Raw genomic sequence first — 72,089 nt, forward strand, 5'->3', positions numbered from 1 at the left:
TGATATTGACTTTACATCTAACTAAATACAGCACAGTTCATATTTTTACTTCTGAGTATCAGCAACGATATCACTACTGTGTTAGTAACGTCATATATATATATATATATATATATATATATATATATATATACATATTACACTGTAAAAACATGGGTGTTAGATTTAACACCACGGGTGTTAAATCTAACACCGATCAAACTTCAATAAAGGACCACACCCACAGGTGTTAAAAATGCACTGTGATGGTGTTGAAAAGTGTTCACCTGACACTTCGTGGTGTTAATTTGACACTGTACCTGGTGTTATTTTGACACTTTACTGGTGTTAGTTAAAAAATGACACCACATGGTGTTGATTTGATATTTGTTGGTGTTAATATCAATGGTTTAACACCCGTCCAGCTTCAATAAGGGACCACACCAGCTGGTGTTACTTTGGTGTAAATTTATTTTCACATTTTTTCAAAAATTTAGTATTTTAATGTAAAATTCTTGATCGTCTTGTTTAAATTAAAAATCAACAAGAAGTGCAGTTACTAAGAAACTCTTAAAAAAACAGTTTAAAATTTGGAAATGACACCCGGGGGTGTTAATTTAACACCATAAATGAGCACCGAAAATTTAACACCAGCTCGGTGTTCACTATTTAACACCGGACTTTTTGCAGTGTACTTTGTTGAGTTTTATACCCAGTCACATTACCGGGAACAGAGGTAACAATGTGCCCAACTTTTGGAAATTTTTGTGTACGTTGGCGTAAGTTGTTATTCGTGACAAGTTTGACTTACGTTGTATGTGTTAGTAGTTATCTTGAGGCCCCAAAATATATTCAAACATGTCTTAACTTTTGAGCATGTGAACACATACTGACCGATGCGGTATGAAAAGCAGATATGGCTTGCAATTTCAGCCAATTTGAGCGTATTATTTTGGTCTACGTCAAATTCCGGGAAAAATACAATGTACACTTTATAGTGTAAGTACTCTATAGTGTAAGTTTGATCTATAAACTGCAGAGTGAGAAGGCTGTTAGGGAATAGAACGGTGTCTCAAGAGTAAAAGGACCCTAATCTTAATGAACATGTCCCACCGATTCACCACTTCACGTGAATTTACTCTCTTTTTTTTTTTTTTGGTCATAAATTAATCACCCCGGCATTGATTGTTATGGTCAAACCAAGATCTGAATATAATACAAACTACGCATCAAGGAAAAGCGAATGAGGAAACTGCGTTTTAAAAGTTGAGCCTGTAACAGTTATGTACATTGTTGATGACGTTCTCAATGGCTATCCAATACTGCTCAACATCCATAGCGAAGCATGCAATGATGGTACTTAGTGAATGCCATAAAATGAGCAGTCGACAAGTCTGAAGCAAATATATATATATATATATATATATATATATATATATTCTTGTATAAAATCAATTTGACACACAATCATAGCACATGGGATTCGTAGTAAGAGGAAATATCACGAACAAGCCCACTATCAAACGGACACATATTATATGGAGGGATGAAATATTATTGAGTTTCTAACAATGATTCATTTCCCATGTTCGAATGTGATTATGGACAATTCCAAGGGCATCTTTTAGATGCAGCTCTGAGATCTTTCTAAGATCTTTTCCACCAGTACTGCGCGTTTTATCAGTTTCAGTTCCAGTAAGTTTTATTTCTTTTGCATATGAAAGAAAAGGCAGAGGCGACATTAGAAGTAGGCATGAAGAGACACGATGAGAATCTCTTTATATTCCCGGCCTGGGAATAAATGTGGAAGAAACAATTCAGTGTCAATGTGGGGAAAATTTTAGTCTTTGTTTGTTTGGGGCTTTTTGTGTTGTTTTGCTTTCTTTGTACCACCCCTCAGTAGTTAGATGCTGGGACTTCCTTGATAATAATTCTTGAGGCGCTGTTCCAGCCCGTGTAGGCATCGTAGCTCCCGTACCCTGAGCAGTCCCCGACCATGAACTTCACGTCCACGCTGCCTGCAGCCACGTTGTGACAGTAGCCTGTAACATGGATGGAAAAAAAAAGTATGCAAATATTTGCTCGTAGCCCTATTGACTAAATAATGTGCCAATTTGTAACATCCTCGATAGATGAAATATTTACTTGCGAAAGTATAATCACGACGTAAGTCCATTCTATAAGATGACATCGAAAGTGATTCGTCCGTAGCTGTGTGGACCCAAACAGGCAAAGTTTTCTTGTATTGTACACCGTCAAAGTCCACTGGTATACCAACACCCGCGCGGGCTTTCGGTCCATTTCATGTTCGTTAGGCTACGCTCTGTTCCTTTAAGCCAAGTAAACCTTCCATTAAACGTTCGAACGAGGTCTTCACAGGTTACATGTTTAAATGTTCATGCATAATCATGTTTTTCTCTGTCTTTTTGCCCGTTGTTTTGGAATGTTTTGTAGAGCAGATTTTATTGTGATAATCGTCACTCTTCATGTCTTTTAAGCTTTTCAAAGGGGACCCCAATATGTCATATTGTGTTTAATGTTATTTTCATTGTATGTATATCCGAAAAGTATCCTCTCAGGCTCTTGCCTACTGTAAACCAGAAATTTTTGGGAATTTCGAGAAGAGCCAAGATTCGCGAAAGTACTATGCACGAACTTGAATGGTTAAAACAGCTTTCAACCAACCCAAATCTACCTCCCAGTCGACACAGATAGGACATTAATAACTTACCCTGAATACTCCTGTGTCGGTGAAGATTCATGTAGTAAGTATTTTCCTGGTAGACAACGCCATCAATGGGCGTGGGCGAGCATTCGTCGTCGTTGAAAGTAAAGTACCATCGCTTGCAGCAACCGGTACAGCCGTAGAGACGGATGTTTCCTCCGTAGTATACCCACAAAGCCGAACTGCTTTCTTTTTTGTTAAACGTACACGTCTGAAGAAAGAAAAAACAAACAAACAACAAAACAAACAAGGAAATGCAGTTATTTGAGTAGAGCCACTGGTTAGGTTACCTGACCGGCAGAGCCTCTTTCTCATGAGAGTGAACAATTGAAAAAAAAAAAAAATCTTGGAAGCAAACAAAATCGCATGAATAATCAAGTTCAAGTTCAAGTTCAAATTTATATTCATTTCCATCAAATAAACAGAGAAAATCATATACAATGTATAAGCAGAAAAAAATTGTAATGATTTCAATAACGTAAATTAACAAAATACATGTGATAATGAGTAACAAAATGAAGAAAATATAATTGTTTTCAAATCATATAGGAGTACCTTTTATTTTCTCAAAATGACATTAGGTATCTTTAAAAACCTTGAATAATTCAGATTATGGATTGGACAATGATGAACATTAGTTATATTACTGGTGAACCTAGAAACTTACGTAGATTGTATCGTAGTCGTTTCCATTGGCCGAATACCAGGCACACTGCTTCCAGTTGTTGTACTCGAGGAGCTCTCCCGGACCCGCATCTCCAGTAGCACCCTGTGGCCCAGGGGGTCCGGGAGGTCCCACCGGTCCTTGAGCGCAGGACTAAGACAAAATATTACATTGATTATCTCTGGACCACCGAAATGAAAGATTCAGTATGAAAAGGTTAATGATAAGAATGAAATATTGGTGAAGGCACTCAGAATTATGAATTCAATTTGATTTAAAGCTGTATTGTCAAGTATAAGTGTAGAACACCATCAAAAAGAATATGTTAAAGTATATTGCCTTCTAGAAAAACCAATCATCAATCTATAATGTGTCAATATTCAAATGGTCACACAAAGAATGGTTCTCCTATATAGTAATTGGAATGTTAGAAAGTAAAAAAGTTGGAAAAGTAATTTTGATGGCACTTAATATAAACGCATGTTTAATGTTGTGATGAATATGTCATTCATAATAACTGCTTTGGAAACTTCGGAAACCTTTCTTCCGGAGGTTTTTAGGTAAATGATTTGAACATGATTCGACAATGTGTTATCAAACAAACTAAACTCCGTAAAGAAATAGTTTTTCTAAAATGTTGACACCTTCTATAGTTTTCGATGTTACCCTACACTGATTACATGGGAGGCAGCAGGGTTACCAAAAAGTATAACTCCTGATAATGGCTTATCTTAAAAAACAGACATTTTACACTCTTATTGGGTTGCCAGACTGCATTTACCTTTGTAGTAAGTTTCTATGTTTACATGGCAGTATTTTGATGATTTTTATACAATGTTATCCACTGATGTGTATGACACTTTCATGTGATATATCAGGAAGAGTTCAATTAGATTAAATTAATTTCAATTCAGTAATTCTTCATTCGCTCAGTTATAAACATTCTGTATCAAAAAATCATAACACAGTTATGAAAATAAGAGGCCTTTTCTTTCTTTAGATAATGAAGAAATGGAAATGTCAAGGATAACTTATGTTATACTGTCAACTAAACAGTAGCATATGTCATAATGTCGAGAGGTGATTTTTCAAAGTTTAGCATCATCCGACAACACACTCGCGAGCACACACACACATGCATATGATTATTTACATATTTATATATATATATATATATATATATATATATATATATATATATATATATATATATATAATCTGTTATATAGATGCAAGAGATGTTGTGCCAACGTTTAAACTTCCAGGTAATCTGTTGCATATATATATATATATATATATATATATATATATATATATATATATAATATTGAAATATGACAGGCCCTCGTAACGCAGTAAGTGCTACATTTCGTGAGAGCATTCCTTAAAAGCATGTGACAGAATTCTTGGTGGCGATTGTAAGATCATTCTTCAATATATGTAAAATCGAGTCTTGAGAGCCAAGTTCAGATAATGATCAAGATACATGTATCTGCAGATCAAATATTGCGTTCTGTAATATCACAAACGGAAGTGAAATTCGTGATACCACATTAGTTATACCAAGAATGAAATTCACAACATCAAGAACTTAATTTGTAGTGTCTCAAAGTGGTATCCTCTTGGAATGCAATGTATTTTTCAATGTCAAAAACGGAATTTATGATATCACGAATCGATGTATTATCAGTAACTGTACTTCTTGATATGAAAGAATGAATAATGATAGGACTTATAAGCCCAAATACACAATGTCACCTTATTTCACCTTGAAAAAACAACAACTATAATATAGAATCATATTGAAATGAATCGAAATTAGTGTCAATTTCTATCTATAAAACATTGCTGACAAATCTACCTCTACAAGAATTTCGGATCCCTTTAGACTTAATGAGCACTCAAAAGCATCACAAACAATGCACATAATGGGGAAAAAATCAGCAACAAACACATAACAATAGCTTTCATTATTATTACTTTTTTAACCAGATTAGATTGTGACAAGAAACTTTCATATCAAGAAAACTCACCGCTCCCCATGCATGAATACATGGAAGAGTGAAACCGAGTAAAATGATGAGGCTATACAGCATTTCTTCGATTTCGAGTAGCTTGATTATTTTATTCCCGAAATAATTCCATGAATTGAGACCTCAGTACTTTAAAAGAATATTGGCGGACGAAGCGAGATAGTTAGAATATCAAATCTCATCTGCCTCCTCGCGCGAGACACTTCTCTTGCCAGAGGTGTTATGAAAGGATTCCCTCTTGCTCATTACTCAGAGAAAGTGCATTGTATTTGGGCAATCAATACGAGCCACAAGTACGGCTGGCTGTCACCGTGTGACACGGACTGACTATCATACAGTGTACTAGTATACGGTTTTCCAGGTCTGGGTTAATCAATATGCAGAGGCACAAGTAATGCAGAGTGTTTCGATTATGACGCAACAATGGACCTGTTGCTATACGTATAACGCATATTGGCCTTGAGAGATGCAGTCACAAAGAAGAAAGGAAATTGGGAACAATATTGTCTGGAAGTGTTCCTGAAGTTTACTTCTGATTGACAAGATCTTGTTTTTGCAAAGTTATGGTCAATTTTTTGACATATTGATATGTATAAATGTTTCGACGCCCCCACTCCCCCCCCCCTTTTTTTTGTTAAGCACGATTACGATTAGGGCGAAAACAGAAAATAAGTCAAGTCGTATCTATTTGTTTTTCTTGAAGGAAAGTAACAGTAATGGATGAATATCTTCTTACTATCATGGTTAACATTATTATACTTCCTAAGGAACAAGACAAAATATTTCCCTTACAAATAATTTAGACTTCAAACAAACAGCTTATAGCTTAAGTGCCTCCAAATCAGGAATTTCAACAGTGAATTTCAGATGATGAAATACAGTTTATTAATGTTTTTACTGAAGATTATGTCTTGTAATTAGCTGAATTAAAGTCAGTTTATTGATCGATGTATATAGGGAGAGATGTTGTAACTACAACAGACACTGATTGTGTTTATTCGAAAGGAGCAAATTCTTTCTACAGGTTCCGTAAAAAGTTATGTTTATATTAACATTATTGGTTATCTTCTTCATTAAAACTGCATCATAGTTATGATCTACATCGCAGGTAATATATATATATATATATATATATATATATATGTTTAAGTCACAATTTCTAGCTTTCAAATTATTGTATTGATATATGCACTGCTCTCTTCAATTCAAATATTGTACTTGTTCATGGATGTCCTGATATTGCAATAAACAGTAGGCGAAAGTTCACACAAAAATAAATTACATAGATTGTGAACTAATGTACTGTCCTTTTATTAGTGACAGTATTATTTTAACGATTTTGTAAGCCGGAGTGTGTGTATTTTTCTGTTATCACGCATTTGGACATCACGCAATATTCAGTCAGCAAAGTTCCACAGTTTCTGAGAGCCACAACAATATTCAACATGACCATCAGATTACGAAGATTATGGTAATGGTGATGAGGATCTTAATCCCATTGATGGAACAAGCTTTATCGAACTGAAATGACTTAATTAACCTGAGAAGATCTAGAAAAGATCGAAAATCAGTTTGATCCTTATCAGTGCGTTCTATATTTACAAACCTTTACCAATGCACATAAGAAAAAAAAAATTATTTCCATTTCTTTTTCATTAATCAATGCTGCCATGCACGGCTCCTAGTAGTTAGATGCAGGAACTTCCTTGATGATGATCCTTGAGGCGCTGTTCCACCCCGTGTAGGCGTCGTAGTTCCCGTACCCGGAGCAGTCCCCGACCATGAACTTGACGTTCACGCTGCCTGCAGCCACGTTGTGACAGTAGCCTGTGAGAGATAGACAAGCAAATATGTAGCGGAAGCGATATTTCCTTCTTTTTTTCTACTTGTGATGTCAAGGCTGAGGAAGAAAAACGGTGCATGAAAAATTCAATTTAAGTTGAAATTACTAGAAATGTATCAATACCTCACAATTCAGACGTTGCCTGCATGGATCTTTCTCGTAGACCATTATAATGATTATCATGATTATGAATTTCAAAAGAGTACTTGCAATTTCTATCAAGAATTTGATTTGTTAATGTATCAATATCTTACTATTTTGAACTTGCTTTGATCTTACTTAAGATCCAAGCTTCGTTCGGCATTTGGGTGATTTCTAAAAACTTGTATTTGGAAATGTATTTCCAAAACTAGTATTTGGAACTAGTATTTGGAAATGTATTTCCAAAACTAGTTGCAATTTGTACAATGTAACTCACCCTGAATGCTCCTGTGCCTGTGTAGATTCATGTGGTAGGTATTCGTTTGGTATACGACGCCGTCAATGGGCGTGGGTGAGCATTCGTTGTCGTTGAAGGTGAAGTACCATCGCTTACAGCATCCGTCACAGCCGTACAGACGAAGGTTTCCTCCGTAATACACCCACAAGGCCGAACTGCTGTCCCGTTTATTGAACGTGCAGGTCTGGAAAAGATGCATTGGTTACACTGAAAATGCATTTCCACATCGGACCTTGATTTAAAACAACAACACCAACAAAACACAAAATAAAATGTGAATTTTTATATTTTAGTATGATTCCATGAAACAGTGATGATTGTAAATTTTCAGGCAAATTACATGAGGTTCTGACGTCATGGCCTGAAAGTATTCAGCCCCCGCAAATCTTCATTAAAACCCCTCTTTTTAACAAAAAAAAAAAATCACATGATTATTTCAGATCACATTTTTTTGTGTGTGATGTAAAGATAGAAAGTAGACCTTATAGGGAAAAGGTTTAGTTTCTGAAATGTGATTTTTATGACATTTTTGATATCTTTATGATGCCTTCGTGTTATCTTTATATTTTTACGATATTTCTAATGATATTTTGTATGATATCTTTGTTCACACTTTCAGATCTCTTAGATGACAACAAATGCACTAATATGCATATTACGCTCGCGACCAATATGGCATATGTTGTGAAAATGTGTGAAACCGTAAGATGCCATAACTTTCTCAATCTCATGTACTCATACGCACTTTGTATCTTTCCTCTGTTTTAAGGTATGATTCGAAACTTCATTGTATCAAACACTGGCATTTCAATAGTCATTCTAAAGAGCTATCTTGAGGCAATGATCGCCAGGCAGAATCGAACTGCATTCATTTGTTCCCTATATCCGCTGCCGATCTCTTGCGAATTCCATCAACAGCTAGGGATATCTCTTTGCAAAATACTTTTCAAAGCCAGATGGGCAATTAGAAAGGTTCAAGCAAAACCAAATCCTTCTCTGTGGGGCAAAAACAAATTAGCCCAACACGTACTCCTTGAGAATTTTGTTGGAGAAATCAACATGTCATCGTTAATTGGCACCTCTTACTGTAACTTCACATCTTTTAGTGGAGAAAGATTACATGCAAAATAGACTTACTCATAAGATATGCACAAGAGTCAGAAAGAAATAGACAGACGTGTTCCAATTTGAGACGGAAAGTGGGAACTTTGATTGACTAAAACGTAATGCCAATTGAAGACATACATTTGGAATTTAAGAGGCTTCTCAAAATTCTGCAGCCGAGACAATGTCCAAAGAAAAATAAAAGCTCAAATGAAAGGGAATCTTCGCGAACACTAACACTAACAACAACAGCAACAACAAATCAAAAGGCATGGTAAAAGATGCATCAAATTACAGCAATTTTGTCTAATTAGGATTAGAGTTAAAATCATCTGAAAGCACAGCAAAACGAACAAAATAATCATTTTGTGCAATAGCTATACGTCGAGTGTGTAACAATCTACCTTTCAACTTATTACAAGTTTCCTGCTTGATGTGAGGTGAATTTATGTTTAAGTTTATGAGAGTTTTATTTTCCATCATTTTGCTCACTTACGTAGATTGTATCGTAGTCGTTCCCATTCGCAGAATACCAGGCGCACTGCTTCCAGTTGTTGTACTCAAGGAGCTCCCCCGGACCAGATGTTCCAGACGGACCCTTCGGCCCCGGAGGTCCAGGAGGGCCCACCGGACCTTGGGCACATGACTACCGAAGACAAAAACAAAATACAAAAACAAGAAAGAAGCAAAAACAACAACAACAATTAAACAAAACAAACCCCCCTCTTCCTCATTTACATCACAATGCAAACTTCCAAACAACGCAAAACAAAACGAAGACAGCCATCAGCTTCAACTGGACAACCGAGGGAAGTATACTCATGTATACTCTATTAAAGTCATCATGCTTTAATTTATGAGGTGTTCAAATTCACATGTAATTTTATTTTTCTTCATTAAACAGATCAAGAATAAAGTTGATACTTACTCTTACCAAGTAAAAGTGAAGAACGAATGAGTGCTGAGTGTGCAGCAAGATACCAATATTTGATAAGCGTGTAGTGCATGGAGGTAAAAAGAATTATGCAACTGATTCTGGTAAGTCGGTAACATACGGATGTCTTGAATTGGTTCCCACTTTAAGAAGACTACTAAAAATATATATATATTTTTAAATGGAATGAGAACAAATTTTATTTGTATATTTACATTTAGTTGTTGCTTCGTTTGCTTTTTGCTTTTATCAAGAAGCAAATCTGAGATACTGTAAGGCCCTCTTATATATATATATATATATATATATATATATATATATATATATATATATGGTCAAGACGGTCGATATGTCATGGTGTCGATATCAAGATTGAATTCCACATCAGTACACTTTTTTTTTTTTATTCAGCATGGGCATTCACTCAAATATCAAAAGAGCAACCTGCAGATAGATTTAAATACTAAAGCAGTTAAGTGATGATTAAGGATTTTAGTCAGAGAAATACACATCAATGAAAAGAAAAATCTATATTGGCTCTGCCATGTGACTTGATTTTCACACCATCTACAGTGCTTTATTTCTTAGAAGAAAGAAAAAAAAAATGTTCCCATGCTATATGGGTAATTGACTGGTGATGACTGTAACGGGCCGGCCAGTAACTATGTTTGCCTCAGTTGCTATGTAGTAAAATCACCCATAATATTAGTGGAATAAAAGATCCGCCACCAAGGGGGAAAAGAAAAATTCAAGCAACTCGCACAACTTTTCCTCCCTGCAAACACGCAAAGCACACAAAGCTTTGTACTCTTTTGACTACCTTTAAAATGATTCTGAATAATTTCATTTCCCCCACAAAGAACAAAGTAAGCCCCCTATGTTAACGGATGAAATAAAGTATTATGGATTGGAACATACTCGCAACCAATTGCACTTTTCTTTGCTTCATCATGGCAATGCTTGAATCGACGACAAACGAAGCATACACTTACTGATACACGAGTTTAAGACACCAACTATTGGTAAAACACTGCGGTGAGGAACAGAGCTTACCGATCCCCATGCAACCACACATGAAACAGGGAAGAAGAGCAGAAAAATGAGACAATGCAGCATCTTCTCCTCTTGCCAAGTGATTTTATTCCAAGAATAATTCCTTTTGCAGAAGTTCTATATACAGGATGGATGCTAGCACGAAGGAAATTCGTATTCTTGCCGAAATCTTGCTTACAATTTCATTCGCTCCTTTTCCATCAGGCAGTCGGAGAAGTCCCACCAAATAAGCAGTGCGATAAGTTGACTCTTTGCTAACAGATCAGTTGGGAGACCAAGAGATATGCTTGATTTCATTACAACCATGCAGTTGTCGGTCTGTCGTCACTGACTAAATCAATATGTAGGTGTTTCGATTTTTTGTAAGATGTTACTTGTTACCTGTTCGGTTCTAACGTCATTGTTCGTACACCTCACACTTAACTGGGTGTAGCCTCTGGTTTGCTTTTACATGTAGTTTTGTCAGTTTAGTTATGTATGGTTAGATCCCTGAGGCGTAATCGAGGTCACTGCAGAATGCAGACGTTTGAATAATGGCAGACATTGTATTCCTATATTCGGCTTAACTTGCATTTTTTTTACCTCGCAGTTTAAGAATACGTCTGCAACAGTCTGGTATATTCGTGCATTCACAATAATACAATTCCGTAATTTCATACAATTTATCGTTCGATCGACAATTCCGAATAATCAGTTTCTTAAACGTAACTTCAAACCGGTTGAATAAGCTGATAGTCTGTGTATCATTGTCTTGATACATGTATACTTCATTCATTTCAACAATATATGCCACTATGACAAGAATGACGACGTATCTAAACAACGCACGTAGTTTGCGCAAGCGCAGCTACAAAACACAACAGCTATGACCACAACACCGACACGATCTGAAGATCAATACATTCTTCTCGACGTTAGTTCGTGGCGCTCTTTCTATATACGTTAGTCCTTTTGTTGGACTCTAATATATAGTATACTGACGAATGGCTCTAGAGCGCAAGTCTACAAGACCTAGCTGTTAAACAATTGCTGGTTAAAATCGTTCCTCGGTCCTCGAAATAAGATTGCAACATTTGTATGCTTATAACATATTACTTTGACGTCTGATTACCGAAAGGAAACTTTTTTTTTTTCAAGTTTTATACCAAGTAGGTATTATAACTGTTCCTAATCCTGATGTATTACAGGTGTTGAACTCTACTCATTTCATGCTTATTTACACTCGAGGTGTATGCCGAGACGGTAATCTTCAATTTAATGATATGTACTCATTTAACCCAGCGTCTAGGAACTTCGGACATCTATACTGATTAAACAAAAAGGCTAAGATATATACATTCGCAGCGGCAAACGGGGCATCAAGAGTTTTATCACCGAAGGAAATAGGCTGTGGCTTCAATTATGGGACTTCATCCCACTCTCTTCGTAGACATACTTGTCCAACTATAAACCAAGAAAAGATGTCCTCATATACTATTAAGGTTTCATTTTGAAAGAAAAATGAATAATTATGGACGGTCTTCTCTTCACTCTTTCGTGGGTATTTCGTTTCCAAGTTGTAACACCTTTGACACATCGTCAAAATATCATGTTGGGCAACAACGCTTGGTATGTATGCTCTACTAAGAGGCATGAAGCTGCGTGATGAAAGTTAGAAACTCTCACGTAATTCGGGTCCCTATACCAAGGTCTGTTAGCAGCATGAGGCCGTTGTGACTTCTTTCAGCGGGACCATTAAACAACAGCGAAATTCTTTTACTATAATTATAGAGATGATTCCGAGAACGTCTTTTTATTCAATCCCGCATTAGAGTCAGTAGCTGTAATAAGCATGTCACTTTATTTGCTGTTGCAAATCTCTCTATTAGTAGTTAGATGCTGGGACTTCCTTGATGATGATCCTTGAGGCGCTGTTCCAGCCAGTGTAGGCGTCGTAGTTCCCGTACCCGGAGCAGTCCCCGACCATGAACTTGACGTTCACGCTGCCTGCAGCCACGTTGTGACAGTAGCCTGTGAGCAGTGATGAGAATTGAATGAGAAATGAAAAGGATCAGTACAAATAGGAGTACTGCGGTATTCCGCCATATTTTCACAAAGGATGACAAATGACAAACATTCCTGATTCAAGTTATCAGTTTTTGTTGGCGTTGTTTTGATTGGCTTCATCATATTATATTTGTTTTGTAAGGCATGTTTTTAGAATAGTGATTACACTGAGGCAGCTGGTTTCCTGGATAAGAGCACGATACTGTGGGACCATCTCGTATTTTGCAGTGCAGCTGTATGCTTTAACGCTAGACTACAATGTCATGTCCACTGGTACATAATAATACGCACATTAGAAAAGAGTCCGGTATATTTAAATTCTTGCAACCGTTGAGTCCTTTTCAATTCAAGACCGACACAGTCTTTAGCTGTTTTTACGTCATCATGTTGGTAGATCATTTTATCTTGAGTCGGACGTGACTTGACCTTGTCAGGGACACAGTCCCAGGAAGGAACACAGTCCCAGGAACATTTAACCATGATGGATCCTCCATTAGGTCCAGGACCTAAACTCTGAACACTTTCACACGAATTGAAAAGAAGTAATCTGGAAGCAAATGTCCTTCTTTTTTCCTTACACGAATGACTGTGCTTTGATTCAAAGTTGAGAATGTATCTCATGTTGAATGAATAATATATTCACGTTGTGATAAGAGAGAAAAGAGTATTGGACTCGCGAGATAAACTCACCCTGAATGCTTCTATGACGATGAAGATTCATGTAGTACGTGTTCGTTTGGTAGACTACGCCATCGATTGGAGTGGGTGAGCATTCGTTATCGTTGAAGGTGAAGTACCATCGCTTGCAGCAACCGTTGCACCCGTAGAGACGAAGATTTCCTCCGTAATACACCCACAGAGCCGAACTGCTGTCTCTCTTGTTGAAAGTGCACGTCTGGAACAAGCAAACCGTTAAACGAACAATCAAAGAACCATTCGATGCTTGAGAGTTAAGTTTTCTTCCTGTAGATAAGCTCTTGCAAAGTATTTTACATTGTACCCAGCAATGCCAAGTTCATTTATTCGTCCACTCATTGAAATAGTGTTTCCGACTCATCCGCGTCATTATGATAAATTTAAAGACACCATAAATGGAATGTAAAAAAAAAATGCTGTAATGGTTTTCACATTTAAAATTTGTTCTATCATACTTTGAATACGCATTCACCTGTTTCCAGTGTCAGAATCTGGAAATATTTTGAAATTCAAATCTTTCCGTCTGCTTTAAAAAAAAAATGTTGTTATAGTATTATATGGATTTCATAAAATCTTTCGTTTTTGAAATGCCTAATCTCCTGTATTTTTTCGCATATTGCATATTGTTTACTTCATTTTGATCACTTCAGTATTCATTACATGTATGTATGTATGTATGTATAATAACTATAAGATCACTGTTGTTGATATACTCTATTCATTTCACACTGCCTTGTTCACCTTATTCCCTGTTATACAAACGAGAGTGAATGCATGGTTTGTCGAAAAATGAAAATAAATTTCAAATTGTAATTTGAATTGGAAATCTAAATTTCAGATCCATTTCTTTCTTTCTTTTTTGGGGTCTAGCGTAGAGTAAGACAAATTATCAAACTGTGGAAATACATCATCTTGGATCTGCGTTTCAGACAGTGTCAGAAATCAGAAGAAATGTGATATTTGACTTCATTAATTTGATAAATACGGCTTTTGTGAGTGTGATAACTGCCATTATCTGGTATAATCAACAAGGTGATGTAATAATCATGTAGACTTGTTTCTTAACACAAAAATATTAGATGATTGCCAAATCACAACAAACAAACAAAAAATTGAACACTGTCGGCATTAGAATGCTCTCCAAACAAACCAGATGGGTCATTTAAAGACGCACTCACATAGATTGTATCGTAGTCATTTCCGTTCGCAGAATACCAGGCACACTGCTTCCAGTTGTTGTATTCAAGGAGTTCCCCTGGGCCTGATGTTCCAGACGGACCCTTCGGCCCCGGAGGTCCAGGAGGGCCCACCGGACCTTGGGCACATGACTTAAACAAACAAGGATATCATCTTTTTTAATTCAATCAAACTTAGTGTTGATTTTATTGTCCACATTGCATGAAAATAACAAGTACTTTTATATGCTTCACGTTAAATAATTCACACTTGCTGACTCTGGATGACTGATAAATAATGTTTGCTTAAGCTCTAAGTTGTGCATGATACAAGAAGGGGTAATCGTTGTTATTACGATGATATGGTAATCATCACAAATCAAATATTTCGCAAAAAAAGTCCCCTTATTCGGTTACATATTTATGTTTCTTCTGCAGTTTGTCATGATAGATATTATGATATTTGATAACTAGAAATGTATGTTGTTTTAATGTTCTGTTTCGAACTTACTTACCGCACCCCAAGCATCCACACTCCTCAAAGTTCCGATTAGAATAAATGACAAAACACAAATCATGGTCCGGGAATCCTTCATTGTTTTCAAGGTCTGTCTGTAATTCCACATATATTCCTGATAATAACAGCTCCAACGGATTTCACAACTGGTCTCATAAATGTCAGATATATAAAGCCCTGAAACAAGTGCAATGAGGGATTCCTACTACTTTACCCAAGGACGCGTGAAAATCTGACTGCACTCAGGGCTCTTGCTCCCTAAAATATAGATTTAATCCTCACCCCAAATGGTTTATCGATCCAGTGTCCCTATCCTCGCTTTGCAAGGGGTACTTTGGTATTGTCCAATGTACTCCGTCGATAAAGGGACGTCAATACATACTTTCGTCAAAATTCTACTTTATCCTAATATCTAGAGTATTTTCTATCGTTTCTTTAGGTCACTGTCATGCCAGTGACGGTCCGTAATGGAATACCCTCTTCCCCCTTTGATTTGATGGGCATGGGAGAACATATCTCTATGACAATCTAGATATGTATAGATATCTTATACAGTTTCCCGGTCCATTACTGCCACTCTCTCTTTGCAAGGAGCGCAGTGTATGGTTAATCGACACAATGTCTTCAAACGATCGTTAAGCATGACACAATTGAGGTATTATTAGAGAGCAAAATAGGACCTTTGTCGCAGTGGTGTTCTAAGGCTGTTTATCCTTCAAAGTGGCTAACTTTCACAGGAAGCAGATCCTTTCCTTTTTACCCTGTACCTCTCCTGTGTTCATATCAGTCACTAAAAGTTGTTACCTGTAGAGAAACACATATGAATCATATTTTTGACACTAATCCTTGGTAGATTTTCCATTATCCATCATGATAAATAGACAAGTCGGTAAAGAACTACCGTAATATCCTGCAATTATTGTTGTTACATGTGGATTTTTGAAAAATTCGACTTCTTAAGAATGTATCCATACAACATGACGATACCATACATGCACAATAAGATTTACAAGAAGTTAGAAATTGCAGAGAAACCAAAATTAAATTCCTTATCACTGCTTATACATCTTTATGCTTCTCATACTTTTTGTATAGTTATACCTATACCGGACACAATGTTGTTCATTTGCGCCATGTGCGGATAATGTCTTGCAGTCTTAGTGGGAGCACTTGGGGGGGGGGGGGTAATTAGAGTGGTTAACACTGGTTTGTATAAAGAAAACGATTTTTCCCCCGATTCTGCTTAGTACGTTCGTCGTATGACAACATGTTTTGCCATCAGTATCCATCTTGACTCAGGCGTATTATGGGCACCTGACAATGTTTGTGTAATAGTGATGTCAGGGCCCTTGGCCCTGTATATGAAAAACTAAAAAGGATATCCTATCTCAATGAGATTGTTTGAAGCATGTACACAATCATGTATACGATATAGTCCATTTGGGACAGACAAATTGTAATGTCGACATAGTAACCTCCAGCGTTGTGACGTCACTCAACAAATCTTCGGAAAGTGAAGTCATTCTGCACGCATCACACCTGGTCGAAAGACCGCAACCACACACAAGAAATTACTCTCAAAAACACACGTGCAAACTTTCGTCGATTCTGTGCCTACTGTCTACCTGAGGAAGACACGATTTTTATTTTTTTTTAATCCCTATCGTGTACAAGGCTTCTCTAAACGAGAACCACTCAAGAAGGTACCAATAGTCTTCTTTAATTTCATCTTTCAAACACTGCAAATAATTGACACTATAGCCCCGAAATACACGACAGAAATCCTGCATAATCCCTGAGCTGCAATATCTCGAACATTTAAACACATCCTTGTGTTTCGTCAAACGGTTGATAACCTAATAATTCTTACAAACTTTTCGCAAATAAAAGGATCCAAATTGACTGAGTTCATCGAAATTCAAAAGCATACGCCTACGCGAGAATGTTAATATGCATAATATCTTTCTTAAATTTCACTTTCACGAGACTGATAAATCCAAGCCAATGGGAAAGCAATGGATCTTCCTGTTATCAATAAAGTCAGAATGTTCACACTGAGTCACCATTGGTACATCAGGGATAAAAATGATTTTAATTGCTTGTCTTCGAAGAAAGGCTGGCAGCTATCAAGAGTGACTACACGCTTGTTTCATAATCCGCCATGATTGGCCGATTCAGCGGCCACAAGGACCAATCAGAACACTTTCTGCAAGACGCACTCGGGAACGGAAGCCGTACAGCAACGCCGGCAGCGACGTGCTCTCTGAGGTCTGTATATATATATATGCAACTCCAGTTTCTCACAATATTGCACTGCCATCAGGACTGAGATAGAAACATCCAAGTCTTAAAACAAAAACACAAAATCCTGAATGCAATTATCTTCCCCACGCATCCACACGCTTAACCGATCAATGCTATGGAGGAAGCTTTTAAGAGTAAGTCTCATTCTTAGTCAATCCTCTGATTAGTTCAGCCACACTTTCGACCTGATGGGAGGGAATCTGGTCAGTAGGAGTCAGATGAGGTGCCCTCGGAATATGACTCTCTTCTTGTGGTCAAGCGTCTAGTACCCATACGGCGATGCCGGTACCACCTTGATGATTATATACGAGAGGCAGGAGAGGCGCTGTTCCAACCCGTGTAGGCATCCGAGGAGCCGTATCCGTTACACGTACCCACCATATAAACTTAACATCGATACTTCCGGCCCCAAGACTGTGGCAGTAGCCTGGCATGAGGAAACAAGATTTGAAGAAAACAAAATGAGACTGCAGGGAAATAATATAATTATTATACACACACACACACACACACACACACACACACACACATATATATATATATATATATATATATATATATATATATATATATGTGTGTGTGTTATTGTTGTTGTTATTATTATTATTATTTGACTGAAAAGGGGTGCATAGTAAAGTCAACGGTATAAAAGTATAGTTTATTGTTGGGTACATGAGATCATGTCTTTCTCGTCACCCATAATTTTCGTAATTCTATTTTTCCTGCTTCTGGTAATAATTGGTGATATTTCTTAACAAAACCCAGTCCGCCTCTTTCCCTTCCCATCTTTATGATTGTACATTCATACCTTGTATGCTACAGTGTCGATGGAGGTTCATGTAATAGGTGTTGGTCTGGTAGACGACCCCGCCGACGGTGATCGGCGAGCACTCGTTGTCGTCGAAAGTGAAGTGCCAGCGAGCACAACACGAGTCACAGCTGTAGAGGCGAATGTTGCCGCCATAGTACACCCAAAGAGCAGAGTCCGACTCGAGTTTGTCGAGAGTGCAGGTCTGAGGTGAGAGAATTTGTAGATGAGAGATGTATAACTGGCTTACATCTACTTTTATTTTATGTGCTAACTGGAAACAGAATATTGAACGTCTTCGATTTGTGTATGTTATATTAAACACTGACAGAAAATTCGGGCGCATTTCACATTGATAATGCTGCAGTATTCACATGCAAACTTGTATGCAAACAAACAGAAGCACGCACGCACACACACACACACACACACACACACACACACACACACACAATATTATGTATAGTATCTTAGTATACATGCATGCTGTATAGCCCTTTGTCCATTGTTTCATCCTGTACAACAACCAGTGCAATAGACAATAATAGCATGCAGGTCCCTGTCTGTGGAAAGTGACGACCGTATGGCAAGCCATATTGCTTTTTAAAAAGATTTTCTGATATCACGAATTCCCTTTCGTGATATCAAAAATTCGAATTTCTGATATCACAAATTCAATTTTTGATATCACAAATACCCATTGGTTTATCACGTAAAACCAATTTTTGATATCACGAAATCGAATTAGTGATATCACAAATTCAATTCGTGATATCACGAATTCAATTCGAGATATCACGAATTCACATTCTTGATATCAAGAAATACATTTTGTGATATCACTAATTTCAATTTGTGATATCATTAATTTACATGGAATTTCAGCACATATCTTTCGCAAAGAAATGATTTGATTTCGAGCATTAGTTTTGCGCTGAAATTCAACCGTAAATTCTAGCGTTTGTTGAGCGCAGAAATACACAGGGAATTCGAGCTTTAGTTCAGTGCAGAAAACCAACGGGAATTTGAGCGTTAGTTGAGCGCAGAAATACATACGGAATTCGAGCATTCGTTTTGCGCTGAAATTCAGCTGTGAATTCGAGCGTTAGTTGAGAGCAGAAATACACAAGGAATTCGAGCATTAGTTTTGCGCTGAAATTCAACTGTGAATTCGAGCGTTAGTTGAGCGCAGAAATACACAGGGAATTCGAGCATTAGATTTGCGCTGAAATTCAGTTGTGAATTCGAGCGTTAGTTCAGTGCAGAAATACACAGGGAATTCGAGCATTAGTTTTGCGCTGAAATTCAACTGTGAATTCGAGCGTTAGTTGAGCGCAGAAATACACAGGGAATTCGAGCATTAGTTTTGCGCTGAAATCCAACTGTGAATTCGAGCGTTAGTTGAGCGCAGAAATACACTGGGAATTCGAGCTTTAGTTTTGCGCTGAAATTCAACAATGAATTCGAGCGTTAGTTGAGCGCAGAAATACACTGTGAATTTGAGCATTAGTTTAGCGCAGATATTCCTATGGAATTTCAGGTGTTATCTTTACATAGTACAGGCTGTATATAACGATAGTTAAAAAAAAAAAAAAAACCTAAATGAAGAGTTTTGGCAACTCGTCTTCATTTAAAGTGATTATAGTTGAGGGCCTAAGGGCTCAAAATGGGCTGTTTGGTTCAAATTCTTCCAAAAGCACCAAATTTGGCTCATAGGTCCCTTGTACCATACTCTTTCGATTTTTGATGGGCGCCAAGACTAAAAACCCTTGGGGCCGCCATATTGGTGAAATCCAATATGGCCGCCATCCGGTTAAAGGTCAACTGCAGTTACAAATTGAAAAGGTTGATCAAAGTAATGAATCCTATGTGGAAGGGTTTACGGGGTTAGAGAATGTGATTCTAAATGTCACTTCTGCAATTCAAGGTCACTAATCACCTCTCAAGGTCACCTTCAAGGTCAAATAAGGGTCAAATCAGGCATTTCGGGCATTTTGGGAAATGGCGTCTGGAGCATATCAACTGGAATTTACTGGTACACCTATTTTGTCCCATTTGTCATTTCTTCCATACTTCTTCAATGATCAATTAGGGGCAAGAGCGGTTCCATCTCCCTACACATTAATAATGATTATGACAAATAAATGAAGAATTATATATATAATATATGTATATATATATATATATATATAGTGAAAACTTTGAGCACAGAAAATGGGTTTCCATCGGTTCGTTTTCTTTTCTCATTTTCTTTGCTAAAAGTTTCGCTATTTATCATTTGTTTCAGGTCAGTTTTCCCTTTCTTTGTTTCAATATATATATATATATATATAGTATATATATATATATATGTAGTATATATATATATGTAGTACATATATATATATATATATGTAGTATATATATATATATATATATATATATATATATATATATATAATATATATATATATATATGCTTAAATACGGCTGCCATCATATTCCAAGGTGCTGAATCAGGGTGCAATGGCAAAGAGGGTAGTAAACACACCTAATCTTATTTTGTCTTCATTTTTCCTTCTGACGAGATAGCTGGATAGCCCTTATGCAACTACTGAGTAGATGGTCTGTTTGTAAAGCTGGCCAGTTGTATGTGTACTTGGGGTGGACCACTTTACCGGTTTATATGCACCTTGATTTTTCCGATAACGGAATGCGGATTCGGGATCTTTTCATGTGTCTGGGTTTGTGATTCTTTCACACAAGGGACTCCCACTTTTTATATCCAAGTGATGAGGTGCAAAGTGTTGTGCCTCTACTAGAGGGGACGGTATGACAACACACACCATTGCTTAGTTAGACTTGAGATAAGTGGGATTCGAACCCGCGCCGGAACACAAGTCCCTAGACCGCAAGCCATACGCTACCGACTGAGCCACCTCGTCACCTTTTATGGTCAATTATATAACTTTCCAGCTGGCAAGCGATATGATTCTCCTCCTGCTAAAATTGGTGTATGCCTGCTCTCCCTTGGCAAGACAGCGTCTGCTTCTTCAGTGAAGGAAGCAATGGCCTAAGCTTCCAGGGAATCGAGTTCCTCAATCCAGGTCAGACCAGTTTTCTAGGGGTAATAAACTAAATTTGATCATTAAAGTCCTTTAATGGCAGTATCTTATCAGAGTAGGTGAAGACAATTCAGCTGAAGGTTTTTTCTTATCTTTTTTTTATTCTCTTTTTATCAAACGAAACCGTTTCTTTACTGAAAGCACAAATGACTAGGGAAACTGAACACCTATTGATGTTGTATGGGATACTGATCCTGAAGAAAATAATCTTAACATTTTTGCGCAGCAACACTGTGCAGTCCTCTGACAAGAGATGGTGATGGCACCACTCAAATCTCAAATTATGATTGGAAGAGCGTAGCGGCTTGCTGAAAATTAAGATTGAAAATGAAGAACTGCCCTCATTTATCAGCGCACAGATATCCAAGAATAAATGGGACGGACAACTCATCCTGAGCACCTGATTCTAGACGGAAATATCCAACAGGAATTGTGATCTCACAATCCTTCAGCTTTCCAACAACTTAGATGCGATCTCCGCAAAGATATCCTTACAAAGAATGACATAATGTTTTCTGAAAGCATTTTCTGAAAACAGTATACAATCGCACGGATGAGCATAACATCACATTTTCGGTAGTGTGCTTTTTAAAATCCCTTTGATCTGAGGGAGTTACTGGTGGGTCGTAGTATTGAAAATATAAGGGCCTTTTCAGCTCTTTCCTGTACAGCATACCTCTCTTCCAGAGTCCAACATCAGGCACTGACAGGGTGCGACATTACTTCAGACTTGCTTTGATGTGGCATGCAAAATGCCTAAGTAGTATGGGTCAGCAAACCAGAGCTCACTGACACATTAACTACTTTAATAATCATCTCGTCACAACGTGGGAGCAGATCATCAGAAACTACCCTATCTGCTCAAGCGGCGCTGTATCAACATTTCGAAAATGAGTGCTGCTGCAAGTGAGTTTCTACTGGAATCATGACGGCATGGGTCATGATGTGATCCCTGACTTCAGGGAGTGGAGTTGGAGGAAAGATGGCACAGGTACATGGCAATTACTAGTACTATCAGCCACCCTCCGCAATGCTTCAGTCAGTTCCAAATTTCATTCTTCTGCACCACAGCTGTTTCAAGGCATGCATTTGGAGTTGGAAAACATGGAAATGAAAAAAAAAATAATGAAATGAATGAACGAATGAATGAATGAATGAATGAATGAAGGTGAAAATGCACAATGTAGAGCAGGTGTCAGACGAGCCATGGTCAGTAGTTTGATATTGCTGCAAAATTAAAGGGGGGGAGGGGATTGAGGGCCTATCTGACGGGAGGAGACATTGTCGCAATGCCAGCGTCTCGAAGAAATTATTTTCGCTGTCACAACTAATGCAAATTCCAGGGCGACGTCCAAGACGTCTTCAAACGAAGGGACAACTTATTTGCTTGGAAGTCACGGGGATGTTGGCACGGCTTTTGCAGTCGCAGGGACTTATCAGAGACGTCTTTTCTAAGCGGCTTCTCCCTTTCGTCGCCATTATGTTATTACGGTCTCCACAAGATGTGGGGACATCTCGAAGATGTTGCAGACAAATTTAGTTCCCACGACATGGCCACAGTGATGGAGACTTCGCAGAGACGTCTCGGAGACAAGCTGGAAGACGGAAATAGTCTCTTCAAAAATCGAATATGTTCGATTCTCCTGCGAATCCTGGAGATTGGGCTCGTCTCCAGGAGACATGCGTCGTAGAGATGTTGCGGAGAGTAGAGTTGCAACCTATAGTGTTCAGACCAGCGAGATACCAACTTATAAAGTCTTGTGATATCATACCAATTTGCGTCCAAGCACTTTGGATAGAATCTTAATAGACCCTAGAAGGTGTCATGAAAGATGTACTATAGCATATCTAATCTGTACCCTGTTAATGGTGTCACTGTGGCACCTGGGGTGACTTATGCTTGTTCCCTACATGGCGTCAACAGGACCGTCATGTTCTCTGAACGGCATATTTAGCTGTGGAGGCACATAAAAATCCCTATAAGGACTTTAGAATCGAACTTTGATACACAAGTTCGAAAATAGCAAATTGATGCCAAACTCATGTACTAAAAACTCTCTTAAACACGACAGATTTCTTCGTTTTTCATCCAGATTAGGAGTGATCTTCAAAATTATTATTCCATTGAATTTAAATCTGAATTATGAATATCTATTGTGATTGAGGATCCCTGAACTGCAACAGAGAAATAAAAACACATCTCTTTTTAGTGGCAGCGTCAACTACGCTGGTAATATAGAGAGTAGCCCCCCCCCCCCCCCTATTGCTTAACTATTAATATATTCGGTAGCAATAGGTTTCTATTTCTCATATATGTATGTTTTTAATTGCATTCCTTGCAGATGAAGATGAAAATAATAATCCAATAATCAAAACGCTGAAAACTCTTTAAAAGGGCATTACCCATAATTCTAACTAGCTCTTTTGGCTGTCATCAAAGCAAATGCAAATATGTTGAATTCCGCATCAAAGCAAATGCAAATATGTTGAATTCCGAAAATATGACCAGTCGGTAAGGACGTGGTTTCCTCTTAGCGCCTGTAATGTAAAAATAATTAATGGAATGATTGTGACATGAACTATGATATTCCATAGGGAGACCTTGAAAGAATCTTTAGGGAGACCTTATAAGGAAAAGCTGACATCAGACCATAAAAACAACTTCAGAATCGAATTCCTTGACCCACAAAACCTCTAAAGCTGACTTTTCAAATTATTGTAACACTTTAAAGGTTTTGAATACTTGCCTTTTAAAAACGTAGGTGGCAGCCATATTGGATTTTGCAAATATGCCGCCCCGGAGGGCGCCCTTCACAAGAAATACGCCTTTTTTCAGCCGTCGACAACTGCAATTCTATTACTAAGGCTGGCATTCCTGGAATATTGTCTGTGCATGGGCAAGCCATTTTTTTTTTCAATAAACTGTTATGAATACAATGGCTTGACCCCTACTAAATGACCTTAAGGTGAACTTATAAGGAAAAATTGACTTCAGACCATAATAACAACTTCAGATTCGAATTCCTTGACCCAGGAAACGTCTTAACCTGACTTTTTGAATGATTGTAACCCTTTTATGTTTTCAAATGCAAGTGACCTTTAAACCTATATGGCGGCCATATTGGATTTTGCCAATATGGCCGCCCCAGAGGGCGCCCTTCTTGGCGCCCATCAAAAATCGAAATAGTATGGTTTGGGCTACATATGTGCCAAATTTTGGTGCTTTTGGAAAAATTTGAACCAAAAATCCCTTGCGCCCCCCACTATACACCCCTTTGTTCTGGAGGACTGATTTTGAGGAGTGAGAAAATGTCTTTAGGAGAAACACGTTGCTTTATGTGACCACCAGCCGACACCAGTGGTGACATTAAATTGGCAAGTTTACGACTCCCTCTCGCACCCCGCATGACTCACAGTCTCTCTCTCTCTCTCTCTCTCTCTCTCTTATTCTCCGCTGCTGACATACACAGACCAGAGGGTTGATTGCCCTCGGTCGGTCCTCCGCAATACAAACACATAGTATATGCTTTTATAACACATACACATACCACCACACATAATATCGATTTGGTGGAAGAGTCTACTGTAAAGGGGATTACCACATGAAAAATGTATCATAATTAACAATAATGTAGTAATAGATGACAATTTGAGGACCAAAACGATGAATTAAATGTAAGCCCTAAGTGAACATAGTATCATTGAATTCATGATAACATGTTGCAAAATAATTGATTTGTATCAATAATTCATCGAATATACCTTGACGATCATTTACGGAATGATGGATGTGTAAATCTCTCATATATAGTTATTGGTATTTTGAACATTGTTCTAAAAAAAGTTAACAGTAGTATACCTTCCATCTGAATATCAGCTCAAAAGTAATGTTCCAATTCCCTGTGTATTTCTGCGCTAAAAAAACACAACAAACAAAACCGCTCGAATTCACAGTTGAATTCCAGGGCAAAACTAACGCTCGAATTCCCTTTGTATTTCTGCGCTAAACTATGAAATGCTCGAATTCACAGCGATTTTCTGCACTAAACTGACGCTCGAACTCCCTGTGTATTTCAGCGCTCAACTAACGCTCGAATTCACTTTGTATTTCTGCGCTAAACTAATGCTCGAATTCACAGCGATTTTCTGCACTGAACTAACGCTCGAAATCCCTGTGTATTTCTGCGCTCAACTAACGCTCGAATTCACAGTTGAATTTCAGCGCAAAACTAATGTTCGAATTCACTTTGTATTTCTGCGCTCAACTAACGCTCGAATTCACAGGGATTTACTGCACTGAACTAACGCTCGAAATCCCTGTGTATTTTTGCGCTCAACTAACGCTCGAATTCACAGTCGATTTTCAGCGCAAAACTAACGCTCGAATTCACTTCGTATTTCTGCGCTCAACTAACGCTCGAATTCACAGGGATTTACTGCACTGAACTAACCCTCGAATTCCCTGTGTATTTCTGCGCTCAATTAACGCTCGAATTCACAGTTGATTTTCAGCGCAAAACTAACGCTCGAATTCACTTTGTATTTCTGCGCTCAACTAACGCTCGAATTCACAGGGATTTACTGCACTGAACTAACGCTCGAATTCCCCGTGTATTTCTGCGCTCAACTAACGCTCGAATTCACAGTTGAATTTCAGCGCAAAACTAACGCTCGAATTCCCTGTGAATTACTGATATCACAAATTCGATTTTGTGATATCAATAATTCAATTCGTGATATCACAAAATGGAATTTGTGATATCAGAAATTCGCATTTGTGATATCACAAATAAGAATTCTTGATATCACAAATTGAAATTAGTGATATCACAAATTTATTTCGTGATATCACAAATTCGAATTTGTGATATCAAAAAATCATTTTGTGATATCACGAATTACCATTGGTTTTTCACGTGAAACCTATTTTTGATATCAAAAATTCGAATTTCTGATATCACAAATTCATTTAGTGATATCTCAAATTGAATTGTAGATATCAGAAATTCGAATTTCTGATATCACAAATTGAATTTGTGATATCAAAAAGGGATTTTGTGATATCACAAATTCGATATCTTGATATCACAAATTAAGTTCATGTGCTACACTTACGGGAATTTGTGATATCACAAATTTAATTCTTGATATCACAAATTGAATTCTTGATATCAAAAATTTGATTTTTTGATATCACAAAATGGAATTTGTGATATCAGAAATTAACTTCAAATGTAAAAACGGCTTGCCATACGACCGAACACATTCTCATTGTAGGTCGAAAACAGAGGTGGAACTTTTTGTTGTTGTTGTGTGTTTGCCGACTCCTCTGTTCGTTCAAGGCCAGTTTGTCTCTAATGCGTCCTAGCAGAAGCCACTCATATTGACCACATTTATGGGGTGTGAATAGATGACGAGTCCTAAAGCAATATTATAAGATTAGCACTATGGGTCTGTCTCTGGATCTGTCAGGCCTTCTACACAGTTTGATTATAATATCATGATAGCAGTAGTATCAAATACCATATTAAAGATGTGTATGTGTGTGTATTTGTAATGAGAGCATAATGATACATTATTTTCACCAGTAACGAAAGGCAGTTGACAGACATTTACTTGTTTCTTTTTTAATGGCAAACCATATTTTCTTTACACCCCCCCCCCCCAAAAAAAAAAATAATAATAATAGAAGATTTTCCTTGCATGCACCGAACAATGCGTCTTGATAACCTAGAAAGACATTTTATGAGACCGGGTGAGAACAAGTCATGATTCTCACTTCCTAATGATGGACGAAACTGACTTACGTAGATGGATGCTGAATCTGAACCCTCTGCGAGTACCATACACACTGCTTCCAGTTATTGTATGGCAATAGCTCGCCGGATCAGCCACTCCCTGTGGGGCCCTGGGGACCTGGTTGGCCCGGAGGATCAGCTAGGTGGCCCTATAGCGCAGGACTGCAAATTATAAACACCACTGGATATGAAAGTGTGGTAACATTCATTGTAATTTTTTTTTTTCTGAATGAGTTCACATCGATTTACTAGTAGGTTAAGGTCCTGCTCGTCATTCCCTGATTCTATTTAATCTAAAATTCCTTACACTGCTTAGCTTTTCACACGATTGTCACTATTATTTCGGACATTATTATGGTAGACAAATATATCTAGATCTCAAAATAATCATCTCCGAAGGCCTCTAGTAAAAAAGCATGAGGATGCACGTTTTTTCTTTTTTCCATCCACTGACCATATCAGAGGCCTTTTGTATACTGGATCTCGTGGCCAAGAAAGACGTGATAACGAATGGAGGATCAAGTGGATGTTGTTTGATTGACGGTATGAAATCATTTCATTTCATTCGGGAACATTTTATTTCCACGTACGTATCAGGGATTAATGTAATGGCATGTACAATTTCAAGACACAGATACTCTTGAGGATAAAATTGTAACTTGGCCTGAATAAAAGGGTAGTATAATGGATTCTCGGAGTTGATCCGTACATCATGATAAAAATCACTACTAACGACCTTAACCTCTTTATGGAGTGAAACTCGTTGATCAAGGATAATAGAAATAGTGGTTTTAAATAAGAAAGGGAAAGATAGTCAAGAGATAAGGGCAGGAAAGAGGAGAAACAAAGAAAAGGATTAATGGATTGAGCGAAGAAGAGAGTGGAAGACAGAAATGAATGATGTGAGTGAATAAAAACACTAAGGAATGAAATATCGTACCGAAGCAAAAGAAAACGAATGACATAAATAAATGATTTATCTTACCGAGCCCCATCCGTCCACTCCGCGCAAAATCAGAACAACGCTGGTAAGTATTAAAGCAGAGTTCCTCATATTCCATTGAGATTATTGCTCCATTATTATTCTCAATAAATCAGTTCACAGCGTCCGCCTGACTATCTCCTTTTACTTAATGCGTTCAAGTATCACATCAACAAGAGGTCTAGAAAACTATATCCCTTTGCTTTTCAGAATTTATCATTCATCAACATTCCCACATTACTCAGGCCAATCATTGGTTTCGTCTGTGCAATGTAAAAACACATGAACTTCTCGGAGAATACTTTGCTGACCCAAATAGACATCTTTCGTAACAGCGTGAAGGCATCACGGAGTGGCGCATGCGCGTTTGCGTGCTATTGTTTTCAGTTATCTGTATTGACACTTGATGAAAACCAATTCCCTTCAATGGGATTGCCTTGATGATTTTGTGTTTTTACCATGTTTATGTTAAACAAAATACCGAAAAAGGAAAGAAAAAAATCAAAGAAAGGAAAAAGAAAAAAGAAGACAACGGGAAGGAAGAGGAAGAGAATAGGAAGAAGCAATATTGATTAATCTGACAATCCTGATTATTCGCATCTCTGTGGAATCAGAGTCCTGATAAAACAATTTTTAAAATGTGAAATTTGACATTTCTGCGGGGACTTGAAGTCCAAGCTTTTCATGCAGAGTAAAAACGAACAGAGGCTATTTTGTACGACTTTTGTATGTTCAAACAACTATTCAACCACTTAAGCCCAAATTCTCTACGATTCTCATGATATCAATTAATTAATACCTCACATTGACGACTCTCTCGATGACATCTCCCAAATTTGCATATTCTCTAAAAAGAAAAAGAATAATTGCCAGACTAACTGCTTTTGATGTCATCAGCAGACATAGTCATTCCGGGTATCCTGCTAGACTCAGCAAGGTAGTTATAGGCTACCTGTTCTGACAGAAATGAAGATTATTAGCTTGGATATCAGCTATCCTTTCCATCTATTTTTTTTTTTATTTGAATATGTGCGTCTTGAACAATCCCCAACTTATCGGATGTCTGGGTGCATGGTCACGTGACACCTAGTACCGGCCGCGACTCGTGCCACTACGAGCTGACTCCAAATTGCAAACCTCGGACAATGCGCCAACAGTCGAAAGTTTACCCGCAATCGATTCAAGAGGGTTTCGTTTGTACCCCCTCCCCTGCCAAAAAAAGAAAATTGATTTTTTTATTCCCCGTCGGGGTTATAGCTGCATATGCCTACCAAGAGATGAACGATAGTAATATTTTGCCACCTGAAACAAAGATGACACATGAGTTGTAGCTCTTGGGACAGGCATTGCGTATGAACAAATAAATAGGTCATAAAAATTCAGGAATTTACAGTGTCTGACTTGGCGCTGTTGTGAAATCCATGCTAAAGAGGAAATCAAACTACATCGGAAGACAAACCATCAAGGAAACGTTAAACTCTGAGCTTTCCTGAAGGAGCATCTTCAGAAGACCTTGACCTTATCACTAGCAATTAGGGAAGAATAAAGGAAATATTCACTTTTGTGTATATGTAGGCCTACATATTTCTATCTACATACTTGTATTGCGATATGCATTTCATGGCTACGTGCCTATCAAAAGACAAATCTCTACCTATACATAAATTGTATCTATGTAAACGAAAGAATACAAACAAGCAAAACTTTCTTTTGTTTCAATGAACTATCATTTGGCAGTATGTTATTCCATTCTAACGAGAGACTATCAGAGACAGAAATATGACGAATGGTGCTATCAGACGTTGTAAAATGTGTAGATGAAAATATGAATGACCTTCGTACTGAGTAAAAGCCTACTTTTTAAGTTAGGGCTCTATGTATGATGTTGTTGTTCTTTTAAATTTATGGAGCTCTCTGCCGGGTGGGCAATTTGCTCCAAGATACACATTTATTTAATTAATTACTGAAATTTAGCTACCGAACATACACTACTACCAATTAGTAAAAAAAAAAAAAAAAAAAAAAAAAAACAAAAAAAAAAATCTTTATTACATTTTCCATTAATATGTACAAATCAAATAGTCACAGGAAAAAGGAAGTGCCGAAGTGAAGTGCCGAACCGAAGTGCAGGGTAACGCCATTCCTGTCGGTGGGCGGGTTGATGACCCGCCCGCCGACGCCGTTGAAGTCTTTAAAGGGGAAGGCTAGTACCTGATCAGTGGGAATCAGTGCGAATGCTGGGGGATGATTGTTCCAATCCTTGTGGGATTCATTTAAGAGTACATTATATATCTACTGTTGTGTGAAAATCATTTGCTTCAGAACGGTCTCATATTCAAGTAATGTGCAGATTAATGCCCCGTCACTGACCAGGGACGCTTACCTGGAAACATTAAACTGCACATTACTTGAATATGAGACCATTCTGAAGTAAATAGTTTTCACACAACAATAGATATGATAATGTACTCTTGAATGAATCCCATAAGGATTGGAACAATCATCTCCCAGCATTTCCACTGATTCCCACTGATCAGTTACTAGCCTTCCCCTTTAAGTACTCAGTATGTCCCATATATATGAAGAGTTTGTTTGCAAAAACCGATAAATCCATTTTTGAAGATTTTGAAGTACAATCTCTGTCATAAAGTACAAAATAATACCTTTTAAATGATATATTGGTCACTACATATAAAGGTACATTTTTGAAGTTATGGTCAAAAGAAGCCAAATGTTTCTTACTATTCTCTTTATTTTTCTTGACCTTTAATCGCAAATATCTCCATTTGGCAAATATGGACTTATCGGTTTTTGTAAACAAACTCTTCATATATATATATAAAACCGCCTATTCACTTTGTTGCTGTTTGGAAGGACAAACCTCCAGCAAACTTTTTGGTTGTTGAGTAAACTTTTTTTTTAAACTAAAAATGCACAATATCTGAATACATTACAGAACCGGTCTACTTGACTTCATATCCTAGACTGGAGAAAGACTAGATAGATGGATTGGATAAGTTTATTAGGTCTGCTCAAAATCAGAAAACAACGAATACACAAATTTGACAACATGAGAAAAAAAAACCCCCAAATTTTCCTTCAGCAAGTACATTATATTGCTAATTTGAGAGCAAGTAATAAAGTTAGCAATGACGATGCTTTCGAATGTACTGCAACCAAAATAAGCATTCGTAATACTAACAGGGAAGGGAATTCATACCTCTACATTATAAACATTAACAACGAACAGGAAAAAATAATAATACAAAACATATAGAGCACCAGACCACTGAAATGCAGTTTTTGATAATTTTGTTAAATTTGACCATCCTGTTTCGTTAAAGATCGTACGAGGTGTCAAAAAAAGGTGTAGAAATGTAAACGTAGTCCATTTGAGACCCTGTCTAATTTTCTAAATTTTCTAGTGTCAAAACAAAACCATATAAAAATATTCTCTCCTCAGCGATTTGGTTTTTTGTTTTTGTTTTTTTTTTTTTTGGGGGGGGGCTTCTTGAAGTGAATGCTGTTAAGTGTTACGGAAAGATAATGGCAATGAAATTATTATCACATTGATGCTGAATATACAATACAAAATATACGAAAAGTTCATATTCGTATTCGAAATATAATTCAAGTACGTGACATGATATGTTACACTCCATTTGGGAAGAAAGAGAGAAAAAACAGAAATTGCGTTAATGTGATAACAAGATTGTACAGACAAAAAAAAATGTAGAAAACTCATCTACAATAGGAAGCTTAGCTTTTTAGACCCACTGACGATCGGGAATTTAAAGATGATAGATACGTAATATTATTCAACAATGCATATCAGAATGACAAGCATTGTAACGTTTGTGGATATTATGTACACTATATACAAATGAATATGTACATGTTAAATTGTATGACTACGTTAGTCAACATTAATTACTACAGTCTGTGGATATACCGGTAAATGAGAAAGTAGAAGAGATATTTTGATAGATTCAGTAAAAATGAAGCATAAATATTCTAACGAGTAACTTGAATCGGTTTACTATACCTGTCTCCTCTATAGTTTTGTCTAAAGAATTCCAGTTTTGTATAGGATCTGTGAAAAATAAGTTTCCATAGCAAATACTGTTCTGCTTTTAGGTAACTGATAGTTACTTACCTGTCCAGTATTTTACCAATGCACATAATCATTTTTTTTTTCAAGTCATAATGTAGATTATTTCTGTCAAGTTTATACACAATTTAATTATGTTGATATAGATGTAAGCGATAAAGGCAATTTATTCGAAGAATACATTAATTTTTGTCACAAAATAACTCATCAGTATTCGCCCTTAAAGTACCATTGCATATCATTCTCATTACTTTCTTTTTTCTTTTATTTCCTTTTTGAGTCAGTGAAACTTTGTTAAGTCTTGTTTGGGTAGCATTTCCACATGGCAGAATCTCAGGTTTATTTAAGATAGGGTAGAATGATTATACAACACAACATGATAAGTGCTGGTATTTGAAGAACGCTTTAGTTTCGAATGTATGAGTATTTTCCGTTGATGCATTTCGTTCTCGAACTAGCTGTAGGGCGATGCCGGTAATTCTTCGATGATGATCCTCGAAATGCTATTCCATCCAGTGTAACAGTCAAAATAGCCGTAGCCACTGCAAGCTCCCACATTGAATGCAACAGTGATGTCTCCCGCTGCGAGGCCGTCACATATACCTGCGTAAGTGGATACATAATTCAAAAGACATCAAAATTCTTTTGAACATATCATTTTAATCCCCAATAACCTCAAGTCCGCTGCAATCATCAATTGTATGGATCAATTCAATATTTGTAACAGCATACATATCTCTTTTGAAGTAGAATTGAGTCATTTTGATATCCCTATTGTGTAAAGAGCATCATCCTATTTCAATTAATGTGATGAATTTGTGAATTATTATCGCCAAAAAATTATTTTGCACTTTCCAAACAGCTTTGTTATTCTGTTTGTGTGTGTGTGTGTGTGTGTGTGTGATAACAGGATGTCCTTGATTTGTTACTTTGTGTATTCTGCTTTGATTGTTGTATTTTGTTATTCTGTTGCCCCCTATACTGCCGCCATCGTCCCGTTGTAGTCACCGCTGCTGATATCGATATCGCTGTCTCTCCGAACCATTATCATCGAATCAACCTTAACCCTGACCAAATGGAGGAGACATAAAGGCCCGAATTCACGAAGGTGGTACAAATGAAACCATGGTTTAAACCATGGACAAAAACCATGGAGCGCCAAGTGTCGCACGGAATATTTCGTTACGAAATTGATCATTTCGTCGACAAAATTACCGTTTCGTTACGAAATTATCATTTCGCGTGGACGAAATGTTCATTTAGTTACAAAATGTTGTCATTTCGTTACAAAATAATCATTTCATAGACGAAATGACTGATTTCGTAACGAAATATTCCGTGCGACACTTGGCGTTCCATGGTTTTTGTCCATGGTTTAAACCATGGTTTCATTTGTACCACCTTCGTGAATTCGGGCCAAAGAGTTCTGTGGATAGCTGTCATATGCACAGTAAGGTCACCTTTATACAGAATATTCGCCTCGACTGAAATTGGCATAAAACTGTCATACCGTCATCTCCACTTCGATTAATAACACCACACTATCACCACACCCGGAACCACTGTATATTATATTTACCATTACCATATTCATATCATCATCATCATCATCATCATCAAAATTACTGTCCTTACCATCTTCTCCAATTTCATCACCTTTTTGTATCACCCTTCCTTTTTTCCTGCTATTTCTTGTTACTCCTCGAACTTCTTCAAAATCTCCTTTCTCGTGTTTTTCTTCCTTTTTTCGTTATTCCTTATTTCTTTTGCAAGACAGAGTGATTATCTTTTTGTCAAAACAGGGACGAAAGATCGAGCCGCGGCCGAGCCCTCCTTCATTTCAGTGTAAACGCGCAAAAGCGCGCATTGTTTTGGCCACGCTCTGGAGGTGGTCTCGGCCGTGGCCGAGCCGCGGCCGAGCCCGGACTTTTCGCAGTGTAAACGCAAACTGGGCCAAACGCGCGGCCAATTTTAGTCTGGCTTCCAAACCCTCTGCCTGTACTATTTCGCTATTCAGGATATTAACCCCCTCAACGTCGAAAACTAGTATAATTTAAGGTGGATTTGTCCTGCAAAAGATTTTTTCCTTCGGCAAAGGCCTTTGCCCGAACGGAGACTCGTCGCCACGTAATTCAGTTGGCAAAGGGTCTGAAAACCAGACAATACCAAATTGCGTTTGTTTACAAGCAGAGCGCCACTACGACAAAATATTGAAAGGTTTGAATCAAAAGCGCGGCCGAGCCCGGCAGTGTAAACGGACAAAATTGCGGGGCTCGGCCTCGCAATTGAGGTTGGGCTCGGCCGCGGCCGAGCCAAACCACCTTAAACTATACAGAGGGTCTGGAAGCCAGACTAAAATTGGCCGCGCATTTGGCCCAGTTTGCGTTCCACCTCCAGAGCGAGGCCAAATGCGAGGCCAATTTTGGCCTCGCATTTGGCCTTTTGCGCGTTTACACTGAAGCGGGGCTGGGCTCGGCCGCGGCTCGGCCGCGGCCGAGCCTCGCACTGTAAACGGGGTCTAAGCCAAACATAAATTCTATCCAGAAACATCACCCCAACCCTAATCTTGATCTTTACATCGAACTAAATCTAAATCCCTTCCACAATCCTAACCCTCACCCTAAGTCTTTGGAGAAAATAAGACTGGAGCAAATGTCGTGTCACCTGTCTAATAGGGTCCTGCCATATCTTTTTTTTTTCCTTTTACCATATAGCATTGCTAGATATGGATTGACGAACTTGGGTAATTAATTTAATACGGTCGGTGATTATCTCCCCCCCCCCTTCAGCGTCTAATCCACAATATCACGGTTCTCGAACATTGATATCTTCAATATCATTATCATCCACACATTTATCATCAAGTCGAACCTGTTTTTGTTTTTTGTTTTTTGATCTAAGACAATAGAGAAAAAGAAAGAAATTGGAACGAAAAAAAAAACAGAGAACAACGCACCTGATATCGTTCTGTGTCGATGCAAGTCGGCGCTGCTGTAGTGGGCCATGTACACGGTGCCATCGATGACTTGCGGGTTGCTACACTCGGCACCGTTGAAGGTGAAGAACCATCGGCAGCAGCAGCCGTGGCATCCAGAGAGACGGGTGCAGCCACTGAAGGCGACGAAGAGCGAAGACGTAGCCGAGTTCTTCGTAAACGAACACGACTACGATCAAAAGAAAAGAGCATGAAGAGACGCCAAATTGGCAATCAGAAAAACAGTCGATACGTTTTCACGGTGTGGTGGGCTGTCCAATTTCTAATCAAAACAAATAAATGCAGCATGCGGTTTGTATTGTAACCCATGCAAACCTATGACAAAGAACCTTTTCTTCTTGTAAAGTGCTCTTTCTATGACGATCTATCCCCTATTACCCTTTATTCTTTAACAAATCTGAATATGATCAAGGAACAACTTGCAACAAAAATGAGGACTGCTTGATTTCATAGAAATTATTCAGCAGTTAAAATATATATATTGCAAAGAACCCCCGAAACCAGGAGATGACAATCATGTGCATCTTCATAATGCTTCAGATTGAGACGCTCACGTAAACGGCTCCGTTGTCCGATCCCGATGCCCAATCGTATGTACACTGTCTCCAATTTTTGTTGGCCAGCATGACGTCATACCAAGTGTCGCTGGTCCCGGACCCCTGGTCACCTTCATCTCCTGAGGGTCCCTGAGGGCCTTCAGGTCCCACACACTACGGATGATTTGGCAATATGAAAAAAAAAACAACAACAACAATAATGACAGTGTGTAAAAACAAGTAATTGCGTGTAACATAACACGTAATGCACTGACTCAATTAGAAGCTCATAGCGAAGAGTATTATGGTCTTATAACAAAAATTCCTTTGTTGAACATGTATCGAAATCTTGTCCATGGTTATAGACTATGAATACAGAGAAGACTATAGTGATTGTATCAAGGCACGTTTTCCATTGTTAGTCGACGGGGTTATGCTGAACTTGAACTTTGCGATCCATTTGTAGATGACATGACTTAACTGTGTAGCAGTAAATTCTGGTCAAAATGTGGGTTGCTTCGATTAAGATGAAAGGACATAGATCGTTGAAAATATAAAAATGATACTAAAGGGTGTCACTCGCTCGACACAAAATAATAATATAATAATAAAATATCAATTCATAAAGCGCAAAACCGATAGAATTGATAGACATATATTCTTCTGCGCTGCAAAAGTTTCTGATGTGCTTGATAATAATGAAAAGTTAAACGAAAAGATGTGTTTTGAGCCGCGATTTAAAGACTGCTACGGTTGGGGATTTCCGGACTTCTAATGGTAGATCATTCCAGAGTTTGGGAGCTGCACAGGCAAATGCTCTGTCTCACAGTGTTACTTTTGTTTTACATGTTGGAATTTGTAAGAGAAGAGTGTCCTTAGAACTGCTCAAATTGTGAGTGTGTCTATGAGGTTTAAATACTAATAATTCGGATATGTACCTTGGGGCTTGACCGATGAGTGACTTATATACAATCAACAAAATCTTAAACAATGTTCGTTTACGAATCGGAAGCCAGTGTAAGTCTTTCAAAAGAGGAGTAATCCTTGAGAACCTAGGTTTGTTACAGATAAGCCTTGCGCAGGAGTTTTGGGCTCGCTGCAGGCGCCCAACTTGAGAATCAGGGAGTCCATATAATAACCCATTGCAATAATCCAATTTACTGACAATACATGCTTGGACGACAGAAAACAGAAGGAATCATAGCCAGTAACACAAATACACACAATCAGCTTCATAATGTACTTCTAGCACAAGCTTCGTATACGACTCAAGTTACATACATCATGTACCACAGCTGTGCGCCTGGGCTCGATTGTCTAAACCAGGCAGTTTTTGACACCATTCACTTGTTAAATAAACGTGAAGTGATCATTAGCACATTTGTTTGCTAGCTTAGTCAAAAGTTACATCTTTTTAAATAAACAAACAATAAGAAAAGGAAACGCTTCACTATTCATGGTATTGACGCTGCACAACGCCGTTGGATTAAAGCGGATGACATAAAAATGTGAGAATAAGCGGGCGAATATTGTTTACAGTACAATAGAATTAGGTAAATGCCAGCATTAAACTTTACGGAATTGCTTACTTGTTGAATCGAGCTGCCAATCAGCACGCTGCTAAGGAGCAGGAAAAAGAGGTAGTGTCGTTTGGTCGCCGCCATTTTGGACGACTCGGCTCTTGTTCTTCATGTCTTGCTCACTCAAACGCTCTGAGCACCTTGTTATCGATCCACGCCCTTTTCTTGTGCTGTAATGCCGAGTGAGGCTTTCTCTCACCGCTGAATTGAAAGGCCTGTAAGTTTTTAGACCTTAGCGATGTCCTGTTGTGGGCAATTCGTCCCTCTTTGGATATCGATTTGGAGTAATCAGCATAACAAAGATTTCGTGCGACAAAATATCGGTTGTGTCTTGCACATTACTTGTTGTCATTTGTTATGGACTGTTACAGTATACAACGCTTGTTGCTACTGATAATGGATATTTAAAACGCTGGAAAAGTAAGAAATTGATACAAACATTACCTGTCTCCAAATATGTATTTCATCGGTTACATGCAGCGCTGGTTAAGAAAACAGAGAGCACATTATTTAAGCAGATGATTAAACGTGTAATCCAACAAGTCACCCTCGAGTAAATATATCCTCATGGAAATTGTGTTGTGCTAACAAAAAGTTCGATAAACTCTTCCGATGGGATCATACGACACAAAGAAATCCTTTGCCAACTCTTCAGAATAATTTGAGCATATAATTGTATTTTGGGGAATTTTGCATTACATACAACATAAACACAAATCCCACATTTATACATATGTAACACACACACACACACACTTACGCACACACACTGTTTTTTTATAATATTCTTTATTTGAGTTTCATTCAATATCAAATCCATATTAACAATAAAATTAATATGTCCACCAACAACAAAAAAAGCAGCTGTATTGTTCTTTCTTGTGCTGCTAAATCATTTTTCAAACATACAGTACGATATATTTGGGTCTTTTTACCAAATCATACCCTGTTTTTATAAGAGAAATGACATGAAATTCTGCATAATTCTCAGAAAAAGCTATTTTGATCAGCCTAATCAAGCCAATCCAAATGTGCCTTATCACTCACACACCCAATAAGAAATTTGTGTTTTTTCTTCTTCTTTTTTTGGCAGAGCACATGCTATATACATAAATATATCAGATAAAGTATAACTCTTAAAAGGGAAAAAAAATCTTGATCAACTTGATCAGATTGCTCAATATCCACTTCATTACCTAAATTCTCTTACACTCTCTTGAGAATACAGCATTTCCTGAAACGTATCATAAAAAAAGCATTCTTTACTTAACCGAACAAAACTCATCATTTTTTTTATCTAACCTATCAACCTTCCCCTCCCCCCGTACAAGACAAAATAACCATATGTGTATATCATCAAAACAAACCATATTCCTGCCTAGCCCCTTAACCATTTATCTACTATTACCTAACTACATATACCTAACCCTAACCATCCCCACCTATTTCCCCACTAACATACCCCCCGGCCGTAGCCTTCCCTCAACACACACACACCCATATATGCACTAGACATCAACCAAAACAACAACAACAACAACAACAACAACAACAACAACAACAACAACATACCCGCAAGTGCGCACTCACAAACACCAACATTTGCACGCCAATTCACACTACATACGTGTGGTATCTTGATTACCTGTTTCTTTGACAGTTAGACACACACCAAAAACCGAAGCTAACTAAACGTTTTACATGGGAAAGAAAAAAAAAAGTGACCACCATAATGCTGATACATATACCGATTCCTAAGCATTAATACGGCTAAAACCTAAACTGACCATACATCTGACGTGGGGGAAGAAAGATTAAAAAAAAAAGAAATAATATATAATTCATACTATCAATGTGCAAAAAAAAAAAAAAAACACCACAAAAACCCCCAAAACAACAACAACAACAACACTCTCTATGAAAGTTTCAACTGCTCCCATTTTTGCAAATGAAAGCCAAGCTTACCTGCTTTAACTGCAACGTTCATTTCCTCCTCTATGAAATCCAAAACAAATTTCTTTATCTTTTCCATCTTGGGTAACTTATTTTGTTCTCTTGACCGAAATGTTACAATTTTCATCAAAATTATCAAGGCATTCACGCATTTGATTCGATTTGAACTACCTCGTAAACCCAAGAAGATATCTCTCCATTCTAATTCTTCTAACTCAACTAAATCATAATACTCAATAAGAAACTGCCATATCGGCTTTACTTTCGCACAATCGAAAAATATATGTGAATAAGTTTCCCTTTCCAATTGGCAAAAAGAACAAAGATTATCATTCACAAAACCGAACTTAAACAAATGTTCCCTTGTATATATCACCCCGTGTAACAACTTAAACTGAAATTCCCTATGTTTACTAAGTAAAGTCGTGCTTCTAGGTCTAATAAATAAATTTCCACTTTCCTTATCACTGAAATCATACTTCACTTCACCATATCTTATTTCCAGGGTATACAATTCTTGTAAAGCTGTAACAAAATACTCATACAATATTTTTGACTTAATGTTTTGAAATTCTAATATTTTACCAAAAATCTTCACCTGTGTATAATAATTTAATACATCAATTTGCTGAAACCTTGCACTCCCTGTGGACTCTTTCCACTTTTCTGGAAAAACATTATAAATATCATTTATCTTAAATATACTATTTCCCATGATACCTAAATTTCGAAAATACCCAACGGGTTTTATAAAACCTCCTTGTAAAATATGATGTACATTATAAACATCCTTTTCGTATAAATCGCAATCAAAAATACTCTTCCCTTTTATACATATTTTTCTATTATCAAATGTAACTGGATTCATCACTTCATCTTCAAAATTCCTACATTTATCAATTTCCTGCCATACCTTAACCATTTCTACGTAGAAAGGTGGAACTGGATTTTTCAATGTCAATCTAGACCATTCATAATCACATAAAAATAAGAACCTTCCTCCTATAGTGATCGAAAACTAAAATCAAAATACATTTTCCACCCAGATTTCTTCTCACCATACAATAAACGTTTCAACCACATAATATGTTGCGTTTTAACAAACAGCTTGAAATTTATCATTCGCAGTCCCCCATTAACATAATCTTGATACATAAAATTCCTTTTTACCCGGTCTTTACCATTACCATTCCATTCAAAAATCATCTTATCCAATTCAGAAAATATCCATTGAGGAACAACTATGAGTGATGAAACATAATTTAACCTTGATAATGCATAAGTTTTCAACAAATGAATTTTACCCATGAGTGTTAAATCACGCTGTTTCCACCATCCTAATAACTTCTTTTTATTCTACTTAATATTTCTTTAAAATTGATCTCATTCTTCCCCCTCACATCTCTTGCAAAATTAACCCCCAAAATTTTAACTGCATCAACATATTTTCCAGATACAGATAATACAGGTTTCTCTGTATCCTTACCCATCCACAAAAAATTAAATTTTTCTTTATTTACAATTAAACCGCTTATTTTCCCGAATTCATCAAAAATATACTGTAACCTATTTAAAGATTTTATGTCCTTTATATACAACGAAATATCATCCGCATATAAAATTTGCTTTATTTCATTTCCCTCAAAGCATATTCCTTTTACAGTGTTATCTTTCCTTACTACTTGTGCCAGTGTTTCAATTACTAATAAAAACAAATACGGAGACAGGGGGTCACCTTGCCTAATCCCTCTCTTGATTTTGAAATAACCAGTAGAGTGCCCTCCATTCATAACACAACTGCTAATATCCTTATAAAGCACCTTAACCCAGGAACAAAACGAATCGCCGAAACCAAACCTATGTAAGACCCAAAATAAAAATTCATGTGCAACTGAATCAAACGCTTTTTCGAAATCCACTGTGACCAAAAACCCACTTGTGTAGTGCAGAGAATGAAATAACATATCATCTACTAATCTTACCGCTTCTCCTATATTCCTATTCTTAATGTACCCAACTTGATCAAAATGAATAATCTCTCCCAAAACTTCTTTAATTCTATTTGATAACACCTTAGATAATATCTTATAATCTACATTCAAAAGTGTAATTGGCCTATAATTTTTGATGTATAATACATTCCTATTTTCTTTTTCTAATAAAGTAATAACACCTTGCTTTTCTGATATTGATAAATCCCCTTCATCATATGCCTCATTCAGAGCATCTACAACCATTTGCCCCAGAACTGGCCAAAAAGTGAGATAAAACTCCACTGTAAAACCATCATTTCCAGGAGCTTTATTACCTTTCATTTCTTTTAAAACCATAAAACATTCATTTATATTAACTTTCCCTTCACAACTTTCTCTACTCTCTTCACTTAATTTCGGAATATCATCAAAAAATACACAAATTCTATCATAAATATTTTCATCATTATTAGAATACAACTTTTCATAAAATAACCTTATTACTTTCATTATTCCATTTACATCCTTTATCAACTGTTCTTTATTATCATATATTTCCTTAATAACACTTTTCTTTTTATTAGATTGTAACAATTGTTCAAAATATTGTGTTTTTTTCTCCTTCTTCAAACCATTCAGCCCTAGAACGAACTCTCAGACACACACACACACACACACACACACACATATATATAAATGTATATATAGTCCTATATACTATATTGTATAAATATATATATACATATATACACAAACACACATAAATGTATAGGGCTATGTACTATATATACACATATAACATTAACCTGTTTATATATTCATACCGGCATCAAGGTAAGATAAAAGGCGAAAAACACTTAAGTGCAGGAACATTATTTTTTACACTTTAACTTTCATTACATTTTAGTTTATTTCGTTTTGTACATTGTATTATCGTGCTGACTGGAGCAGCATTACCTATCAACAAGTCGATGTCTACACTTTCTTCTTATCCTCTAACACTATTCAAATATATTCACACATATTATCGTCTCTCAAGGCTGAAAATTAGATCATGGGAGAATTTCTTGATAGAGTATCAACATGTACGTGTCATAAATGCAACCACGTAGCAAGTGCACATGAGAGCATCATTTAATTTAAATAAGTTAATCTTTTGCACGGTTTTAATGAGCCCAAGGCGAGCGATCTTAAAGACATTTCACCTGCACAACGCGACAATATTTACAAAGTCGCATAAACAGAGAAGGGATAATGTTATAGAAATTAATTCTAGAAGTATGTAACTTCAGCGTCAAATAATAGATTTAAATACATGCTGCATTTCGGTTTCACCAAAAAAAAAAAAGTTGATACTGGTATAACTCTGAAAATTCATAACGATATGATGATTATTCTTCTCCATGTAAATCTAAGAAAATCCTATCAAAAATAATCGAAACAACAACACAAGCACAGTGGCGGATCCAGAGGGTGGCGCAACCGGCGCACGCCCCCTTTTATTTTTCGTTAAAAACAAAAGAAACAAAAAGAAAAAAAAATGAAATGAAACCCGGAAGTGGCACCAGAATATTAGTTGCCCCCCCCCCCCCTTTACAGAATTCCTGGATCCGCCCCTGCAAGCATGTTACAGGGCCGTGCGCATGTCCTGTAATGTTTTATCACCAGATACCTGGATTAACATGTTGATAAGGCCTGAAATTTACATGACTGTCGCAATAAATAATAATGTTAGCTCATGATTATCCAAATGAAGTTAGAATTTGTAAACTTTGCAGATATATTGTTGTTATACGGTGAGGCAATGGTTTTGACGTCATGTCCTGCAAAGCTAGGTGAGCAGATAGATTAGTTACGGCATTCAGAATTTTTCAACGAACACTTTGGCTTAGTACACCTATACATTTGTCTTAATTTTTCAAGTCTTCGGGTAATTTTGATATAGGTAAAATCATCTCCCTCCCCCATTAGATTGGCACCTTTGAATTTTCCTGCATATCCTAGACTTGAAAAAAAAATAGATGGACTGGTAAATTCATTAAACTTACACAAATCAGAATATAAATACAAAAATTTGGCAATTCCAGAAAGAACAAGAATTTTCATATTGCAACCATATTGCCAAGTTTAGAACCTGTTACATTACAGTGATGACAAGATTTTTATATGATATAGTGCAATTGAAATAAAACAATCATGTATGAACAACAAATTTACCAGAATGATGAAAGAGAGTTTAAAGTCGCCATTATAAAACACTAAGAACAAATAACAGCAATCACGATACAAAACATAGACTTCAGAAATGTTGTTCCTGATACTCAGTAGGTTAATGAGGTCTATTTATTTCAGGAAAAGGTCAGAAAAGGTTTGAAAAGGGAGAAAATACCACTGCTGAGGATGCGAAATTGCTCCATTCTGATGCCATTTCTGACTTTGTTAGTGTTAAGACGAAAACAAACAAAATACTCTCTCCTCAGCGAAATCTATATTGTTACGACTCGAAGGAAATGCTCTTACGGAAAGAGAATGCCACTGACGTTTATATCAAGTCAGTGTTAAACTGTCGTAAACAATGTGAACACATGAGTCAATTTTCGGTCGTTGATGCATCTCGTCTCCAAACTAGCTGTAGGGTGATGCCGGTAATTCTTCAATGATGATCCTTGAAATGCTGTTCCATCCAGTGTAACAGTCATAATAGCCGTAGCCGCTGCATGCTCCCACATTGAATGCGACAGTGATGTCTCCCGCTGCGAGGCCGTCACATATGCCTGTGTAAGGGGACATACAATTATTCCAAATTCAGTCTTTCTCTCAACGAGAAATTAAAACCATTATAAAGATATCAGCTTAAGTCACCGACAACTTTACAACTACTACCAATGCGACCTCATCTAATCCGCGCCATCTTTCTGACGCATCACATGCCCTTGTCGTCATCGTTGCCAACATCGGCATCTTCGTCCGTCAAAGCCACTGAACCGTGAGAAAATGGAAGTCGTATTATAACAGGCTAATCTGTATGGATAACTATCATGGCGCATGGTGTGGCCTCGATCGAATTGTACTAAAATGGTCGCCTCTGCAGGATATTTACCTCTATTCAAATCAGTATAAGACCTTCGTAACCATCATCACATTATGCCACTTCTCTCTAAACCACTTCCATTCATATCTTCGTTAAATCATCTTCACCACCGTTATAATTTTCATCATCATTTATTTGTTTTCCCCCTTCACTCCTTCTTTTTGTTGGTCTCAAACATCTCTATCTTCTTTCATATATTTTCCTTACTTTTCTCTCTTTTCTATTCATCTCAAATTTTTGTATTTATGTATTTATGCTTACTGTTAATAGACTGCTTCATTCTGATCATTTTTCATGGCGTTGGCAATGGAAGATCTATGGATTCGGTGACCGCCTGTTTTTAATGGGGGCTGGGTTCTATTCACTTGCAATACGAGTAAAGAACATGTTCAGTTGTTCCCTCCTACTAGATTGTTTCATGAATATTTTCATTACCACATCACCTAAGTAACCATAACAATGCAATGATAAGAATGCAGCCTTATTGTGTAAGCGCTGTTCTTCAAGAGAGTTCTGCCATTTTTGATAACCCCAGCATTGCCATTAAGTCCTATCCATTGCTAAGCCTGAGTCAAAATGGACGAAATGGACAAAAGCTCTTGTCCAAGAATAAAATTCCAGGTTTTCGTGTTTAAATGTCAAGCGCATAATCCACCATGATACCACTGTACTCCCACAAATATCTCCTTTATTATCATTATCTCCAAATACATCATTACGTCAAACCCATCTTTGTAATTCAAGACAGCAGTCACATCCCCAACCAAGAAAGCAAAGATGAAAAAGAAAGAAGACGCACCTGATATCGTTCTATGTCGATGTAAGTCGGCGCTGCTGTAGTGGGCCATGTACACGGTGCCGTCGATGACCTGCGGGTTGCTACACTCGGCACCGTTGAAGGTGAAGTACCATCGGCAGCAACAGCCGTGGCACCCGTAGAGACGAGTGCAGCCACTGAAGGCGACGTAGAGCGACGACGTAGCGGAGTTCTTCGTAAACGAACACGACTTCGATAAAGATAATTAAGAAATGTCATGAGCGAAAGTCGGCGATCAAGTTCAATGATTTTTTTTAACTTCAAATGTAGCACATCAAACCACATAAAGACTGTCTACTTTTAGAGTCCCTTATCTACGATAGTATATTACCCTTGACTCTTCTTAAACAATTAATATAGATGTGTTTCAAGAAACAATCTTAAGATGAACAGACGACTGTTCGGTCATACTACAGTAAAAGGTTCATCAGTTTATTCTAAGAAGCTTAATGGAAGAGTTGTTTAAAATAAGCTTTGTGATAACGTTTTCTTATTGTCAATTAGTCATGCCATTCCGATGAAATGCGCATTTCCCCTGTTTATAACGGCAGTTCTAACACTACAGCGTAATATTGCAAGTGAAGTGTTACGATCACGTGTCGATGCCGCCCGAAGCGCCTGGCGCCATTATAATGGAGCAGCCAACATCCGCTGACATAGTCGATAATTATCTGAAGCCATTTGCCTTGTTAGAACTACATCGCAAATACAAAGCATTAAAAGATTTGTTGATGATGTTGTGGGGTGTTGAGACTAATATTTCTATTGAAAAAAATGGGGTATTGTCATGGTTTGCTTCGTTAACATACCAAACCCTTGTCCGACTTGATGCCTCATTCATCGCACCTAAAATACATTGAACAAAAACAAACAGTTTAACAGTTTAACATGAATGTATTCCCTAATGGTGCAGATAGAGACACTCACGTAAACGGCTCCGTTGTCCGATCCCGATGCCCAATTGTATGTACACTGTCTCCAATTTTTATTGGCCAGCATGACGTCATACCAAGTGTCGCTGGTCCCGGACCCCTGATCACCTTCATCCCCTGCGGGTCCCTGTGGGCCTTCCGGTCCCACACACTATGGTAAAATGGACGATGATATGAGAGAAAACAAGCATGACAATGTGTAAGGGCACTATCTTGGTGAAGAATACACCTGCGGGGAAGCTAAAAGCAATAAGTGCATATGACTTGGCTTGTGAGGCTTTATCATTCTTCAACTGGGCTCATACCACCTCTGTCATACAATCCACTTGCAGATGTAAATATTTTAGATATTTTGTACCCATAAAATCATGTTGTGTACGATTGTATATAACTCTGTTGGAAATGGAAAGCTTAATGAAATGAAATTAGCTGAAATAGAATAAAATAATGATATAAATGATATAAACGTTATAAAGCTGGACATTTAGTGCAATATTGTTCATAGCTATATTATGTCTACCTCAGAAAAGATTTGTAGATGCCATGGCTTATCTGGCAGTAAAATCTTGGTGGAAAAGTGGGTTGCATCCTTCAAGATGTAAGGAGAAAGAAACTTGATATAATACGCCATTTGATCATTATAGAGAAGTATTGTTTTATGGATAACAATATTATAGGTTTGTTCAAAGGTTTGACTGGAATTACCAAGTTTTTTTTTGAGTTTCAGAAAAAAAAATAGTGTCACTGAAAACACGTTTCTATGTTTTCGTAGATTGTTTTAACTTGGTCATGTTTCCGTTGACATTTGATGACATATTCTCTTCCTTGAATGCAAAGTAACCATAATGAAAATAGAAAATCTTGTCCAATAAAGCTTATTAATGCCAATGCTTCTATCAAAAGCACTGTACAATACAAGTTGTACTTATCATGCATTCCAACTGAATACTTGGGCTCGATTCTGTAAACAAGGCTAATCTTGACACCCTTTACACTTTCAAAATAAAATGATCATTAGCATCTTTCTCACGCTCGTCAGAGTTCATCTTTTTGAAGCAAACACAATAGTAAACAATTCAGGACACTGAAACTGCTCAACGTCATTTGATTTCAGCGGAGATGAACGTAAAGGTATGAGAATAAACGGGCAAAGAATGGTTTGCAGTACAAGAGAGACAGGTATTGAAAATCATAACTTTATGAAATGACTTACTTGTTCAATTGATCCGCCAATGAACACGCTGACTAAGAGAAGGAAAAACAAGCAGTTGGGTTTAGTCACGGCCATTTTGGACTGCTTGGAGTTCTCGTTGTCTATCTCTTGCTCACCACTCTAACTCTTTGCACACCTTATTATCGATCCATGCGCTTTTTTTTTTTAATGCAGATTATGGATTTCAGTCCCCGCTGAAAGACGTCTGAATTTTAAGTTTTAGCAATCGGTCATTGTAGGCAATTTGCCCCTCCTCTTTGAGATCGATGCGGGGTAATTAGCATGACAAAGATTTCGCATAATGCGCAACAAATTTCGGTGTTGTGTCTCGCACTCTACTTGTATTCATTGATGGAAGTAATGAGCGAGACACGATACAGAATTTGTTGCACATCTCATGAGAAATCTTTAGCACCTTTGGTTTTATAATGTAATGATTTCACTGTTTTACAAGAGTAAAACGTAAAAGGAAATGGACGGAACGTTTTTGTTTTTGTTATCTTATATCACAGCAACGAGATCTGAGATGGACATAATGCCTCTGACACCTTTTGGGTTTAGAGACAAAATAAAAACAAAGAAATAGCCATGATGAAGCATTTCAGACATTCATAAGAGAAATTACTGAATGTCATCCTTCAAATGCTTAAATGACATGGTGTAATGGTGTAATGACTTAAAGGTACTGTTTAACATTGGGAGCAGTGATTTAAGAAATGTTCGAGTTCTCACATTACGGATTTTGATGCATGTGCATATGGGTCAGTTGTTGTATGGAAAAACATCCTACCATATAACAATTTCGCAATAAAGTCTACTGCATAAGGAAATATAACTACATGTATTTTTCTCAATAAATCATAACTGTAGACGGTTTGTTATAGACACAATTTTACTACAACTGTTGTTCGCATTTTGTAAATTCAACAATATTTAACATTGATTATACTGGTTAACATTTTTACATTGGTTGTTTTTATCCCTAACTCACATTTTAGAACTATTTTCAAGCACTGTTAAAAGCTCGGGTTTTGTTTTGTTTTTTTGTTTCATCGGCAAATGGTAAGTAATGCCTTTAATCTCCACTCTCGTCGTACCCCAAGTTAAACTTTGAATCATAGTTCCTATAAAGACCATTCGGAAGTGACGAATACAAGGTACCAGGTACAAGGTATGATCCTTTGAAATGATAATCAAGAAACCCAACATTAAAAAGTTGTGTACAGATTTAACAATTTGATATAATTATGTATTTATAGTCCTTTTAAGAACTTCGTCAATGATTCAATTTGATGAAATCCTCATGCCGCCCTCACACGTCGATAATAAAGAATCTAAGGGATGCTCTCTTTTCAAAAAATATCTTCAAAAGTGCATTGCTAACGAAAAATATGAATTCCCTGAATCTATATATGGTTATTTAGTTGTAGTTGGGTAGGTTTAAGTCTAAAGGATTATTCAATAGGTTTGATTAATAGCTCTACTCAGTTTTGTGATAGTTAAGCTTAATAAAATTCAGTGAAACTAACTAACTCCTGCAAATGTTCATGTCCGTTATATTGTAGAGTTGCCGATACAAGAGGGCGCTTTAAAGATTTTACTAAAATTTTTGGTCATAAACTGGGAAATTAGAACCTTGAATGAATTATCTAGCTACAGCACTCGGCAGGGCATAACATGAATCCCCCGAACCCGTTTCCCATACCCCATTTGAATGACTTACAGGCCAAAATGTTGTGTAATATGGCAATTGGGGACCATGGTTTGCATTTTGGGCAATTTTAGAGTTGTTTTCACAGAACATACAATGTAATCCGATGAGAAATAAGGCTGACATAGCACATACAAGAAATAATATGACATGGCATCCTATATAAGTCGGAACAATGAGGGCGCTATCAGTGAAAACTTTTTGCTGCCTGGATCGAATAACCCCAAACCTCCACTGCAAGTCTGGATACAATCCGACAAGAAATGTGACGTGGCATCCCAGTCGGAACACTGAGGGCGCCGTCACCACAAACTGCTGTGTCCAACTTGCAGAATGACCACCCATACACCTCCTTAGCAAGTCTGAATAATATCCGTCGAGTAACGATCAAGTTATTGCATAAAAGCACTTTTGCAAATTTTGACCTGATAGTGACCTTTGACCCTGTAAAAGGTGGAACAGTGGGGGCAGCATTACCAATAGGTATGGGCATCTGGATTTGGATGTACAATACTTGGTTTATATGTATGTATGTATGTATGTATGTGTGTCTGTCTGTATGTAGGCCTATGTATGTATGTATGCATACTGTAATACATATACATATACATATATACATATGCATTTAATCCATAATCCATCATTGCTATGGCCATGAAAGCAAAAAACAAAACAAAACAAAACAAATCAAAAACAAAACAAACAGAAAACAAAAAAGCCTTTACAAAGTTGCAAAGTAAGGTGTTTACACGGTCGTTATTCTGAAGATGAAAATCTGTTTTGAAATGGCTGAGATACCCAAAAACAAAGTAAAACAAAATGGTCCTTATTAAAGGTGGGTCCCACCTTTTATTAGGACCCATTTGTTTTTGGATATCTCAGCCATTTCAAAACCAATTTTCATCAAATAAATTTTGAATTCCTCTTAATATGCTCTTTCATATTTCATGAGAGGCTTCTCATTATCTCACAAAAAAAAAAGTTGGAAACCTGAAGTCCCATCTCAACCAAAACTACACCATCCCTTTAACAAACCCTTTTTTCTTTTCATTTTTGAATTAATGAGCCTTTGGAATAACAAACCCTTCTTTATTTTTGGATTAACGAACCTTCAGAATAACAAACACTATAACGTATATGTACTTGAAAACACAAACCTTCAGAGAATGACACCACAAATGTCTGGATTAAAGAACCCTATTTCATTTTTAGATAAAGAAACATCTAGGTACAGGGAATTTGTGTGTTTTGACATAACAAACCTGATTTCATCTTCAAATGAATGAACCTTCAAAATTACAAACATGACCCTCTTTTTACATAGCCAGTAATGAAGCAATGAATGCTCACACTGTATATGCAAATTTCCTGAAGACTAGGCAATGGGGATGAGCAGGTGCTACTGTTGCTGTCAGGGGATTTGAACCAGAGGCTTTATGATTGACAGTCTGTGGTCTTAACCACTAGACCATGAATGGTTCCTCACTTTGCTGAATGTTTACTGATACACTTATACAACAAAATCAAATGAGACCATGGCACACCATATAGCTTGTATTTCCACATGTACAAAGTAGTTTAATATCTCTCTTTTGTCACCATTTTTTTTTTTTTCAGAATACAATGCTCATTATCAATGAAACGTTTGCAAGATATGTAACAATGCTGTTCCAACAATGTTTTTGATGGAATAAACAAGACACAGACACACATGTACATGTATATACAGGACTTTGTACATAGCTGAAGACAGTCATTTAGCAATAAACATTACGCAATAACTTCACACATCTCACCACTGATATCGCTGAATGTTAATCATGTTTGTGATTGAATACATAATAATTAAAGCTGTTTACTACTTGACAGAATTTTCTATCTGCCAATAATTCCCCCCACCCCTTCCCTAGAATGACTGCAGTCAAATATTCCTCAAAATGCCATAAGAAAATAATAGCATATAATTTCATCAACAAGCAAATTTCCTCTTACGTATCACCATACTCAAATAATTTACAGTGCAGTGTCACATTGTTTATCTTCCCATGTAGAATACAACACTGGGAAAAAACAAACAAAATTCATGAGCACAGAGTTATCAAAGGATAGCAAAATATATGACTTTCTCTCTGGAAAAACAGCTCCGACATTGAAAAAATATATGTAGATTCACCAGAAAACATTACAGTCAGCTTTTACACTGTAATAAATGATACTTACAATTTTTCAAACTTAATACAGCTCTAACTAGGGGTTTTGTAAAATTTGGGTAGTAAAAAAAAAAAAGAAGAAAAAAAGTCATACATAGGTAGCTTTTTACTGCAGATTAAATTTCATCATGGCTTCTGACTCATACAAAATACAAGAGTATACAAGTTACTGCATGAGAGATTGATCCTAGGAAATACAGTTTGATCCATAAATGCTTAAATCTAGCCGAGGATTTACTGGGTGTAGGAAAGCAAGACATTGAAGGACCAGATCTCTCATGACTGAGCTTCTTTTTGTGTGTTTGTGTGTGTGTTGTGTGTGTGTGTGTGTGTGTGTGTGTGTGTGTGTGTGCTGTTTTTTCCTTCCTGAGTTAAAGGGGAAGGCTAGTAACTGATCAGTGGGAATCAGTGGAAATGCTGGGAGATGATTGTTCCAATCCTTATGGGATTCATTCAAGAGTTCATTGTATATCTATTGTTGTGTGAAAATGATTTGCTTCAGAACGGTCTCATATTCAAGTAATGTGCAGATTAATGCTCCGTCACTGACCAGGGACGCTAACCTGGAAGCATTAAACTGCACATTACTTGAATATGAGACCATTCTGAAGCAAATCATTTTCACACAACAATAGATATACAATGAACTCTTGAATGAATCCCATAAGGATTGGAACAATCATCTCCCAGCATTTCCACTGATTCCCACTGATCAGTTACTAGCCTTCCCCTTTAAACAGGAGAGATGTCAATGAGCTTTTGCATGTAAAGGAAAGAAAAAAAATATCAAAAGTATGTCACAATATTTCATATATTACATACAAGTGGCAGTTGTTTTTACTTCAGTCATTATCAAAACTATGCAGATTTATTGTAACTGGTGATAAATCATACAAATAAATAATTTGATATAAAAAATAGCTTCCTCTAACTGCAAAACTATAAGTCCACATCTGCAAATTTTGGGAAAAGTGTTTAACAATTTTCTAAGAAAGCAAATAAACTAAACAATAACAAAAAAAAAAGACCCACGTGAAATACATCAGTAAAATCAATTGGGACTGAACTAATAAATTTGACCTATTGACTTCCAAATCTAAAATTACACAAATACATCTCAAGATCACTCTTGGAGTTTTAATCCAGCTATGACCGCACTAAATACAATATTCAACTTACATTAGTACGGTAAGTAATGCAAGATTGAGGTTGAGCTATGCATCACAAAATCACAAACACCTAATGCACTAAAAAATAGTTTGCTATGCATTTTCAGAGGTTTGAAACCCACACCCACCAGTGAAAAGTTGGAAATTCACCCTTTTACATAAAGTGGTTGTGTTTTTGAACTGATAGACAAGCAACCTAGATGACATGTAGGAGGAATGGATAATTCAGTTTATGAAAGTTTAACAGACATGCTGCCACATTTTAAGTGTATTCAAAACATGATACACACCATTGTTCCCATCACTGTCATTATATGGGTACAAACGTACAATATCTTCTCCCCCAAGCTCAAGAGTAAAATACTTCAGACAGTTAGTGCCCTAAGAGTGATGGGAAAAATGAAGAGGGAATGTTAACAGGGGATAAGCATTTTTATTTGTCCTTCTACTTGGATTTTCGAAGGTATTGACAAAAATATTGAAGAACAAAGAAATATGTGACTTTGAGTATACTGTACGAGCTGAAATTTTCGCGGTGGTTTTATTTTCGCGAATTTTGTGAATCGCCTTTGAACCGCGAAAATAACAACGCGCAAATAGCTGAGTTCAGTTAGACCCTCGCAACCGCAAAGTTAACAACACACGAAAATGTCCTCCAAGTACCAATTCGCGAAAATATCTGTAGGTCAAAATTTCAGCTCGTACAGTATGTGTCTTTTTGTGTAATTTGTCAGTGAATAATAGTGTAAAATTACCAAAGTGGCAAAAATGAATACTCCTCATATGAAAATTTTCAAATTTCATCAATATTTCAGTTAACAAAAAAAAAAAAAGGGGGAAAGCAAAAGAAAGTTGTAATGTAGAAACTCATGGATCTCAATAATCCACTGTTTTAGATATAATAGCCCATGAATGTCATCCACCCACTTACATTGATAGACGCTGATGCACGATGGATAATTTCACACTGTGTGCAGGATTACGTATCAAACCTTCTATAATCAAGAACAAGCTTTGAGGCTAACAGTTTGCTCTGGTGGCTAAGATTAATCACTTGCTGTTCACTGCAATGCAAAACAAGAGCAAATCTATAGAACTTCAGCGCTTCCCTTGAAGTTCGTTCCACATCCAAGACTGTGCATGACCAGAGACATCATGTCCCCATTATCTAAACCTAGCATGCTGCCCTCTGTAGGTGAGAGACTGCCAGTCAAAATCCTTCTATGCTATCAGAGTACAATATATTTTTATGTGCCAGGAATGTTTAACATAAAGGTACTGAAATGCAATGTAAGGAGGGGGGGGGGGGGGGGGGGGCTTGAGGCAGGATCTGGCTGCATTTTACTGCTAGAGGTTTATGTCATACTTTCCAATTGACTTCTTCTGTACACTTCCTGTACTTGTCTTCTCGGCTGCTGACATGCATGCTGGATTACACAACTCAAAATATTTTATACCATCGACATCATAGTTTGTTTCTTACCTTTCTTTACACAATTTAAACATGCCGTTAGCTGCAATGAAGTATTAAATACAGTCAACCTTGCCTACGTCGAATCTATTTGGACTGAAGAAATAGCTTCAACTTATGTGGGATTAAAATCAATAGAATATAAAGAGAAGAGGCTTGAAAAGAACTTCAAGTTAGGTGATTATTCGACTTAGGCGATGTCGACTTGAGCAAGGTTGACTGTGACTCACAAAATAATAAACGCACCTGCTAATCAGGTTGATACGGCCTTGACTAGGTTCTCAAAGCATCTCAGTACAAACATGTCTTCATAAATAACCTTCAAATCCATGGATACAGGAAACTAAGTAATACCCTTGCAAAATCCAATGGCATCATGCTATAAAGAAAAAACTGATGGACATGAGGCCGAATGATGAGCCTGTGTAAAAGTGTTGCTTTACAACACATCACTCTGAATAAAGCATCTCATTTAGAGCCTTAATAGTTATGGGCTTACTAATGATTTATCTAAAGGTCATTAATTTTGAACATCAGTTATTCAATACTGCACTACAATAAAAGCAAATCTTAAACATGCATTCTTTCCTTCTAATTTTATTATTATTATTTTATTTATTTTTGTGCATGGACTGGTCTCAACTACAATTTTTTTTTTTCTGAAATAAAACTAACAACATATTTGCATGATTCTGCTCAACATGATGGGGGAAAATTATATCAAATACATCACAAATTCATTCCTCACAATCTTGTAAAGAGAGCCTCTAATTGTATTCCTCAAGCTGTGCAAAACAAATCATTCAGTGAGTTACTTTTCTACACTGCTCAGTCAAATGTCTGCATTCAAGATGCCAATGGTATTCCACACCTTATGATGTGCAGACAGTATAAGTTCTTTAAACATTTGTCTAATTTAATTGTCTAATTTTAGAACATAAAAATTTTACGAATACAATTCCTTACTGTCACTACCTTGATTCAAAACACTTTTGTCTGAATCTCAACATAAGATAGATTTGGCAATTCCTGGTTACCGTTCTCCAGAAGAAATGGACATCAAACAGCCCTTTGTAATTTTTGGAAAACACAAAAATGAAGGGAAAAAAAAGAAATTACAAAGAGGTAAGATTTCACAAGCTCAATATCTTATGGACAAAACATATCAGCAAATTCAATGGCACTCAACTCCAATATTACCCCACAATGACTAACATCATCTCCACAGGAACTTTTTTTTTTTTTGAATAACCAAAACACAAACGATAAGTGTTCTGTGGAAAAGACCAGATTTCACAAAATATCATCACCCGTTCTATCTCATCAAGTTCCTCAGCAGTCCAAGTAGCTTGCATCAACTTCCACCAAGTTCTCCATATGCAATTCCAATTTCAAAGCTGGATGGGCATGATCACAAATCTCAGGATGTGCCTCAGATGGGCTGCTGACTTACACTGCAGCCAGTGTTCTCTTTAAGAGTCATAAAACATATAATGCATCTTTAGAGAAAAAAAAAAATGTCCTTGCTTCATGTGAGTTTGATACAATGCCAGTACTTCTTTAAGCAATGACGGGGAATCTGCAAAGCGTAAAGAATGTGTGACACACCACCAGAGATCTGCTCACTTATTTGATGACGACGATGATGATGATACACAATGTCTCTTAGCATCATTTGAGTTCACGGATGGACCGCATCACTTTGTGAGCTGGCTTGATAAGGACGACACCGACAACGACCAGAGTGGTAGTGTCTGTTGACTGAGGCGGCGAGGGTGAGATCATAACGACTCTAACCGATCCTTGCAGGCATTGGCCACCACCTCCAGACTGTCACGATCCAACTCCTTGATGAGTGTCAGTACGGCCGATAGAATGCTGGCATTCTACAAGGGACAGAGACAAGATAATAATAATATGCAATAAAAATGGTAAGGATAAAAATGAACTTAATTCACATGTAATATCTGACGATTACATGTTATGCACTTGAAAACAATGTAGGGCTATGTGATTGCAACCACTGAGTGTCCTGTGAAATTTTTACTCAAATATATTCCTAAAGCAGACCAGTAGGTACTGGTTTCCTTGTGTTGATATCTGCATAATTTCTGAAGCACTTTTCACAAGACCGAAAGAAACTCAGTTTACATTTTTTTGCAGTTTATTATCTTTTGTTCATAAATAATTTTTTGCCCTGCACTTGGACCAAATATATTAGTAAACAGTTAAGCAGTCTGGTCTAAGTGCAGGGCAAAACAGTTAAGATTTCATACACGTCATGTTGCAGTCCCACAGAGTACATTTTCAGAGAAATGATGTGAGAATGAGAAAGTATTTGGTTGCATAACAAGTCATGAAATTAGTTGTTAGAAAATGCTATAAAAATCTCTACTCAACCTGATGTTAGTGATTCAACCAATGTGTATGAAGGATACCTGGAGGTTTCTCTATATCACAATTCATACTGTCCCTGGGGTAACAAGATCTCAAATCTCCAATGGCATATATTAAAAAAAACAAACAACTCATTGCTCAGTTCTAAATATCAAAAATTGATATGGGATTACAACATCACACTTGCTCGTGTTCTTCCACACATTCTTCCACTAAATTATTCAATATCAACATTGATGTTATTTTGTGAAAATGTTGCAAAATAAAAAATTCTTTTGCTCTTCTGAAAATCAATGTTTTTTGGTTTGTTTGTTTTTTAGATAAGAGGTCTTGTCACCCGAGGATGATATGCACATTATCTAATTAGTGTGCTGAATCACTGAAAGAGACACTAGATTGACACAACTGGTAGGGAAGCAATGGCTGTTTGTACGCAAGCAAGCACAGGATGGACAGATTTGAGTTCCCTCTGAAGGAGTAGACAATGAGGATAAAAAGCCTTGCCTAGGGACACAACCACTGCAGCTCGGGGACTTGAACCAGGAACCTTCTGGCTCATGGTCCATGAGCTTATCCACTGAACCACAGCAGCTCCTTCCATCACACAAAGCCCACTATGAAACCTGCATTCACCCCTTCCTCGCACCCTTCTCTCAGTCTTCAAGTGGTTTTGACATTGACGTGCATCATGTTTTATGCTTTCCGATCAATTATGAATGACTTCAGAGCTGCCAGCATTCATCAGGCAAACATCACGGAGGCTCCAAAGAGCCGTCGGGAAGATAGTTGCTTGTTTGTTTGTGCAGGCGCTTATATTCTTTTTGTCGGGAAATGAAGAGATAGTTAATTTTTCAGGAAGCCTCTGGCACAATCAGCAAGACTTGGCATCTGTGTAAAACTGATCATCCAGCCACTCAATCCCTAATCAACTGATGAATGCTGAGAGGTACACAAATTGCAAAACCAATACAGTCATTCCCAGGTACTGCCTTAGATGTTAATGTGTTTTCTATGCGAGCCACATCACTTATAAAGGAAGTACTTAAAACAGAAATCTTGAGTCAGAAAGTGTTTCATACCACTCAGAAACAATTCAGGAAATCATCATACAGTTGTAGGATGCATCAGGGAAAGGGTCTGATGATTTCTCAAGGCTCTTGGATACAGGAATAAATTAGCAAGAAACATATCAGCATATTATACTGCTACTTAATTTCTTTCCAGATTTGTAGATGTTGACTTTGCTTCACAAATCCACCAAAAAGTAGCCACACATGGACTTTTAGATTAGGGCAGGTTCTGAAAGAGCGGACTCAAAGCTATGAAATGCCATACTATCTCAATACAAATGGACTTTCCCAACCCATCTAATGATGTAGAGAAAGTACACCCTCTAGAAAAGTGCTTACTGAGAGAAAAAAAAAAAAGCTTTGTCAGTTTGAGGTCTTTTCCAGTGCAATCTTACCCAGTGGTACTCTGTGCAATGAATAGGACAAAGAACAGGATGTAAAATTCCATAGCAACCACAATAATTAGACTAAACTGCAATTCTGCACATGCATCAAGAATATTCTATTCAAGACTAGTATTAACTTTCAATGCAATATCATCATAATTTCAAATATAATTAGAGTTAGATAAGAAGACTGTGTAATGGATTTCTCCTGCTCCTAATCCGTACATTGTAGACTGCCTACATCAGACACACACACAAAAAATGTGTTCCAGAAAAATCGCAAAAGAGACAATTTCCCATTCATTGTATGATCCCACACTTCAGAATTATATAGAAGAACTATTTCAGAAAATATAAAGAACTAAATATAAACTTAGTTGACCTATTCTACCTAATCTAAGTCCTCACTTAAAATTGTGTTGTGTGACTTTTATTTGGTTTGGTGATGCACGGTCACATATAGGACATACTCCCTTGATTATTTGTCCAGTTTGCTAGCTTACAAATCATTTAAGTTGAAAAATAAGACACATGCACATAACAACTTCCAAATAGCCCCATATTAAAGGGATGGTACAGTATTGGTGGAGATGAGAATTGGGCTTTTAACTTTTTGCGAGATACCAAGAAAACACTTATGATATAGTACAGAGCATACCATTTTAAGAGGAATTCAAAGTTTATTTGATGAAAAGCGGGTTTGGAATGACTGAAACATCCAAAAACAAAGTAAAACAAAGCGATCGTAATAAAGTGTAGGTCCCACACTTCATTAGAATCGCTCTTTTTGGATATCTCAGCCATTTCAAAACCAATTTTCATCAAATAAACATTGAATTCCTCATAGAATTACATGCTCTTTCATATTTCCATAAGAGGTTTCTCAGTAGCTCACCAAAAAATGTTAGAAACCTGAAATTGGGTCTCAACCAAAACTGTACAATCCCTTTAAGGTATGATTCTAGAGCAATGGAGTCTCCTTTTTGGGGGTGGGTGGTGGAGGGTTCGGCGGTCGGGGATACTGCCAAGAGAAGGTCAATTAGTCCACTCCAAAGTCCTCCCCACTCTTAGATCAAAGGCCCTCCTGTGATCCCACTAGACTCCTCCTTGACTCACCTAAAATTCTACCAAGTGGGAAAGGCTGTGACAAGTGGACCAAGAAACCCCCTGAGCTCAAAGAACTACCTTTCCACCACTGGTGACTAAGAGGTAGCAGGGGATTCGATCCATCTGATAGGACAGAATCGGCATTTTCTACGTCTACGTCATTATCTGGCTCTCGCAAGGGACCCTACGGAAGACAGCACAGCACGCCTTCCTTATTTTGCCTCCATCCTACTGATTATGGAGTGCTTTCTGATGGAAACAATCTCATTCCCTACAATAAAATCATTACCCAGTCTGCCGCTGCTTAGACCCAGCTCTGACCGTCAATAAATACTGATGGTACTACAAGTTGTATATTGCTAATCTTAGCATTCTGTTTGTGACGTAAAAGACATAGACTGAAAGATAAATACTTTTTGGCAAAAGAGAACACACCAGAGGAAGGCTTTTATGTGATTACAAAGATCTGGTGCCTGTTATAAAAGAGATATCTAGCTCAGGTCTCACTCATCAACTGTGACTACATAAAACAATAATGTGCTTTGGATCATTTACTGTGCAGTGAAACATATTTCCATTCATTTTTAATTGACGTTTTTTTTTAGCAGTGAAGTAGCATTAACAGTTTCATGCCACAGTGCCACCTCCCCCTCTTACCGACCCACCTCCCCTCCCCCCCCCCCCAACAAAAACCTAAACATGTCTAACTGAGCTTCAAGTATACGATCTGCATGCCTGTACCATTACCTGTATCTGTGCTATAACTGCACGTAGCACCATCGTATATTGAGAATTTGCTTGCTTCGCAACAGCTCCATGTTTATATTTAGTGTAGGGACAGCCCCCTCCTTTGCTCATTGCTGCATGATGAGTGTTACACCTGCAAAGTTTGACACAGTTTTTTTTTTTTTTTTTTTTTTTCCTGGAGCCATTCCACACTGTTTATTTGCTGGGGTGAAAAGTATGCTCACATCAGTGCAAAAAGATCATTTTGAATCTATTGCACTGCAGTGAAGAAATGACTCTGAAGAATGATTTGACAAACTGGGCAAATAAAACAAAATATTGTTTTTTGCTATGATTGATCTCAGCCTCCATTTCAGTGTCATGACATATTATCATTAAGGTATGATCAATGAAATACGAAAGATGGAGTTTCAACTGGCTGTAATCATTCAAACAGCTGTTGGTGTTCTATAGATGCACAAAAAAAAATTGCACAGGTGCATTTGTTCCTTTGATGATTGGGGTTCGATGCCGCTGTCTCTATGAGCAATCTGAAGATCAATTTTGAACGTTAACAAAATGTAGGCTATATTTTGCTTGTTTATTTACTATTTCATTTAGTAATACTAAATGAAATGAATTTTCATCCTTCATCATAAAGCATATAAAACAGAAGTAAATCCCATTCAGAAATATGTTCAAAAGTGTAATCTAAACCGTATGTTGTGTAAGTGTTCAAAACTGTACCCTTATTTGAAAGCACATTCTATCATTTTTTTTTTTTTTTGGGATCATTTGCGACAAATGAAACTGATATAGTGGAATTTTCAAGTACAGTTCTTCATTCATTTATATGTCAGATTAGTGCAAAGACATGTGAAGTCGAGAAATTTTGAACTTTTATTTCATCATTCTTTCCGCAATTTAATTTGCACATCCCCACGTCTGTACCAGAATGAAACACTCATCTTTTATAGAAGAGATGGCAAAAAGTAATTACCATCGTAAAGACATATCTTCCTTTGAGAGTGGCTGGTCATTATGCAATGACACATGAATCAATTGTCTTCATATCTGTGGGGAAGCTCCAGTTTGGCACATACTCCATATATATTTTTTTGAGTGGCGGCATCAAACATGGGATGAAAGGGAATGGACTGTTGCGACTCCATCTCTAGAACCTCCTTTGGTAAAGATAGTAATGCACAGCAAGAGAACTCACACAATTAGTTGATTAATGTGCTTACTTTAGTTTTGTGGCTGCTTACTGTCTTGTGCTTGGCAGGGGAGAGTTTGTCGGCAGGTAGTGGCTTCAGTCCCAGCTGTTCTCTGATTTTACTGCAGCAGGAAACAAAAATACGTGAGAGAAAGTTGTGAAGTGCCCATATGGAGACATGGAGACAGGCATACATACATACATACATTAAGACAGACAGACAGACATATGTGTATACATTCAGACAGACAGACAGACAGACAGACAGACAAGCAGACAGACAGAAAGAACGACAGCAGATGGACATATAGACAGACAGACAAAAAAATGAGAGAAACTGAGACAGACAGACAGACAAAAAGACAACAGATGGACATATAGACAGACAGACAAAAAAGAATGAGAGAAACTGAGACAGACAGAAAGACAAAAAGACTGATAGACAGACAGACAGAAAGAGAGAGAGAGACCTATTCAGGCCTGGATATTAATGTTTAATTGTAAGAGTGGATAGTTATGTGCATTAAAGTGAAAACTAAGTTCTGGTAAGGGCTTGAGAACCCGTCTGGCACCATTTCATATTTGCTTGCAATATATCGAAAGAGTCTACAAAGAAACTTACCTGGCTGACGCGGTTTGCCGGAATGATGAGTCGTTTTGGAGTATTTTGAGAAAAATAATAAAAGTCGGTAAACCGACTTTTATTCCAGAAGGCTCCAGACTAACTCGGTCTCAGGGAAAACTCGACCCTATTTCAGACAATTTACACACAGTTCGTGATCGCCATGTTCATCAGTAGCCTACTCTATAATACTACGGGCACAGGCCAAACGAGGCCTTACTGAGCAGACAGGAAAGTGCGTGCTAATCCTGTACAAAACAAATGGACAGCGCGCGGTCCTCAAGCCTACTAGCAAAGACGCTTTATAATACGCACATCACCTCAGTTGCTGAGACGCGCGGTCTTTGAAGTTTTTGTTGTTGTTCATCAATTGTCTTTGATTGTTTTTAGAGGTGCTTGAGAGGCGCACACTAATTTTGCATGCGCGCCAAAGAGGTTTTTGATGCGCGTGTTGTAACAACTCGGACCATTACTGCGAGTAGCCAGAACGCTACAATGTAGTTTATACAGGCCGCTCCCGTGTGCATGGTACTGTACAATCCAGAGGGAAAACCAGTAGCAGTACAACTCATCCTGCCGTCAAGCAAAGCGAGGCCGAGTTATTCCCGAGTCCGAGTCTAGCCTGACCCCGTTCGGGTAAGTTCCGAGACTGAATGTTTTTGGTTTATATATCCCATTTTCGTCCTTACCCATCGAATATCTTGTTATTACAGCGTTATTCCGCACATTTCCTAGGCATACGTTCACATTTTGAAGCAAAATTTGACAACTTTTGCAGGCATACCAGAACTTTGTTTGGGCTTTAACTGTCCAGCGTCTGGAGCTGATGGTGCATTCAATACCTGTGGGAGTGATCATAACCCACTTTCAAAGGTTATTGCACATTCATATCATGGATATCATATATAATGCATACACAGAAACCCTTCACTGCCATATTTGTCATCTCAAACATTACTTGCACTAGAGCAAGCAAAGTGAAAAAATTCTAGAAAATTACATGTTCAGTGGCAGACTAGATTCCATAATATTCATGAGAATAGGGTAATTTCTACACTTGGACATACAAAATTCCTAAAATGATGATTACATTACTTCTGGTATTCAAAGTCACAATTTTGACACAAAAATCATAAACATTTTGTTCCAGCTCACATATGCATATCTGAAGCACTTTTTAATCTACAGCAGTTCTCCCCCCTTCTTTAAACCATCATTCAATGGGCAAAGCTAATAATGGTTGATGCTACCTTGATCCCATGTGTGTCTCATTAATATTTGCCCACCCCTTCCCCCCCCCCCCCCATGCACACACATACATACACATACAGTAATAATGCCAAGGCCAGCTATTAATATTCCCACTCCAGGATTCTCAACAGTTTGCTAAACAAATCTAATCAGATTTTTCCCTGTAACTCTTGACTCATTCCATATGAGTGTGTTCTGGAATAAAAAAAAAAAAAAAAAAAATCGCACACCCAAATATAGCGAGTTTTGCAAACATAAATTTTTGCAACACGATGTGGAAAAAAAAGAAGATATTTCATGTATATGGATTTAAAAAAAAAGTAACTACTGCAGTCTGCATCCAGATGCGAAAATCAGTCAATCTTATTTTTTTCCCCAAAAAACCCTTTTAAGCACAAATAATGTGCCTCACACAGTGTGTATGAACTACATCTTTTAATCTTCTGATGCAACTCAGAGCACTAGGCTTGGGTGGAGGGTGCTTGGGGTAATGCTCCAGTCATTGCTTAGAAATGGGCAGTTCCGATATTCAAAGTGTTTCATGTGCAGTGGAATAAACTTTTTGTTTTCAATGTGTAAACAATGGTAAATGAAATCAATTTTTGCATCGCAATCCTAAAACAATGACTCTTGTCAGTAAATGGGTTTTGAGTCTGATACTCTTCACATGATATGATTCAAAGGATCATCCAAACCATTTGTTTTGTTTTGTTTTTTCTTTTCATCCTTGCCAAGAATATTTTCATTCCAAATTTCTGCCTATACTTTATGAGATACTTGGATTTTGTCATCTCTAGCTCTTTTTCTCTTAGCCCAGAAATTCTTCATATCCCCTCCAATTTCACATTTTAACTGCTATCTATAATCTCTCTCAATGCCATTTGTAGATGTTGGTACTCATCCTGCAAACATTGATGACTGAATGCAAACCACAATAAGCATACAGCAGGATACCACTTTATATTCCTTTTAGTGTAAATATGGTAATACAGCACTATATGCTGAGAAAAAAAAAAACACACACACACACACACACACATAAAAAAACAACCACCACCCTTTCCTTGTTGGGCACCGATGGTGGCAGTTTTATGCTAATCTTGTATGAATTTGCCTCATATTCTTATTTGTAATCATAAGAACCAAAATCAAGAATATTACAGTATAAACTACCTGTAAATGATGGTCCTCTCAATTTGTTTTAGAACTAAAATCTAATGTCACGTACCAATGATAACTTTGATAATAGGCAATACCTATGTTTTTATAGTCACACGTTTGAAGATCTTAGATATGATGTGCATGAAACCCTCTTTCTGCTGAACTCACAGATAATAATGTATTATCTTCCACTTTGCCATGTAAACAACACACGGTCGATAGTACCTTCAGTCTCTGAAACAGAAGGAAAGCTCATATGCAGACAAAGCTACTGAACCAACATGCAGCTTTGTCTTCTGACGTTGCATGAGACTCAGTGCTGGTGCTGATATGGGTAACATAATTTGCAGCTAACAAGCAAAACATGTGTCCAATTACAGCTGCTCATACATTGCCTGGCACATCGCAGTACAATATTCTTCCTTCATTCACAGCTTGTTTGCAGTCCCAATCGAAAAAATGCTACGCACTAAATGGAAAGTCATACGAGCAAATAATGTCGTCATTGCCGGGATGGGGGAGTTTTTGGAGAAGACTGACGAGACGGTGTATTCAATGTGACGTTTTTCAAAAAGTTAAAACAGAAAATGCTCTCTCATTATAAAAAATTGTATCATTAAGAAATTGTTTTGGAATACCTGCTGATTTATCCTTGAAGAAAAAATTGTGTTAGTTTACATTGGCAATATGTGGTCGCCTCATTAATTTAAATTTCTCCGTGGGGATATAATCCAATTACGGAACCTCAGTGGGTTTTCAGTGGCTGGCTGCTGCAGCCTGACTGCTGATGAGAATTTAACTTTGATGGGAAAGGGAGAGGGCGGAAGAGCGAGAGATGGAGAGGGGGAGGGAGAGAGAGATGGAGAAGAAGGAAAGACCTCACTAAGAGGTGTGAATGAGAACGACAGTCAACCCCAGCTGACTGACGCAAATGGTAGAGGGGCAAGTTTTGATAATGGGAAAACATTAACTGAGTTCTCATCAAGCTTAAAGAGACAACATTAAAAAAAAAACGAATTTTAATAGAATTACTATCATGAATCTTCCATTTCTAAGTGAGGGAGACAAGTTGTCTCTGTGAGGTAAATCGACGAAGATAGAACAAATCTAGAAGTGTTTTGAGATCATCGCATATGGGAACAGCGCAGACAAAGAACAAACTCAGATGAAGATAAATTGAACAATTCAGGTTAAAGGGAAGGTATAGTTTTAGTTGAGATGGGGCTTCAGATTTCCAACTTTTTGGTACTAAGCTAAAAAGAAACCTCTCATGAAATATGAAAGAGCATGTAATTCTAAGAGAGATTCAATGTTTATTTGATAGAAAATAGTTTTTAAATGGCTGAGATAGCCAAAACAAAGGGATCCCTATAACAAGCGGGACCCAACTGTAACTAGGATTGCTTTGTCTTACTTTGTTTTTGGATACATATCTCAGCCATTTCAAAATAGATTTATACTTGTATGTCACAAAAATAGACAGAAATAAAGAATTTTTATATAGGCCTACAAGTAGAGTTTGGACAGTATGTAAAATGGGTGAAATCTGTAGATTGATACCAAGTGGTGGATCTGGGGGGAGCACATCGGGCGCCCGCCCCATTATTTTTTATTAAAACAAAAGAAATAATAAAAGGAAAAAATGGGGGAGGGGTGTGTGCAGCCCTCCCCCCCCCCCCCCTTTAATTTTGTAAAGGCGCCCCCTCTTTACGGAATACCTGGATCCGCCCCTTGATACCAGAATATATAACAAAGTAGCTGGTGGCTGCTGGTGACAGTAAATCAGCATTCAGCTCAATTTTCAAAGCAAAATATTGTATGAAAAACATTCAGGGATATTACAGGTGAACTGGACATTTCACTAGTAGCAAGTTGCTGGGTTTGTTTTTCTTTACCACTGGATGTCAGACACAAATGGGGCAAGACTTTGGGTGGTATAAAATATTCCCCTGATTCCAATCTAAAATACAATCAAAATAAGAGTAAATATTCATCTTTAAAGCTGCATAATTATCACTCTACCTTTGATGCCTCCAATATAGAATATTAATCAGGAAGTGTACTATGATATCTATATACAATGCAAGTGGTTATAATGGAATTTCATTACAACAAAGTAAAAAAATTAGGTAATAAAATCATCAGTACATCTTTACATGCCTTATTTGCTTGGCTTTTACAAATAATAGCAAAATGAAAATGCTGGTCTAGAGAAAAGGAGTGGCCTATATGATTCAAAATCATTTGTACCAACTTTTATCACCAGGAAATGCTAATGAATCATCCGAGCTGATTCAGGGAGTTTTATTTGATTTTGCCCTCTGTATGTCTGTTTTTTTTTCTGTTGATTTTGTTTAATGCAGCCTTCCTCCCCGCTTTTTTTAATTTTGTTTAGCTGCTACCACTGAATAGCTGCAGGGGTTGAGTCACTTACGGCGGAACCGCCAAAGTGTGGCAGTTTTCACAGGATTATGTCTTTGGGATGTTGTGAGACCGTTAGCAACGCCATTATTTCATGCACCTGTCCTCCGTTTCACCCCTCTCCCCAATAAAAAGGCAAAAAAAAAAGGTTGATTCCAATGAGGCAGTGAAAGCCCAGAAGATAATAGCCCAACGGCATGGATGGAATCGGAAGGGGAAAGACATGGTCGAGACTGACGCATCATAAATTTATGACTGCAACTAAGAACTAATAATCGTTAGTGCTTTTGAGCTGTCACGTATGAATGAACATGAACAAAGGAAGGGGCTACCCTGCCACCCTTGCTGGCACGCTTTGGCGGGGTTCCTCATTTTGGACGCCGGACACGAGGTATTGAGGAGGAGGTGGGGGCAATCATGCTTCTTAAAGTGCAAGGTATCTTCCCTCATCATCCCCCGGTCTCATGCATCACTGTAAGTTACACAGTCCCCGACAGGAAACCTTTCCTTTATGCTATGTGTACTGTCTGCATATCAACCCTTACTTGAAGATCCAATTGAAGTTCAATCTACCTCTCTCCTCAATCTATCTCTCCATCTCTCTTCTCCTGTCCAAATGTTTGCTGTTCATTAAGGCGGGGAGTCGGTGCCTCAAAGACTGCAAAATGATACTCTTTAGGCGAGGGAAGTATTGATCACTCAAGACTGCAACTAGATGTCTTCATAAAAACCATTCTATGAACACACCCGCTGAAAGAATTCATACATGTGAATATTGAGGTAAACCTTTCGTGCTAAATCTCCCAAGGACTGAGCCATCTGCAAAGTAACTGAAGTACAGGTGTGATATTAGTACTCAATGACCTCGAATCATGCTTCACAAAAAATAAGTCGTGGTAGAGTAAATACTCTTCTGTAGATTCTGCATTGGTAACCCACTCTCAGCTTAATAACAAACTTTCTGAACATATTGAATCTCCAGAGGGAATGAAGTTTCTTTTCATCCAGTGACAAATACTGAGATCTACCACATGATTATGATGACCAACTTCATTAAATGCAGCTGCAGAGGAAACTGGCATTAGTCCAAAGCAAAACATCAGCCTCACCACATAAATTAAATGACTCAACCCTCCAGCAGTAGACATTTAAATCACTCTATCTCCTTTTCACGTTTCTGGTAATTAAGATATGATATACCCAGCCATGTCCCTCCACTCCAAGCTATTCTCTTCCAATCAGTGGGAATATTGGCGAAATCCCCCCAAAATCCATGATCCGTTGAGTCACTCATACAAACTTAAGACCCAGGCAGACACATCAATATCCACACATGCAGCCAACCATTACGCACTGCCTACTTGTGGTATCAGCAATTTGGGCTTGCATGATGAAGATGATGGTAAGGTATTTCGATGAATTAGTGGGAAAAAGCAAAAATCCATTTCATCTCCCCCCCCCCCCCCCACTTGCCACTAAAGACATAATTTCATCCGCACTTGCCAATACCGCTGGAAAATTGGGTTGACAAAGAATACACCTAAGTGCATCTTGAGATGATATCTTGCAATGTGAGAAGATAATTGAACTTCACTTTGATGTCTGGTGCAGAAATGAATGACTGATTTCCTCATACTACATAAAGAAGTATGGTTGTGGTTGTTGTTAGTGTGCAACTGTGTGCCTCTCTCTAAAATTGTCATTTTCATGGTCATGCAGGCATACTTTTCAACTCTACCTTAAGAGTCGTCTACTACAGATGTGAACATATCTTCAAAATGAGAGGGGCCAACAAGGCAGAAGAAATACTTGCAATGGAAAGCGTGCAAGGATTGGACCAGGTATCAGTAAATACATTCATCATCATTATTAATGTTATTTACATTATTATAGTACCTGTATACCAATGTACAGCCACAATGCTAAAGAGAGAGAGAGGGAGAGAGAAAAAAACCAAAAAACCCCTGAAAAGTCTCAGTGCCATGTGGGTTATGAACAACTCTTAAAAACACACTAGAAATACGCTTTAAGATCCACTGAAAATGTTCTGAATGATTTATTATTTCTTTCTCTGTCTGTCTTGTGTCTATACTTTCTCTCCTCTTTCTCTCACTAAACATATATACACATACGTGTATATCTATATGGAGAGATAGTGAGAGACAAATTTTTGTATCTAGATCTGAGTAAAACATATGAGTAAATATTTGAGTTAGACTTGCGCACTTTCTCTGCTGGAAGAAGAAAGTTGGAAGAAAATAAAACACTACAAAGTTTAACTCATGGGGACAGTTTCCATTTAAGCTTTCTCCTACATGATAGGCTGGCAAAATAATTATATTTATCTTACGTATCATTGAAGGATAAGACATTTCCCGAGCTAAAACTTGTTCTTTTATCAGTAGTTCATTTCTGCAGATGAAAAGGACCTCCTTGGATTATATGATTGTAGCATTTGCAAAACAGGAAGGCTGGTAGATTGGGAACTCCCCTGCAAGCATGTTTGTGTGAATTTCTGAGAATTACGAGATTGCTTGCACGCCCTGAGACTGTCCTGGACATTTGTTTTTTGCTTTTACCCAAAATTTTTCCTTCTCCTTCTTTCCTTCCTCCTATCTTTCTTCTCCTCTCTGTTTGTCAGTCTGTCTGTATGTCTGTCTGTCTGTCTGTCTGTCTGTCTGTCTGTCTATCTAACTCTCTATCTCTCCTCTCATAACACTCTCCTGTGGCCAGTGTGATATCACACACTGTTAAGGCATAAACAGTTTTGTTTCCTTCTACCGAACACATTACAATACTGTTTGGAGGCAGCCTCTCTCAGTTTTCTTAGTCTCCTTTCAAGCTGTCATCCTGCCATTTAGCTCATTCTAAGAAATGAAAGATACCCAACTGCAATTCCGACATTCACTGTTTGCCATGCACATGTAGCATGTAACTCTACCATTTGCTAATAAAAGTTATGATCAATACTTCAAACATAAGTCCACGATATCATCATTTTCTATTCAAGTGTGTCACTATTTGTCTAGAAATACGTCAAAGGTACTGATGAAACATTATCACAAATAGGTAGATATGAAAAAAAAGAGAATAAAGACAAAAAATCGCTCCTCTTTCTGACTTCACATGTACAAGAATTTTAGCATCCTCCTGGCACTGAGGTAGAAGCTGATGCAATCCTTACTTATGAAGTTTGAAATTTGATGATTTCGCCTTGAAAGTTTCTTCTCGGTTTTTCATTTTCTCCATTTTCCCCTCTCAAGTCCATATCCCATGCCAAAGCATCTCTTTCTCTGTCTCCCTCTCTCTTTCTCCATCATCTACCACCAACTCCGCATGCGCACCGTCTCATTTTTTCGCCTGTCCAATCTCAACCAATCTCAGCATGCCTCACTGGGCACTGGGCACCGACCCTTCCCCCCCCCCCCCCAACCCATGCACCCTTCAAGGAGCTCTACAGAGAGGAAGAAGAGATGTCTTCGTGTCGTCATTGATTATCACTGCCATCCAATTAAAGATGATTCAGGCATTTAGCGCAAGGATGGACAGGTTCAAGGCTGGCTTGGATGTAGAGAGCGAGGGTGCTGCGTTCATATCTCCTCCAAGAAGTCTGACCTTCTCCAAATGACCAAACTCCATCCAGAGAGATAAAAACACCTCGACATGGGGCCCCATGCAATATTTTGTTTTGACGCATAAACAAGCACACACATACACTCAAACATACACAAGCACACACATACACACAAACACACACATGCACATACATAAAACTGCATTAATACACCTACTGCAAATAACTACATGATAAAGAAAAAGACACTGATTTCTGAAAATAGTAACTTTAGCCACATAAACTTGATTGGGCTTGAAGGATATCATTAACCATAAATGTGGTCACGCAATCATTTTATAAAGACAATTACTCAACACTAATCCTTGGCATTATACTGCACACCATGCACTAAGCTATACAATGAAAGGTATGTGAATAAAGGTTCTGTGTTTGTTGCCATAACATATTCTAGTAATAGTCCACAGATTATTAATGGGAAGTGTAGCAATAATGACGAAACAAGTCTGGATATATTGTGTGCCTCATATACCTACAACTATGATACAAAAGCACAGTTGAATTTCTCTCCGACAAACTTTGGCCATTATCTCTGCTCTACACCATTCTCAGGAAGGAAACTTGCAAAGGAAATAAGAGAAAGTCAGTCTCACATAGAATAATTCCAGAAAATGTCATTGTTTTAATGTTCTATGATATCTTGCCCATCGCAGCCAAGGACCTACTGAAGAAATAGCCTCATTTGCACAAAAAGACAGAGCCCATAACTGACAATCATTCTCATCACCGAAAGACATCTCGCGAGTCATTTAGCCCCCAAAATATGGACCATTAGCTCTGAATGTCAATGAGCCAGCCATAAATCTGGATATCACCCTTTATCAATTTGCCTCCGTGCAGGAAAAGGGTAAACTGCATACACGGGCTTAGTTCAGGTTAAGGGTGAGCCCATCAAAAACTCCTTGATAGACTACTAGTGCCTTAAATAGACACCAGAGAATGAACGAGGTGTTAGAGAGACCTACAGTCAAGCTCCCTTATGGGAATACACAGAGTTTCAATGCACGATTGTCCATCTTCTAGCTCTCCTCTTGGTGTTAAAATAAAGAAGAAATAATCAACAACAAACACAAAAACACAGTTTTCATCTTTCTACTGAGAAAATTTTTTCTTCAGATCTGTTCTTGATTTATAGCTAGAGTAGTACTTCATTTTTGCATGTCCTCCTAAACGGATAATATCTGTCTGTGCCTAATTATTTGAGAAAAATGAAAATAAGTGAAATTTCTTACAAAACTGGTGGAGATCTCCTCAACAACAGCATCATACAGAGTTGCCATTTTGCCCTAGTCTCTACACTTATACAAATTACAACCTTTGTATTATGTGTCCATTTTTTCTCAATCATTCACTGATCTGCTTCTCTTTAATTTTCTACATGAACTTTCTTGCCTAGCACCACAATACTAGGTTGGACTTGCCCTTTAAGACCGCATTACTCTCCTTGGTAATAGCTTTTTAAGATAGCTGCTGGATTTTGCTTAATTGTAGAGCTTACATATAATCATATTCATCAGAATCTACTTTCTCTCCATGGTGACTGACAAGCAGACTGTGGCTAACAAGGTCTTGCTATATTCTATTTCGAGAGATGGAAGTTTTAAAATAAGGCTAATGAGCTGAACACTGATGAAAAATGCCACCTCCAGATTCTGGTGCTGGTATTTGCATCAAAAATTTACTGGCACAGGGGGATCGATGGATGGTTGTTGATACTTCCTACAATCATAAAAGGAGAAAAAAAAATCGCTAAACCCTTCATGCTGATGAGATTCTCTTGCCTTTATCAGTATCTAAGCACAAAATACACGTTTGTGTATTAAGAAACATATCCACATACATAACATCATGCATAATTAGTTTGGAAAGATGCCAGACAACCATATCAAACCACTCATGCTGAGCAATGTAAGTTGGCTAGAATCTAAGGTAGAAATTAACTGAAAATTATCATCAACACTAATTGTTGTAAGCTACACATGTACACAAAAAAAGCATGGAAAATTTGATTGGAATTCTGCATATAAGAAGTCACGTTTCTCGTCATTCACACATGGTTGAGCAGAGAATTACGGAACCAAAAATGAAATGTCAGCATCTTCATTGGACTTCTTTAATACACACACACACAC

At 37.5% G+C, this 72,089-nt stretch overlaps 6 protein-coding genes and 1 pseudogene across 6 annotated transcripts in view; all 7 read right to left on the reverse strand.

The window, feature by feature from the left end:
* Nucleotides 1-1,875: 1,875 nt before the first annotated feature.
* LOC140238305 (collagen triple helix repeat-containing protein 1-like) lies at nucleotides 1,876-6,143 on the reverse strand. Its single transcript, XM_072318241.1, has 4 exons — nucleotides 6,138-6,143; nucleotides 3,372-3,521; nucleotides 2,711-2,915; nucleotides 1,876-2,021 (listed from the first exon to the last, which is right to left on the reverse strand). Exons 1-4 carry the CDS (start codon nucleotides 6,141-6,143, stop codon nucleotides 1,876-1,878), a joined length of 507 nt encoding a protein of 168 aa, XP_072174342.1.
* Nucleotides 6,144-7,082: 939 nt separating this feature from the next.
* On the reverse strand, nucleotides 7,083-12,207 carry LOC140238306 (collagen triple helix repeat-containing protein 1-like). Its single transcript, XM_072318242.1, has 4 exons — nucleotides 12,193-12,207; nucleotides 9,284-9,433; nucleotides 7,663-7,867; nucleotides 7,083-7,228 (listed from the first exon to the last, which is right to left on the reverse strand). The coding sequence occupies exons 1-4, from the start codon at nucleotides 12,205-12,207 to the stop codon at nucleotides 7,083-7,085; spliced, it is 516 nt and encodes a 171-aa protein (XP_072174343.1).
* Nucleotides 12,208-12,638: 431 nt separating this feature from the next.
* LOC140238307 (collagen triple helix repeat-containing protein 1-like) lies at nucleotides 12,639-15,269 on the reverse strand. Its single transcript, XM_072318243.1, has 4 exons — nucleotides 15,207-15,269; nucleotides 14,695-14,844; nucleotides 13,511-13,715; nucleotides 12,639-12,784 (listed from the first exon to the last, which is right to left on the reverse strand). The coding sequence occupies exons 1-4, from the start codon at nucleotides 15,267-15,269 to the stop codon at nucleotides 12,639-12,641; spliced, it is 564 nt and encodes a 187-aa protein (XP_072174344.1).
* Nucleotides 15,270-17,774: 2,505 nt separating this feature from the next.
* LOC140238308 (collagen triple helix repeat-containing protein 1-like) lies at nucleotides 17,775-28,276 on the reverse strand (annotated as a pseudogene).
* Nucleotides 28,277-32,604: 4,328 nt separating this feature from the next.
* On the reverse strand, nucleotides 32,605-37,510 carry LOC140238309 (collagen triple helix repeat-containing protein 1-like). Its single transcript, XM_072318244.1, has 4 exons — nucleotides 37,436-37,510; nucleotides 35,865-36,020; nucleotides 35,272-35,479; nucleotides 32,605-32,918 (listed from the first exon to the last, which is right to left on the reverse strand). Exons 1-4 carry the CDS (start codon nucleotides 37,508-37,510, stop codon nucleotides 32,770-32,772), a joined length of 588 nt encoding a protein of 195 aa, XP_072174345.1. The 3' UTR covers nucleotides 32,605-32,769.
* Nucleotides 37,511-43,977: 6,467 nt separating this feature from the next.
* On the reverse strand, nucleotides 43,978-47,480 carry LOC140238310 (collagen triple helix repeat-containing protein 1-like). Its single transcript, XM_072318245.1, has 4 exons — nucleotides 47,406-47,480; nucleotides 46,188-46,343; nucleotides 45,243-45,450; nucleotides 43,978-44,126 (listed from the first exon to the last, which is right to left on the reverse strand). Exons 1-4 carry the CDS (start codon nucleotides 47,478-47,480, stop codon nucleotides 43,978-43,980), a joined length of 588 nt encoding a protein of 195 aa, XP_072174346.1.
* Nucleotides 47,481-54,102: 6,622 nt separating this feature from the next.
* Nucleotides 54,103-72,089, reverse strand: part of LOC140237427 (cilia- and flagella-associated protein 410-like) — a 92,553-nt gene continuing 74,566 nt past the window's right edge. Inside the window, exons 5-6 of the mRNA XM_072317350.1 lie at nucleotides 60,900-60,990; nucleotides 54,103-55,852 (exon numbers count right to left, since the gene is read on the reverse strand). Coding sequence (XP_072173451.1) covers nucleotides 55,748-55,852; nucleotides 60,900-60,990 — 196 coding nt within the window. The 3' untranslated portion in view covers nucleotides 54,103-55,747. The remainder of the gene's footprint in view (nucleotides 55,853-60,899; nucleotides 60,991-72,089) is intronic.

Source organism: Diadema setosum, chromosome 14, assembly GCF_964275005.1.
Source record: "Diadema setosum chromosome 14, eeDiaSeto1, whole genome shotgun sequence".
Taxonomy (NCBI): Eukaryota; Metazoa; Echinodermata; class Echinoidea; order Diadematoida; family Diadematidae; genus Diadema; species Diadema setosum.

Coding starts and splice junctions, on each gene's coding strand:
- LOC140238305 (XM_072318241.1), bottom strand. Junction 2,916..3,371: donor ACGACTACGATACAATCTAC/GTAAGTTTCTAG, acceptor TTCTTTCTTCAG/ACGTGTACGTTTAACAAAAA. Junction 2,022..2,710: donor CCGACACAGGAGTATTCAGG/GTAAGTTATTAA, acceptor TCCATGTTACAG/GCTACTGTCACAACGTGGCT.
- LOC140238306 (XM_072318242.1), bottom strand. Junction 7,868..9,283: donor ACGACTACGATACAATCTAC/GTAAGTGAGCAA, acceptor CATCTTTTCCAG/ACCTGCACGTTCAATAAACG. Junction 7,229..7,662: donor CAGGCACAGGAGCATTCAGG/GTGAGTTACATT, acceptor TATCTCTCACAG/GCTACTGTCACAACGTGGCT.
- LOC140238307 (XM_072318243.1), bottom strand. CDS start 15,269: ATGATTTGTGTTTTGTCATTTATTCTAATCGGAACTTTGAGGAGTGTG. Junction 13,716..14,694: donor ATGACTACGATACAATCTAT/GTGAGTGCGTCT, acceptor TGCTTGTTCCAG/ACGTGCACTTTCAACAAGAG. Junction 12,785..13,510: donor TCGTCATAGAAGCATTCAGG/GTGAGTTTATCT, acceptor CACTGCTCACAG/GCTACTGTCACAACGTGGCT.
- LOC140238309 (XM_072318244.1), bottom strand. CDS start 37,510: ATGGCGGCGACCAAACGACACTACCTCTTTTTCCTGCTCCTTAGCAGC. Junction 36,021..37,435: donor TTGGCAGCTCGATTCAACAA/GTAAGCAATTCC, acceptor AATCATCCGTAG/TGTGTGGGACCTGAAGGCCC. Junction 32,919..35,271: donor TCGACACAGAACGATATCAG/GTGCGTTGTTCT, acceptor CCACTTACGCAG/GTATATGTGACGGCCTCGCA.
- LOC140238310 (XM_072318245.1), bottom strand. CDS start 47,480: ATGGCCGTGACTAAACCCAACTGCTTGTTTTTCCTTCTCTTAGTCAGC. Junction 46,344..47,405: donor TTGGCGGATCAATTGAACAA/GTAAGTCATTTC, acceptor ATTTTACCATAG/TGTGTGGGACCGGAAGGCCC. Junction 44,127..45,242: donor TCGACATAGAACGATATCAG/GTGCGTCTTCTT, acceptor CCCCTTACACAG/GCATATGTGACGGCCTCGCA.